The following is a 72,089-nucleotide window of genomic DNA, read 5'->3' as shown; positions in this document are numbered from 1 at the left end:
GGTTTGGCTTTGGCGTGTTTTGTGTGAATCAGTTAAAATGGTGACGGTTCCGGTAAATACTTCTATGCAAAATGTCTAATTTTGCTAAAAACTGTTAAAATACACAATGACAGTGCCCAGAAATGATTAAGAACGTGTAATAAACACCTCAAGTACACGAAAACAGATTTTAACTACATTTACTGTCGAATTCAATCACAGAGGTTTCCCGTGGAAAGCTGTGAAATGACGAAAATACTGGTAATGTTTACAAGTCCGGGTACTTCCGGTGGCGTTTTCACGGTTCTGTGCTTTCAATTATTAAGAGTTCCTGTTTACAGAGCTCAGAATTGGTGTCTAAAGCCTTGGAATCACGAGAATAGTGTTTATGTTTACAATTAAGGAGGATTGGCTTTGGCCTTTTTTTTTGTGAATCAGTTAAAATGGTGATGGTTTCAGTAAATACTTCTAAGCAAACTGTCTAATTTTGGTAAAACTGATAATACACAATGAGAGTTCCAAGAAATGATTAAAAACTTCAAGTACACGTAAACAGATTTTAACTACATTTACTGTCGAATTCAATCACGGAGGTTTCCAGTGGAAAGCTGTGAAATGACGAAAATACTGGTAATGTTTACAAATACGGGTACTTCGGGTGGCGTTTTCACGGGACTGTGCTTTCAATTATTAAGAGTTCATGTTTACAGAGCTCAGAATTGGTGTGTAAAGCCTTGGAATGGCGAGAATAGTGTTTATGTTTACAATTAAGGAGGATTTGGTTCGGCGTTTTTGTGTGTGAATCAGTTAAAATGGTGACGGTTCTAGTAAATACTTCTAAGCAAACTGCCTAATTTTGGTAAAACTGTTAAAATACACAATGAGAGTTCCCAGAAATGATTACGAACGTGTAATAAACACCTCAAGTACACGTAAATAGATTCTTACTACATTTACTGTCGAATTCAATCACAGAGGTTTCCCGTGGAAAGCTGTGGAATGACGGAAATACTGGTAATGTTTACAAGAACGGGTCCTTCCGGTTGCGTTTTCATGGTTCTGTGCTTTCAATTATTAAGAGTTCATGTTTACAGAGCTCAGAATTGGTGTGTAAAGCCTTAGAATCACGAAAATAGTGTTTATGTTTACAATTAAGGAGGATTGGGTTCTGCGTTTTTGTGTGTGATTCAGTTAAAATGGTGACGGTTCTAGTAAATACTTCTAAGCAAACTGCCTAATTTTGGTAAAACTGTTAAAATACACAATGAGAGTTCCCAGAAATGATTAAGAACCTGGAAGAAACACCTCAAGTATACGTAAATAGATTCTTACTACATTTACTCTCGAATTCAATTACAGAGGTTTCCCGTGTAAAGCTGTGAAATGAGGAAAATACTGGTAATGTTTATATCCGGGTACTTCGGGTGGCGTTTTCACGGGACTGTGCTTTCAATTATTAAGAGTTCATGTTAACAGAGCTCAGAGTAGGTGTCTAAAGCCTTGGAATGACGAGAATAGTGTTTTTGTTTACAATATAAGAGGATTGGGTTCGGCGTTTTTTTTTGTGATTCAATTAGAATGGTGACGGTTCTAGTAAATACTTCTAAGCAAACTGCCTCATTTTGCTAAAACTGTTAAAATACACAATGAGAGTTCCCAGAAATGATTAAAAACATGGAAGAAACACTTCAAGTACACGTAAACAGATACTTACTACATTTAATGTCGTATTCAATCACGGAGGTTTCCAGGGGAAAGCTGTGGAATGACGAAAATACTCTTAATGTTTACAAGTCCGGGTACTTCCGGTGGCGTATTCACTGTTCTGTGCTTTCAATTATTAAGAGTTCATGTTTACAGAGCTCAGAATTGGTGTCTAAAGCCTTGGAATGGCGAGAATAGTGTTTATGTTTACAATTTAGGAGGTTTGGCTTTGGCGTGTTTTGTGTGAATCAGTTAAAATGGTGACGGTTCCGGTAAATACTTCTATGCAAAATGTCTAATTTTGCTAAAACTGTTAAAATACACAATGACAGTGCCCAGAAATGATTAAGAACGTGTAATAAACACCTCAAGTACACGAAAACAGATTTTAACTACATTTACTGTCGAATTCAATCACAGAGGTTTCCCGAGAAAGCTGTGAAATGACGAAAATACTGGTAATGTTTACAAGTCTGGGTACTTCCGGTGGCGTTTTTACGGTTCTGTGCTTTCAATTATTAAGAGTTCCTGTTTACAGAGCTCCGAATTGGTGTCTAAAGCCTTGGAATGACGAGAATAGTGTTTATGTTTACAATTAAGGAGGATTGGCTTTGGCGTTCTTTTTTGTGAATCAGTGAAAATGGTGACGGTTTCAGTAAATACTTCTAAGCCAACTGTCTAATTTTGGTAAAACTGATAATACACAATGAGAGTTCCCAGAAATGATTAAGAACGTGGAAGAAACACTGCAAGTACACGTAAACAGATTTTAACTACATTTACTGTCGAATTCAATCACGGAGGTTTCCAGTGGAAAGCTGTGAAATGATGAAAATACTGGTAATATTTACAAATACGGGTACTTCGGGTGGCGTTTTCACGGGACTGTGCTTTCAATTATTAAGAGTTCATGTTTACAGAGCTCAGAATTGGTGTGTAAAGCCTTGGTATGACGAGAATAGTGTTTATGTTTACAATTAAGGAGGATTGGGTTCCGCGTTTTTGTGTGTGAAACAGTTAAAATGGTGACGGTTCTAGTAAATACTTATAAGCAAACTGCCTAATTTTGGTAAAACTGTTAAAATACACAAAGAGAGTTCCCAGAAATGATTACGAACGTGTAATAAACACCTCAAGTACACGTAAATAGATTCTTACTACATTTACTGTCGAATTCAATCACAGAGGTTTCCCGTGGAAAGCTGTGGAATGACGAAAATACTGGTAATGTTTACAAGTCCGGGTACTTCCGGTGGCGTTTTCACGGTTCTGTGCTTTCAATTATTAAGAGTTCATGTTTACAGAGCTCAGAATTGGTGTCTAAAGCCTTGGAATGACGAGAATAGTGTTTATGTTTACAATTAAGGAGGATTGGCTTTGGCGTTTTTTTTTGTGAATCAGTTAAAATGGTGACGGTTTCAGTAAATACTTCTAAGCAAACTGCCTAATTTTGGTAAAACTGATAATACACAATGAGAGTTCCCAGAAATGATTAAGAACGTGTAATAAACACCTCAAGTAAACGTAAATAGATTCTTACTACATTTACTGTCGAATTCAATCACAGAGGTTTCCCGTGGAAAGCTGTGGAATGACGAAAATACTGGTAATGTTTACAAGTCCGGGTACTTCCGGTGGCGTTTTCATGGTTCTGTGCTTTCAATTATTAAGAGTTCATGTTTACAGAGCTCAGAATTGGTGTCTAAAGCCTTGGAATGACGAGAATAGTGTTTATGTTTACAATTAAGGAGGATTGGGTTCGGCGTTTTTGTGTGTGATTCAGTTAAAATGGTGACGGTTCTAGTAAATACTTCTAAGCAAACTGCCTAATTTTGGTAAAACTGTTAAAATACACAATGAGAGTTCCCAGAAATGATTAAGAACGTGTAATAAACACCTCAAGTACACGTAAATAGATTCTTACTAAATTACCTGTCGAATTCAATCATGGAGGTTTCCCGTGGAAAGCCATGAAATGACGAAAATACTGGTAATATTTACAACTCCGGGTACTTGAGGTGGCGTTTTCACGGGACTGTGCTTTCAATTATAAAGAGTTCATGTTTACGGAGCTCAGAATTGGTGTGTAAAGCCTTGGAATGATGAGAATAGTGTTTATGTTTACAATTAAGGAGGATTGGGTTCGGCGTTTTTGTGTGTGATTCAGTTAAAATGGTGACGGTTCTAGTAAATACTTCTAAGCAAACTGCCTAATTTTGGTAAAACTGTAAAAATACACAATGAGAGTTCCCAGAAATGATTAAGAACGTGTAATAAACACCTCAAGTACACGTAAATAGATTCTTACTACATTTACTGTCGAATTCAATTACAGAGGTTTCCCGTGTAAAGCTGTGAAATGACGAAAATACTGGTAATGTTTATAAATCCGGGTACTTCGGGTGGCGTTTTCATGGGACTGTGCTTTCAATTATTAAGAGTTCATGTTTACAGAGCTCAGAGTAGGTGTCTAAAGCCTTGGAATGACGAGAATAGTGTTTATGTTTACAATATAGGAGGATTGGTTTCGGCGGTTTTTTTTTTGTGATTCAGTTAAAATGGTGACGGTTCTAGTAAATACTTCTAAGCAAACTGCCTCATTTTGCAAAAACTGTTAAAATACACAATGATAGTTTCCAGAAATGATTAAAAACATGGTTGAAACACTTCAAGTACACGTAAACAGATTCTTACTACCTTTAATGTCGTATTCAATCACGGAGGTTTCCAGGGGAAAGCTGTGGAATGACGAAAATACTCTTATTGTTTACAAGTCCGGGTACTTCCGGTGGCGTTTTCACGGTTCTGTGCTTTCAATTATTAAGAGTTCATGTTTACAGAGCTCAGAATTGGTGTCTAAAGCCTTGGAATGGCGAGAATAGTGTTTATGTTTACAATTTAGGAGGTTTGGCTTTGGCGTGTTTTGTGTGAATCAGTTGAAATGGTGACGGTTCCGGTAAATACTTCTATGCAAAATGCCTAATTTTGCTAAAAATGTTAAAATACACAATGAGAGTGCCCAGAAATGATTAAGAACGTGTAATAAACACCTCAAGTACACATAAACAGATTTTAACTACATTTACTGTGGAATTCAATCACGGAGGTTTCCAGTGGAAAGCTGTGAAATGACGAAAATACTGGTAATGTTTACAAGTCCGGGTACTTCGGGTGGCGTTTTCACGGGACTGTGCTTTCAATTATTAAGAGTTCATGTTTACAGAGCTCAGAATTGGTGTGTAAAGCCTTGGAATGACGAGAATAGTGTTTATGTTTACAATTAAGGAGGATTGGGTTCGGCGTTTTTGTGTGTGATTCAGTTAAAATGGTGACGGTTCTAGTAAATACTTCTAAGCAAACTGCCTAATTTTGGTAAAACTGTTAAAATACACAATGAGAGTTCCCAGAAATGATTAAGAACGTGTAATAAACACCTCCAGTACACGTAAATAGATTCTTACTACATTTACTGTCGAATTCAATCACAGAGGTTTCCCGTGGAAAGCTGTGGAATGACGAAAATACTGGTAATGTTTACAAGTCCGGGTACTTCCGGTGAAGTTTTCATGGTTCTGTGCTTTCAATTATTAAGAGTTCATGTTTACAGAGCTCAGAAGTGGTGTCTAAAGCCTTGGAATGACGAGAATAGTGTTTATGTTTACAATTAAGGAGGATTGGGTTCGGCGTATGTTTTTTTTTTTTTTTTAGTCAGTTAAAATGGTGACGGTTTCAGTAAGTACTTCTAAGCAAACAGCCTAATTTTGGTAAAACTGTTAAAATACACAATGAGAGTTCCCAGAAATGATTAAGAACGTATAATAAACACCTCAAGTACACGTAAATAGATTCTTACTACATTTACTATCGAATTCAATCACAGAGGTTTCCCGAGGAAAGCTGTGAAATGACGAAAATACTGGTAATGTTTACAAGTCCGGGTACTTCCGGTGGCGTTTTTACGGTTCTGTGCTTTCAATTATTAAGAGTTCCTATTTACAGAGCTCAGAATTGGTGTCTAAAGCCTTGGAATCACGAGAATAGTTTTTATGTTTACAATTTAGGAGGATTGGCTTTGGCGTTTTTTTTGTGTGAATCAGTTAAAATGGTGACGGTTTCAGTAAATACTTCTAAGCAAACTGTCTAATTTTGGTAAAACTGATAATACACAATGAGAGTTCCCAGAAATGATTAAAAACGTGGAAGAAACACTTCAAGTACACGTAGACAGATTTTAACTACATTTACTGTCGAATTCAATCACGGAGGTTTCCAGTGGAAAGCTGTGAAATGACGAAAATACTGGTAATGTTTACAAGTCCGGGTACTTCGGGTGGCGTTTTCACGGGACTGTGCTTTCAATTATTAAGAGTTCATGTTTACAGAGCTCAGAATTGGTGTGTAAAGCCTTGGAATGACGAGAATAGTGTTTATGTTTACAATTAAGGAGGATTGGGTTCGGCGTTTTTGTGTGTGATTCAGTTAAAATGGTGACGGTTCTAGTAAATACTTCTAAGCAAACTGCCTAATTTTGGTAAAACTGTTAAAATACACAATGAGAGTTCCCAGAAATGATTAAGAACGTGTAATAAACACCTCAAGTACACGTAAACAGATTCTTACTAAATTACCTGTCGAATTCAATCATGGAGGTTTCCCGTGGAAAGCCATGAAATGACGAAAATACTGGTAATATTTACAACTCCGGGTACTTGAGGTGGCGTTTTCACGGGACTGTGCTTTCATTTATAAAGAGTTCATGTTTACGGAGCTCAGAATTGGTGTGTAAAGCCTTGGAATGACGAGAATAGTGTTTATGTTTACAATTAAGGAGGATTGGGTTCGGCGTTTTTGTGTGTGATTCAGTTAAAATGGTGACGGTTCTAGTAAATACTTCTAAGCAAACTGCCTAATTTTGGTAAAACTGTAAAAATACACAATGATAGTTTCCAGAAATGATTAAAAACATGGTTGAAACACTTCAAGTACACGTAAACAGATTCTTACTACCTTTAATGTCGTATTCAATCACGGAGGTTTCCAGGGGAAAGCTGTGGAATGACGAAAATACTCTTATTGTTTACAAGTCCGGGTACTTCCGGTGGCGTTTTCACGGTTCTGTGCTTTCAATTATTAAGAGTTCATGTTTACAGAGCTCAGAATTGGTGTCTAAAGCCTTGGAATGGCGAGAATAGTGTTTATGTTTACAATTTAGGAGGTTTGGCTTTGGCGTGTTTTGTGTGAATCAGTTGAAATGGTGACGGTTCCGGTAAATACTTCTATGCAAAATGCCTAATTTTGCTAAAAATGTTAAAATACACAATGAGAGTGCCCAGAAATGATTAAGAACGTGTAATAAACACCTCAAGTACACATAAACAGATTTTAACTACATTTACTGTGGAATTCAATCACGGAGGTTTCCAGTGGATAGCTGTGAAATGACGAAAATACTGGTAATGTTTACAAGTCCGGGTACTTCGGGTGGCGTTTTCACGGGACTGTGCTTTCAATTATTAAGAGTTCATGTTTACAGAGCTCAGAATTGGTGTGTAAAGCCTTGGAATGACGAGAATAGTGTTTATGTTTACAATTAAGGAGGATTGGGTTCGGCGTTTTTGTGTGTGATTCAGTTAAAATGGTGACGGTTCTAGTAAATACTTCTAAGCAAACTGCCTAATTTTGGTAAAACTGTTAAAATACACAATGAGAGTTCCCAGAAATGATTAAGAACGTGTAATAAACACCTCAAGTACACGTAAATAGATTCTTACTACATTTACTGTCGAATTCAATCACAGAGGTTTCCCGTGGAAAGCTGTGGAATGACGAAAATACTGGTAATGTTTACAAGTCCGGGTACTTCCGGTGAAGTTTTCATGGTTCTGTGCTTTCAATTATTAAGAGTTCATGTTTACAGAGCTCAGAAGTGGTGTCTAAAGCCTTGGAATGACGAGAATAGTGTTCATGTTTACAATTAAGGAGGATTGGGTTCGGCGTATGTTTTTTTTTTTTTTAGTCAGTTAAAATGGTGACGGTTTCAGTAAGTACTTCTAAGCAAACAGCCTAATTTTGGTAAAACTGTTAAAATACACAATGAGAGTTCCCAGAAATGATTAAGAACGTATAATAAACACCTCAAGTACACGTAAATAGATTCTTACTACATTTACTGTCGAATTCAATCACAGAGGTTTCCCGTGGAAAGCTGTGAAATGACGAAAATACTGGTAATGTTTACAAGTCCGGGTACTTCCGGTGGCGTTTTTATGGTTCTGTGCTTTCAATTATTAAGAGTTCCTATTTACAGAGCTCAGAATTGGTGTCTAAAGCCTTGGAATCACGAGAATAGTTTTTATGTTTACAATTTAGGAGGATTGGCTTTGGCGTTTTTTTTGTGTGAATCAGTTAAAATGGTGACGGTTTCAGTAAATACTTCTAAGCAAACTGTCTAATTTTGGTAAAACTGATAATACACAATGAGAGTTCCCAGAAATGATTAAAAACGTGGAAGAAACACTTCAAGTACACATAAACAGATTTTAACTACATTTACTGTCGAATTCAATCACGGAGGTTTCCAGTGGAAAGCTGTGAAATGACGAAAATACTGGTAATGTTTACAAGTCCGGGTACTTCGGGTGGCGTTTTCACGGGACTGTGCTTTCAATTATTAAGAGTTCATGTTTACAGAGCTCAGAATTGGTGTGTAAAGCCTTGGAATGACGAGAATAGTGTTTATGTTTACAATTAAGGAGGATTGGGTTCGGCGTTTTTGTGTGTGATTCAGTTAAAATGGTGACGGTTCTAGTGAATACTTCTAAGCAAACTGCCTAATTTTGGTAAAACTGTTAAAATACACAATGAGAGTTCCCAGAAATGATTAAGAACGTGGAAGAAACACTTCAATTACACGTAAATTGATTCTTACTACATTTACTGTCGAATTCAATCACAGAGGTTTCCCCTGGAAAGCTGTGGAATGACCAAAATACTGGTAATGTTTACAAGTCCGGATACTTCCGGTGGCGTTTTCATGGTTCTGTGCTTTCAATTATTAAGAGTTCCTGTATACAGAGCTCAGAATTGGTGTCTAAAGCCTTGGAATGGCGAGAATAGTGTTTATGTTTACAATTAAGGAGGATTGGGTTCGGCGTTTTTGTGTGTGATTCAGTTAAAATGGTGACGGTTCTAGTAAATACTTCTAAGCAAACTGCCTAATTTTGGTAAAACTGTAAAAATACACAATGAGAGTTCCCAGAAATGATTAAGAACGTGTAATAAACACCTCAAGTACACGTAAATAGATTCTTACTACCTTTAATGTCGTATTCAATCACGGAGGTTTCCAGGGGAAAGCTGTGGAATGACGAAAATACTCTTATTGTTTACAAGTCCGGGTACTTCCGGTGGCGTTTTCATGGTTCTGTGCTTTCAATTATTAAGAGTTCATGTTTACAGAGCTCAGAATTGGTGTCTAAAGCCTTGGAATGGCGAGAATAGTGTTTATGTTTACAATTTAGGAGGTTTGGCTTTGGCGTGTTTTGTGTGAATCAGTTGAAATGGTGACGGTTCCGGTAAATACTTCTATGCAAAATGCCTAATTTTGCTAAAAATGTTAAAATACACAATGAGAGTGCCCAGAAATGATTAAGAACGTGTAATAAACACCTCAAGTACACATAAACAGATTTTAACTACATTTACTGTGGAATTCAATCACGGAGGTTTCCAGTGGAAAGCTGTGAAATGACGAAAATACTGGTAATGTTTACAAGTCTGGGTACTTCGGGTGGCGTTTTCACGGGACTGTGCTTTCAATTATTAAGAGTTCATGTTTACAGAGCTCAGAATTGGTGTGTAAAGCCTTGGAATGACGAGAATAGTGTTTATGTTTACAATTAAGGAGGATTGGGTTCGGCGTTTTTGTGTGTGATTCAGTTAAAATGGTGACGGTTCTAGTAAATACTTCTAAGCAAACTGCCTAATTTTGGTAAAACTGTTAAAATACACAATGAGAGTTCCCAGAAATGATTAAGAACGTGTAATAAACACCTCCAGTACACGTAAATAGATTCTTACTACATTTACTGTCGAATTCAATCACAGAGGTTTCCCGTGGAAAGCTGTGGAATGACGAAAATACTGGTAATGTTTACAAGTCCGGGTACTTCCGGTGAAGTTTTCATGGTTCTGTGCTTTCAATTATTAAGAGTTCATGTTTACAGAGCTCAGAAGTGGTGTCTAAAGCCTTGGAATGACGAGAATAGTGTTTATGTTTACAATTAAGGAGGATTGGGTTCGGCGTATGTTTTTTTTTTTTTTAGTCAGTTAAAATGGTGACGGTTTCAGTAATTACTTCTAAGCAAACAGCCTAATTTTGGTAAAACTGTTAAAATACACAATGAGAGTTCCCAGAAATGATTAAGAACGTATAATAAACACCTCAAGTACACGTAAATAGATTCTTACTACATTTACTGTCGAATTCAATCACAGAGGTTTCCCGTGGAAAGCTGTGAAATGACGAAAATACTGGTAATGTTTACAAGTCCGGGTACTTCCGGTGGCGTTTTTATGGTTCTGTGCTTTCAATTATTAAGAGTTCCTATTTACAGAGCTCAGAATTGGTGTCTAAAGCCTTGGAATCACGAGAATAGTTTTTATGTTTACAATTTAGGAGGATTGGCTTTGGCGTTTTTTTTGTGTGAATCAGTTAAAATGGTGACGGTTTCAGTAAATACTTCTAAGCAAACTGTCTAATTTTGGTAAAACTGATAATACACAATGAGAGTTCCCAGAAATGATTAAAAACGTGGAAGAAACACTTCAAGTACACATAGACAGATTTTAACTACATTTACTGTCGAATTCAATCACGGAGGTTTCCAGTGGAAAGCTGTGAAATGACGAAAATACTGGTAATGTTTACAAGTCCGGGTACTTCGGGTGGCGTTTTCACGGGACTGTGCTTTCAATTATTAAGAGTTCATGTTTACAGAGCTCAGAATTGGTGTGTAAAGCCTTGGAATGACGAGAATAGTGTTTATGTTTACAATTAAGGAGGATTGGGTTCGGCGTTTTTGTGTGTGATTCAGTTAAAATGGTGACGGTTCTAGTAAATACTTCTAAGCAAACTGCCTAATTTTGGTAAAACTGTTAAAATACACAATGAGAGTTCCCAGAAATGATTAAGAACGTGTAATAAACACCTCAAGTACACGTAAATAGATTCTTACTAAATTACCTGTCGAATTCAATCATGGAGGTTTCCCGTGGAAAGCCATGAAATGACGAAAATACTGGTAATATTTACAACTCCGGGTACTTGAGGTGGCGTTTTCACGGGACTGTGCTTTCAATTATAAAGAGTTCATGTTTACGGAGCTCAGAATTGGTGTGTAAAGCCTTGGAATGACGAGAATAGTGTTTATGTTTACAATTAAGGAGGATTGGGTTCGGCGTTTTTGTGTGTGATTCAGTTAAAATGGTGACGGTTCTAGTGAATACTTCTAAGCAAACTGCCTAATTTTGGTAAAACTGTTAAAATACACAATGAGAGTTCCCAGAAATGATTAAGAACGTGTAATAAACACCTCAAGTACATGTAAATAGATTCTTACTACATTTACTGTCGAATTCAATTACAGAGGTTTCCCGTGTAAAGCTGTGAAATGACGAAAATACTGGTAATGTTTATAAATCCGGGTACTTCGGGTGGCGTTTTCATGGGACTGTGCTTTCAATTATTAAGAGTTCATGTTTACAGAGCTCAGAGTAGGTGTCTAAAGCCTTGGAATGACGAGAATAGTGTTTATGTTTACAATATAGGAGGATTGGTTTCGGCGTTTTTTTTTTTGTGATTCAGTTAAAATGGTGACGGTTCTAGTAAATACTTCTAAGCAAACTGCCTCATTTTGCAAAAACTGTTAAAATACACAATGATAGTTTCCAGAAATGATTAAAAACATGGTTGAAACACTTCAAGTACACGCAAACAGATTCTTACTACCTTTAATGTCGTATTCAATCACGGAGGTTTCCAGGGGAAAGCTGTGGAATGACGAAAATACTCTTATTGTTTACAAGTCCGGGTACTTCCGGTGGCGTTTTCACGGTTCTGTGCTTTCAATTATTAAGAGTTCATGTTTACAGAGCTCAGAATTGGTGTCTAAAGCCTTGGAATGGTGAGAATAGTGTTTATGTTTACAATTTAGGAGGTTTGGCTTTGGCGTGTTTTGTGTGAATCAGTTGAAATGGTGACGGTTCTGGTAAATACTTCTATGCAAAATGCCTAATTTTGCTAAAAATGTTAAAATACACAATGAGAGTGCCCAGAAATGATTAAGAACGTGTAATAAACACCTCAAGTACACATAAACAGATTTTAACTACATTTACTGTGGAATTCAATCACGGAGGTTTCCAGTGGAAAGCTGTGAAATGACGAAAATACTGGTAATGTTTACAAGTCCGGGTACTTCGGGTGGCGTTTTCACGGGACTGTGCTTTCAATTATTAAGAGTTCATGTTTACAGAGCTCAGAATTGGTGTGTAAAGCCTTGGAATGACGAGAATAGTGTTTATGTTTACAATTAAGGAGGATTGGGTTCGGCGTTTATGTGTGTGATTCAGTTAAAATGGTGACGGTTCAAGTAAATACTTCTAAGCAAACTGCCTAATTTTGGTAAAACTGTTAAAATACACAATGAGAGTTCCCAGAAATGATTAAGAACGTGTAATAAACACCTCAAGTACACGTAAATAGATTCTTACTACATTTACTGTCGAATTCAACCACAGAGGTTTCCCGTGGAAAGCTGTGGAATGACGAAAATACTGGTAATGTTTACAAGTCCGGGTACTTCCGGTGGCGTTTTCATGGTTCTGTGCTTTCAATTATTAAGAGTTCATGTTTACAGAGCTCAGAAGTGGTGTCTAAAGCCTTGGAATGACGAGAATAGTGTTTATGTTTACAATTAAGGAGGATTGGGTTCGGCGTTTGTTTTTTTTTTTTTTTTAGTCAGTTAAAATGGTGACGGTTTCAGTAAGTACTTCTAAGCAAACAGCCTAATTTTGGTAAAACTGTTAAAATACACAATGAGAGTTCCCAGAAATGATTAAGAACGTGTAATAAACACCTCAAGTACACGTAAATAGATTCTTACTACATTTACTGTCGAATTCAACCACAGAGGTTTCCCGTGGAAAGCTGTGGAATGACGAAAATACTGGTAATGTTTACAAGTCCGGGTACTTCCGGTGGCGTTTTCATGGTTCTGTGCTTTCAAATATTAAGAGTTCATGTTTACAGAGCTCAGAAGTGGTGTCTAAAGCCTTGGAATGACGAGAATAGTGTTTATGTTTACAATTAAGGAGGATTGGGTTCGGCGTTTTTGTGTGTGATTCAGTTAAAATGGTGACGGTTCTAGTAAATACTTCTAAGCAAACTGCCTAATTTTGGTAAAACTGTTAAAATACACAATGAGAGTTCCCAGAAATGATTAAGAACGTGTAATAAACACCTCAAGTACACGTAAATAGATTCTTACTAAATTACCTGTCGAATTCAATCATGGAGGTTTCCCGTGGAAAGCCATGAAATGACGAAAATACTGGTAATATTTACAACTCCGGGTACTTGAGGTGGCGTTTTCACGGGACTGTGCTTTCAATTATAAAGAGTTCATGTTTACGGAGCTCAGAATTGGTGTGTAAAGCCTTGGAATGACGAGAATAGTGTTTATGTTTACAATTAAGGAGGATTGGGTTCGGCGTTTTTGTGTGTGATTCAGTTAAAATGGTGACGGTTCTAGTGAATACTTCTAAGCAAACTGCCTAATTTTGGTAAAACTGTTAAAATACACAATGAGAGTTCCCAGAAATGATTAAGAACGTGGAAGAAACACTTCAATTACACGTAAATAGATACTTACTACATTTACTGTCGATTTCAATCACAGAGGTTTCCCCTGGAAAGCTGTGGAATGACGAAAATACTGGTAATGTTTACAAGTCCGGGTACTTCCGGTGGCGTTTTCATGGTTCTGTGCTTTCAATTATTAAGAGTTCCTGTTTACAGAGCTCAGAATTGGTGTCTAAAGCCTTGGAATGGCGAGAATAGTGTTTATGTTTACAATTAAGGAGTATTGGGTTCGGCGTTTTTGTGTGTGATTCAGTTAAAATGGTGACGGTTCTAGTAAATACTTCTAAGCAAACTGCCTAATTTTGGTAAAACTGTAAAAATACACAATGAGAGTTCCCAGAAATGATTAAGAACGTGTAATAAACACCGCAAGTACACGTAAATAGATTCTTACTACATTTACTGTCGAATTCAATTACAGAGGTTTCCCGTGTAAAGCTGTGAAATGACGAAAATACTGGTAATGTTTATAAATCCGGGTACTTCGGGTGGCGTTTTCATGGGACTGTGCTTTCAATTATTAAGAGTTCATGTTTACAGAGCTCAGAGTAGGTGTCTAAAGCCTTGGAATGACGAGAATAGTGTTTATGTTTACAATATAGGAGGATTGGTTTCGGCGTTTTTTTTTTTTGTGATTCAGTTAAAATGGTGACTGTTCTAGTAAATACTTCTAAGCAAACTGCCTCATTTTGCAAAAACTGTTAAAATACACAATGATAGTTTCCAGAAATGATTAAAAACATGGTTGAAACACTTCAAGTACACGTAAACAGATTCTTACTACCTTTAATGTCGTATTCAATCACGGAGGTTTCCAGGGGAAAGCTGTGGAATGACGAAAATACTCTTATTGTTTACAAGTCCGGGTACTTCCGGTGGCGTTTTCACGGTTCTGTGCTTTCAATTATTAAGAGTTCATGTTTACAGAGCTCAGAATTGGTGTCTAAAGCCTTGGAATGGCGAGAATAGTGTTTATGTTTACAATTTAGGAGGTTTGGCTTTGGCGTGTTTTGTGTGAATCAGTTGAAATGGTGATGGTTCCGGTAAATACTTCTATGCAAAATGCCTAATTTTGCTAAAAATGTTAAAATACACAATGAGAGTGCCCAGAAATGATTAAGAACGTGTAATAAACACCTCAAGTACACATAAACAGATTTTAACTACATTTACTGTGGAATTCAATCACGGAGGTTTCCAGTGGAAAGCTGTGAAATGACGAAAATACTGGTAATGTTTAAAAGTCCGGGTACTTCGGGTGGCGTTTTCACGGGACTGTGCTTTCAATTATTAAGAGTTCATGTTTACAGAGCTCAGAATTGGTGTGTAAAGCCTTGGAATGACGAGAATAGTGTTTATGTTTACAATTAAGGAGGATTGGGTTCGGCGTTTTTGTGTGTGATTCAGTTAAAATGGTGACGGTTCTAGTAAATACTTCTAAGCAAACTGCCTAATTTTGGTAAAACTGTTAAAATACACAATGAGAGTTCCCAGAAATGATTAAGAACGTGTAATAAACACCTCAAGTACACGTAAATAGATTCTTACTACATTTACTGTCGAATTCAACCACAGAGGTTTCCCGTGGAAAGCTGTGGAATGACGAAAATACTGGTAATGTTTACAAGTCCGGGTACTTCCGGTGGCGTTTTCATGGTTCTGTGCTTTCAAATATTAAGAGTTCATGTTTACAGAGCTCAGAAGTGGTGTCTAAAGCCTTGGAATGACGAGAATAGTGTTTATGTTTACAATTAAGGAGGATTGGGTTCGGCGTTTTTGTGTGTGATTCAGTTAAAATGGTGACGGTTCTAGTAAATACTTCTAAGCAAACTGCCTAATTTTGGTAAAACTGTTAAAATACACAATGAGAGTTCCCAGAAATGATTAAGAACGTGTAATAAACACCTCAAGTACACGTAAATAGATTCTTACTAAATTACCTGTCGAATTCAATCATGGAGGTTTCCCGTGGAAAGCCATGAAATGACGAAAATACTGGTAATATTTACAACTCCGGGTACTTGAGGTGGCGTTTTCACGGGACTGTGCTTTCAATTATAAAGAGTTCATGTTTACGGAGCTCAGAATTGGTGTGTAAAGCCTTGGAATGACGAGAATAGTGTTTATGTTTACAATTAAGGAGGATTGGGTTCGGCGTTTTTGTGTGTGATTCAGTTAAAATGGTGACGGTTCTAGTGAATACTTCTAAGCAAACTGCCTAATTTTGGTAAAACTGTTAAAATACACAATGAGAGTTCCCAGAAATGATTAAGAACGTGGAAGAAACACTTCAATTACACGTAAATAGATACTTACTACATTTACTGTCGATTTCAATCACAGAGGTTTCCCCTGGAAAGCTGTGGAATGACGAAAATACTGGTAATGTTTACAAGTCCGGGTACTTCCGGTGGCGTTTTCATGGTTCTGTGCTTTCAATTATTAAGAGTTCCTGTTTACAGAGCTCAGAATTGGTGTCTAAAGCCTTGGAATGGCGAGAATAGTGTTTATGTTTACAATTAAGGAGTATTGGGTTCGGCGTTTTTGTGTGTGATTCAGTTAAAATGGTGACGGTTCTAGTAAATACTTCTAAGCAAACTGCCTAATTTTGGTAAAAATGTAAAAATACACAATGAGAGTTCCCAGAAATGATTAAGAACGTGTAATAAACACCTCAAGTACACGTAAATAGATTCTTACTACATTTACTGTCGAATTCAATTACAGAGGTTTCCCGTGTAAAGCTGTGAAATGACGAAAATACTGGTAATGTTTATAAATCCGGGTACTTCGGGTGGCGTTTTCATGGGACTGTGCTTTCAATTATTAAGAGTTCATGTTTACAGAGCTCAGAGTAGGTGTCTAAAGCCTTGGAATGACGAGAATAGTGTTTATGTTTACAATATAGGAGGATTGGTTTCGGCGTTTTTTTTTTTGTGATTCAGTTAAAATGGTGACTGTTCTAGTAAATACTTCTAAGCAAACTGCCTCATTTTGCAAAAACTGTTAAAATACACAATGATAGTTTCCAGAAATGATTAAAAACATGGTTGAAACACTTCAAGTACACGTAAACAGATTCTTACTACCTTTAATGTCGTATTCAATCACGGAGGTTTCCAGGGGAAAGCTGTGGAATGACGAAAATACTCTTATTGTTTACAAGTCCGGGTACTTCCGGTGGCGTTTTCACGGTTCTGTGCTTTCAATTATTAAGAGTTCATGTTTACAGAGCTCAGAATTGGTGTCTAAAGCCTTGGAATGGCGAGAATAGTGTTTATGTTTACAATTTAGGAGGTTTGGCTTTGGCGTGTTTTGTGTGAATCAGTTGAAATGGTGATGGTTCCGGTAAATACTTCTATGCAAAATGCCTAATTTTGCTAAAAATGTTAAAATACACAATGAGAGTGCCCAGAAATGATTAAGAACGTGTAATAAACACCTCAAGTACACATAAACAGATTTTAACTACATTTACTGTGGAATTCAATCACGGAGGTTTCCAGTGGAAAGCTGTGAAATGACGAAAATACTGGTAATGTTTACAAGTCCGGGTACTTCGGGTGGCGTTTTCACGGGACTGTGCTTTCAATTATTAAGAGTTCATGTTTACAGAGCTCAGAATTGGTGTGTAAAGCCTTGGAATGACGAGAATAGTGTTTATGTTTACAATTAAGGAGGATTGGGTTCGGCGTTTTTGTGTGTGATTCAGTTAAAATGGTGACGGTTCTAGTAAATACTTCTAAGCAAACTGCCTAATTTTGGTAAAACTGTTAAAATACACAATGAGAGTTCCCAGAAATGATTAAGAACGTGTAATAAACACCTCAAGTACACGTAAATAGATTCTTACTACATTTACTGTCGAATTCAACCACAGAGGTTTCCCGTGGAAAGCTGTGGAATGACGAAAATACTGGTAATGTTTACAAGTCCGGGTACTTCCGGTGGCGTTTTCATGGTTCTGTGCTTTCAATTATTAAGAGTTCATGTTTACAGAGCTCAGAAGTGGTGTCTAAAGCCTTGGAATGACGAGAATAGTGTTTATGTTTACAATTAAGGAGGATTGGGTTCGGCGTTTGTTTTTTTTTTTTTTAGTCAGTTAAAATGGTGACGGTTTCAGTAAGTACTTCTAAGCAAACAGCCTAATTTTGGTAAAACTGTTAAAATACACAATGAGAGTTCCCAGAAATGATTAAGAACGTATAATAAACACCTCAAGTACACGTAAATAGATTCTTACTACATTTACTGTCGAATTCAATCACAGAGGTTTCCCGTGGAAAGCTGTGAAATGACGAAAATACTGGTAATGTTTACAAGTCCGGGTACTTCCTGTGGCGTTTTTACGGTTCTGTGCTTTCAATTATTAAGAGTTCCTATTTACAGAGCTCAGAATTGGTGTCTAAAGCCTTGGAATCACGAGAATAGTTTTTATGTTTACAATTTAGGAGGATTGGCTTTGGCGTTTTTTTTTTGTGAATCAGTTAAAATGGTGACGGTTTCAGTAAATACTTCTAAGCAAACTGTCTAATTTTGGTAAAACTGATAATACACAATGAGAGTTCCCAGAAATGATTAAAAACGTGGAAGAAACACTTCAAGTACACATAAACAGATTTTAACTACATTTACTGTGGAATTCAATCACGGAGGTTTCCAGTGGAAAGCTGTGAAATGACGAAAATACTGGTAATGTTTACAAGTCCGGGTACTTCGGGTGGCGTTTTCACGGGACTGTGCTTTCAATTATTAAGAGTTCATGTTTACAGAGCTCAGAATTGGTGTGTAAAGCCTTGGAATGACGAGAATAGTGTTTATGTTTACAATTAAGGAGGATTGGGTTCGGCGTTTTTGTGTGTGATTCAGTTAAAATGGTGACGGTTCTAGTAAATACTTCTAAGCAAACTGCCTAATTTTGGTAAAACTCTTAAAATACACAATGAGAGTTCCCAGAAATGATTAAGAACGTGTAATAAACACCTCAAGTACACGTAAATAGATTCTTACTAAATTACCTGTCGAATTCAATCATGGAGGTTTCCCGTGGAAAGCCATGAAATGACGAAAATACTGGTAATATTTACAACTCCGGGTACTTGAGGTGGCGTTTTCACGGGACTGTGCTTTCAATTATAAAGAGTTCATGTTTACGGAGCTCGGAATTGGTGTGTAAAGCCTTGGAATGACGAGAATAGTGTTTATGTTTACAATTAAGGAGGATTGGGTTCGGCGTTTTTGTGTGTGATTCAGTTAAAATGGTGACGGTTCTAGTGAATACTTCTAAGCAAACTGCCTAATTTTGGTAAAACTGTTAAAATACACAATGAGAGTTCCCAGAAATGATTAAGATCGTGGAAGAAACACTTCAATTACACGTAAATAGATTCTTACTACATTTACTGTCGAATTCAATCACAGAGGTTTCCCGTGGAAAGCTGTGGAATGACGAAAATACTGGTAATGTTTACAAGTCCGGGTACTTCGGGTGGCGTTTTCATGGGACTGTGCTTTCAATTATTAAGAGTTCATGTTTACAGAGCTCAGAGTAGGTGTCTAAAGCCTTGGAATGACGAGAATAGTGTTTATGTTTACAATATAGGAGGATTGGTTTCGGCGTTTTTTTTTTTTTGTGATTCAGTTAAAATGGTGACGGTTCTAGTAAATACTTCTAAGCAAACTGCCTCATTTTGCTAAAACTGTTAAAATACTCAATGATAGTTTCCAGAAATGATTAAAAACATGGTTGAAACACTTCAAGTACACGTAAACAGATTCTTACTACCTTTAATGTCGTATTCAATCACGGAGGTTTCCAGGGGAAAGCTGTGGAATGACGAAAATACTCTTATTGTTTACAAGTCCGGGTACTTCCGGTGGCGTTTTCACGGTTCTATGCTTTCAATTATTAAGAGTTCATGTTTACAGAGCTCAGAATTGGTGTCTAAAGCCTTGGAATGGCGAGAATAGTGTTTATGTTTACAATTTAGGAGGTTTGGCTTTAGCGTGTTTTGTGTGAATCAGTTGAAATGGTGACGGTTCCGGTAAATACTTCTATGCAAAATGCCTAATTTTGCTAAAAATGTTAAAATACACAATGAGAGTGCCCAGAAATGATTAAGAACGTGTAATAAACACCTCAAGTACACATAAAGAGATTTTAACTACATTTACTGTGGAATTCAATCACGGAGGTTTCCAGTGGAAAGCTGTGAAATGACGAAAATACTGGTAATGTTTACAAGTCCGGGTACTTCGGGTGGCGTTTTCACGGGACTGTGCTTTCAATTATTAAGAGTTCATGTTTACAGAGCTCAGAATTGGTGTGTAAAGCCTTGGAATGACGAGAATAGTGTTTATGTTTACAATTAAGGAGGATTGGGTTCGGCGTTTTTGTGTGTGATTCAGTTAAAATGGCGACGGTTCTAGTGAATACTTCTAAGCAAACTGCCTAATTTTGGTAAAACTGTTAAAATACACAATGAGAGTTCCCAGAAATGATTAAGAACGTGTAATAAACACCTCAAGTACACGTAAATAGATTCTTACTAAATTACCTGTCGAATTCAATCATGGAGGTTTCCCGTGGAAAGCCATGAAATGACGAAAATACTGGTAATATTTACAACTCCGGGTACTTGAGGTGGCGTTTTCACGGGACTGTGCTTTCAATTATAAAGAGTTCATGTTTACGGAGCTCAGAATTGGTGTGTAAAGCCTTGGAATGACGAGAATAGTGTTTATGTTTACAATTAAGGAGGATTGGGTTCGGCGTTTTTGTGTGTGATTCAGTTAAAATGGTGACGGTTCTAGTGAATACTTCTAAGCAAACTGCCTAATTTTGGTAAAACTGTTAAAATACACAATGAGAGTTCCCAGAAATGATTAAGAACGTGGAAGAAACACTTCAATTACACGTAAATAGATTCTTACTACATTTACTGTCGAATTCAATCACAGAGGTTTCCCCTGGAAAGCTGTGGAATGACGAAAATACTGGTAATGTTTACAAGTCCGGGTACTTCCGGTGGCGTTTTCATGGTTCTGTGCTTTCAATTATTAAGAGTTCCTGTTTACAGAGCTCAGAATTGGTGTCTAAAGCCTTGGAATGGCGAGAATAGTGTTTATGTTTACAATTAAGGAGGATTGGGTTCGGCGTTTTTGTGTGTGATTCAGTTAAAATGGTGACGGTTCTAATAAATACTTCTAAGCAAACTGCCTAATTTTGGTAAAACTGTAAAAATACACAATGAGAGTTCCCAGAAATGATTAAGAACGTGTAATAAACACCTCAAGTACACGTAAATAGATTCTTACTACATTTACTGTCGAATTCAATTACAGAGGTTTCCCGTGTAAAGCTGTGAAATGACGAAAATACTGGTAATGTTTATAAATCCGGGTACTTCGGGTGGCGTTTTCATGGGACTGTGCTTTCAATTATTAAGAGTTCATGTTTACAGAGCTCAGAGTAGGTGTCTAAAGCCTTGGAATGACGAGAATAGTGTTTATGTTTACAATATAGGAGGATTGGTTTCGGCGTTTTTTTTTTTGTGATTCAGTTAAAATGGTGACGGTTCTAGTAAATACTTCTAAGCAAACTGCCTCATTTTGCTAAAACTGTTAAAATACACAATGATAGTTTCCAGAAATGATTAAAAACATGGTTGAAACACTTCCAGTACACGTAAACAGATTCTTACTACCTTTAATGTCGTATTCAATCACGGAGGTTTCCAGGGGAAAGCTGTGGAATGACGAAAATACTCTTATTGTTTACAAGTCCGGGTACTTCCGGTGGCGTTTTCACGGTTCTGTGCTTTCAATTATTAAGAGTTCATGTTTACAGAGCTCAGAATTGGTGTCTAAAGCCTTGGAATGGCGAGAATAGTGTTTATGTTTACAATTTAGGAGGTTTGGCTTTGGCGTGTTTTGTGTGAATCAGTTGAAATGGTGACGGTTGCGGTAAATACTTCTATGCAAAATGCCTAATTTTGCTAAAAATGTTAAAATACACAATGAGAGTGCCCAGAAATGATTAAGAACGTGTAATAAACACCTCAAGTACACATAAACAGGTTTTAACTACATTTACTGTGGAATTCAATCACGGAGGTTTCCAGTGGAAAGCTGTGAAATGACGAAAATACTGGTAATGTTTACAAGTCCGGGTACTTCGGGTGGCGTTTTCACGGGACTGTGCTTTCAATTATTAAGAGTTCATGTTTACAGAGCTCAGAATTGGTGTGTAAAGCCTTGGAATGACGAGAATAGTGTTTATGTTTACAATTAAGGAGGATTGGGTTCGGCGTTTTTGTGTGTGATTCAGTTAAAATGGTGACGGTTCTAGTAAATACTTCTAAGCAAACTGCCTAATTTTGGTAAAACTGTTAAAATACACAATGAGAGTTCCCAGAAATGATTAAGAACGTGTAATAAACACCTCAAGTACACGTAAATAGATTCTTACTACATTTACTGTCGAATTCAATCACAGAGGTTTCCCGTGGAAAGCTGTGGAATGACGAAAATACTGGTAATGTTTACAAGTCCGGGTACTTCCGGTGGCGTTTTCATGGTTCTGTGCTTTCAATTATTAAGAGTTCATGTTTACAGAGCTCAGAAGTGGTGTCTAAAGCCTTGGAATGACGAGAATAGTGTTTATGTTTACAATTAAGGAGGATTGGGTTCGGCGTTTTTGTGTGTGATTCAGTTAAAATGGTGACGGTTCTAGTAAATACTTCTAAGCAAACTGCCTAATTTTGGTAAAACTGTTAAAATACACAATGAGAGTTCCCAGAAATGATTAAGAACGTGTAATAAACACCTCAAGTACACGTAAATAGATTCTTACTAAATTAACTGTCGAATTCAATCATGGAGGTTTCCCGTGGAAAGCCATGAAATGACGAAAATACTGGTAATATTTACAACTCCGGGTACTTGAGGTGGCGTTTTCACGGGACTGTGCTTTCAATTATAGAGTTCATGTTTACGGAGCTCAGAATTGGTGTGTAAAGCCTTGGAATGACGAGAATAGTGTTTATGTTTACAATTAAGGAGGATTGGGTTCGGCGTTTTTGTGTGTGATTCAGTTAAAATGGTGACGGTTCTAGAGAATACTTCTAAGCAAACTGCCTAATTTTGGTAAAACTGTTAAAATACACAATGAGAGTTCCCAGAAATGATTAAGAACGTGGAAGAAACACTTCAATTACACGTAAATAGATTCTTACTACATTTACTGTCGAATTCAATCACAGAGGTTTCCCCTGGAAAGCTGTGGAATGACGAAAATACTGGTAATGTTTACAAGTCCGGGTACTTCCGGTGGCGTTTTCATGGTTCTGTGCTTTCAATTATTAAGAGTTCCTGTTTACAGAGCTCAGAATTGGTGTCTAAAGCCTTGGAATGGCGAGAATAGTGTTTATGTTTACAATTAAGGAGGATTGGGTTCGGCGTTTTTGTGTGTGATTCAGTTAAAATGGTGACGGTTCTAGTAAATACTTCTAAGCAAACTGCCTAATTTTGGTAAAACTGTAAAAATACACAATGAGAGTTCCCAGAAATGATTAAGAACGTGTAATAAACACCTCAAGTACACGTAAATAGATTCTTACTACATTTACTGTCGAATTCAATTACAGAGGTTTCCCGTGTAAAGCTGTGAAATGACGAAAATACTGGTAATGTTTATAAATCCGGGTACTTCGGGTGGCGTTTTCATGGGACTGTGCTTTCAATTATTAAGAGTTCATGTTTACAGAGCTCAGAGTAGGTGTCTAAAGCCTTGGAATGACGAGAATAGTGTTTATGTTTACAATATAGGAGGATTGGTTTCGGCGTTTTTTTTTTTGTGATTCAGTTAAAATGGTGACGGTTCTAGTAAATACTTCTAAGCAAACTGCCTCATTTTGCTAAAACTGTTAAAATACACAATGATAGTTTCCAGAAATGATTAAAAACATGGTTGAAACACTTCAAGTACACGTAAACAGATTCTTACTACCTTTAATGTCGTATTCAATCACGGAGGTTTCCAGGGGAAAGCTGTGGAATGACGAAAATACTCTTATTGTTTACAAGTCCGGGTACTTCCGGTGGCGTTTTCACGGTTCTGTGCTTTCAATTATTAAGAGTTCATGTTTACAGAGCTCAGAATTGGTGTCTAAAGCCTTGGAATGGCGAGAATAGTGTTTATGTTTACAATTTAGGAGGTTTGGCTTTGGCGTGTTTTGTGTGAATCAGTTGAAATGGTGACGGTTCCGGTAAATACTTCTATGCAAAATGCCTAATTTTGCTAAAAATGTTAAAATACACAATGAGAGTGCCCAGAAATGATTAAGAACGTGTAATAAACACCTCAAGTACACATAAACAGATTTTAACTACATTTACTGTGGAATTCAATCACGGAGGTTTCCAGTGGAAAGCTGTGAAATGACGAAAATACTGGTAATGTTTACAAGTCCGGGTACTTCGGGTGGCGTTTTCACGGGACTGTGCTTTCAATTATTAAGAGTTCATGTTTACAGAGCTCAGAATTGGTGTGTAAAGCCTTGGAATGACGAGAATAGTGTTTATGTTTACAATTAAGGAGGATTGGGTTCGGCGTTTTTGTGTGTGATTCAGTTAAAATGGTGACGGTTCTAGTAAATACTTCTAAGCAAACTGCCTAATTTTGGTAAAACTGTTAAAATACACAATGAGAGTTCCCAGAAATGATTAAGAACGTGTAATAAACACCTCAAGTACACGTAAATAGATTCTTACTACATTTACTGTCGAATTCAATCACAGAGGTTTCCCGTGGAAAGCTGTGGAATGACGAAAATACTGGTAATGTTTACAAGTCCGGGTACTTCCGGTGGCGTTTTCATGGTTCTGTGCTTTCAATTATTAAGAGTTCATGTTTACAGAGCTCAGAAGTGGTGTCTAAAGCCTTGGAATGACGAGAATAGTGTTTATGTTTCCAATTAAGGAGGATTGGGTTCGGCGTTTGTTTTTTTTTTTTTTAGTCAGTTAAAATGGTGACGGTTTCAGTAAGTACTTCTAAGCAAACAGCCTAATTTTGGTAAAACTGTTAAAATACACAATGAGAGTTCCCAGAAATGATTAAGAACGTATAATAAACACCTCAAGTACACGTAAATAGATTCTTACTACATTTACTGTCGAATTCAATCACAGAGGTTTCCCGTGGAAAGCTGTGAAATGACGAAAATACTGGTAATGTTTACAAGTCCGGGTACTTCCGGTGGCGTTTTTACGGTTCTGTGCTTTCAATTATTAAGAGTTCCTATTTACAGAGCTCAGAATTGGTGTCTAAAGCCTTGGAATCACGAGAATAGTTTTTATGTTTACAATTTAGGAGGATTGGCTTTGGCGTTTTTTTTTTGTGAATCAGTTAAAATGGTGACGGTTTCAGTTAATACTTCTAAGCAAACTGTCTAATTTTGGTAAAACTGATAATACACAATGAGAGTTCCCAGATATGATTAAAAACGTGGAAGAAACACTTCAAGTACACATAAACAGATTTTAACTACATTTACTGTCGAATTCAATCACGGAGGTTTCCAGTGGAAAGCTGTGAAATGACGAAAATACTGGTAATGTTTACAAGTCCGGGTACTTCGGGTGGCGTTTTCACGGGACTGTGCTTTCAATTATTAAGAGTTCATGTTTACAGAGCTCAGAATTGGTGTGTAAAGCCTTGGAATGACGAGAATAGTGTTTATGTTTACAATTAAGGAGGATTGGGTTCGGCGTTTTTTTTTTTGTGATTCAGTTAAAATGGTGACGGTTCTAGTGAATACTTCTAAGCAAACTGCCTAATTTTGGTAAAACTGTTAAAATACACAATGAGAGTTCCCAGAAATGATTAAGAACGTGGAAGAAACACTTCAGGTACACGTAAATAGATTCTTACTACATTTACTGTCGAATTCAATCACAGAGGTTTCCCGTGGAAAGCTGTGGAATGACGAAAATACTGGTAACGTTTACAAGTCCGGGTACTTCCGGTGGCGTTTTCATGGTTCTGTGCTTTCAATTATTAAGAGTTCATGTTTACAAAGCTCAGAATTGGTGTCTAAAGCCTTGGAATGACGAGAATAGTGTTTATGTTTACAATTAAGGAAGATTGGGTTCGGCGTTTTTTTTTTTTTTTTTTTAGTCAGTTAAAATGGTGACGGTTCTAGTAAATACTTCTAAGCAAGCTGCCTAATTTTGGTAAAACTGTTAAAATACACAATGAGAGTTCCCAGAAATGATTAAGAACATGTAATAAACACCTCACGTACTCGTAAATAGATTCTTACTAAATTACCTGTCGAATTCAATCATGGAGGTTTCCCGTGGAAAGCCATGAAATGACGAAAATACTGGTAATATTTACAACTCCGGGTACTTGAGGTGGCGTTTTCACGGGACTGTGCTTTCAATTATTAAGAGTTCATGTTTACAGAGCTCAGAATTGGTGTGTAAAGCCTTGGAATGACGAGAATAGTGTTTATGTTTACAATTAAGGAGGATTGGGTTCGGCGTTTTTGTGTGTGATTCAGTTAAAATGGTGACGGTTCTAGTAAATACTTCTAAGCAAACTGCCTAATTTTGGTAAAACTGTAAAAATACACAATGAGAGTTCCCAGAAATGATTAAGAACGTGTAATAAACACCTCAAGTACACGTAAATAGATTCTTACTACATTTACTGTCGAATTCAATTACAGAGGTTTCCCGTGTAAAGCTGTGAAATGACGAAAATACTGGTAATGTTTATAAATCCGGGTACTTCGGGTGGCGTTTTCATGGGACTGTGCTTTCAATTATTAAGAGTTCATGTTTACAGAGCTCAGAGTAGGTGTCTAAAGCCTTGGAATGACGAGAATAGTGTTTATGTTTACAATATAGGAGGATTGGTTTCGGCGTTTCTTTTTTTGTGATTCAGTTAAAATGGTGACGGTTCTAGTAAATACTTCTTAGCAAACTGCCTCATTTTGCTAAAACTGTTAAAATACACAATGATAGTTTCCAGAAATGATTAAAAACATGGTTGAAACACTTCAAGTACACTTAAACAGATTCTTACTACCTTTAATGCCGTATTCAATCACGGAGTTTTCCAGGGGAAAGCTGTGGAATGACGAAAATACTCTTATTGTTTACAAGTCCGGGTACTTCCGGTGGCGTTTTCACGGTTCTGTGCTTTCAATTATTAAGAGTTCATGTTTACAGAGCTCAGAAGTGGTGTCTAAAGCCTTGGAATGACGAGAATAGTGTTTATGTTTACAATTAAGGAGGATTGGGTTTGGCGTTTGTTTTTTTTTTTTTTTAGTCAGTTAAAATTGTGACGGTTTCAGTAAGTACTTCTAAGCAAACAGCCTAATTTTGGTAAAACTGTTAAAATACACAATGAGAGTTCCCAGAAATGATTAAGAACGTATAATAAACACCTCAAGTACACGTAAATAGATTCTTACTACATTTACTATCGAATTCAATCACAGAGGTTTCCCGTGGAAAGCTGTGAAATGACGAAAATACTGGTAATGTTTACAAGTCCGGGTACTTCCGGTGGCGTTTTTACGGTTCTGTGCTTTCAATTATTAAGAGTTCCTATTTACAGAGCTCAGAATTGGTGTCTAAAGCCTTGGAATCACGAGAATAGTTTTTATGTTTACAATTTAGGAGGATTGGCTTTGGCGTTTTTTTTTTGTGAATCAGTTAAAATGGTGACGGTTTCAGTAAATACTTCTAAGCAAACTGTCTAATTTTGGTAAAACTGATAATACACAATGAGAGTTCCCAGAAATGATTAAAAACGTGGAAGAAACACTTCAAGTACACATAAACAGATTTTAACTACATTTAATGTGGAATTCAATCACAGAGGTTTCCAGTGGAAAGCTGTGAAATGACGAAAATACTGGTAATGTTTACAAGTCCGGGTACTTCGAGTGGCGTTTTCATGGGACTGTGCTTTCAATTATTAAGAGTTCATGTTTACAGAGCTCAGAGTAGGTGTCTAAAGCCTTGGAATGACGAGAATAGTGTTTATGTTTACAATATAGGAGGATTGGTTTCGGCGGTTTTTTTTTTGTGATTCAGTTAAAATGGTGACGGTTTCAGTTAATACTTCTAAGCAAACTGTCTAATTTTGGTAAAACTGATAATACACAATGAGAGTTCCCAGATATGATTAAAAACGTGGAAGAAACACTTCAAGTACACATAAACAGATTTTAACTACATTTACTGTCGAATTCAATCACGGAGGTTTCCAGTGGAAAGCTGTGAAATGACGAAAATACTGGTAATGTTTACAAGTCCGGGTACTTCGGGTGGCGTTTTCACGGGACTGTGCTTTCAATTATTAAGAGTTCATGTTTACAGAGCTCAGAATTGGTGTGTAAAGCCTTGGAATGACGAGAATAGTGTTTATGTTTACAATTAAGGAGGATTGGGTTCGGCGTTTTTTTTTTTGTGATTCAGTTAAAATGGTGACGGTTCTAGTGAATACTTCTAAGCAAACTGCCTAATTTTGGTAAAACTGTTAAAATACACAATGAGAGTTCCCAGAAATGATTAAGAACGTGGAAGAAACACTTCAGGTACACGTAAATAGATTCTTACTACATTTACTGTCGAATTCAATCACAGAGGTTTCCCGTGGAAAGCTGTGGAATGACGAAAATACTGGTAACGTTTACAAGTCCGGGTACTTCCGGTGGCGTTTTCATGGTTCTGTGCTTTCAATTATTAAGAGTTCATGTTTACAAAGCTCAGAATTGGTGTCTAAAGCCTTGGAATGACGAGAATAGTGTTTATGTTTACAATTAAGGAAGATTGGGTTCGGCGTTTTTTTTTTTTTTTTTTTAGTCAGTTAAAATGGTGACGGTTCTAGTAAATACTTCTAAGCAAGCTGCCTAATTTTGGTAAAACTGTTAAAATACACAATGAGAGTTCCCAGAAATGATTAAGAACATGTAATAAACACCTCACGTACTCGTAAATAGATTCTTACTAAATTACCTGTCGAATTCAATCATGGAGGTTTCCCGTGGAAAGCCATGAAATGACGAAAATACTGGTAATATTTACAACTCCGGGTACTTGAGGTGGCGTTTTCACGGGACTGTGCTTTCAATTATTAAGAGTTCATGTTTACAGAGCTCAGAATTGGTGTGTAAAGCCTTGGAATGACGAGAATAGTGTTTATGTTTACAATTAAGGAGGATTGGGTTCGGCGTTTTTGTGTGTGATTCAGTTAAAATGGTGACGGTTCTAGTAAATACTTCTAAGCAAACTGCCTAATTTTGGTAAAACTGTAAAAATACACAATGAGAGTTCCCAGAAATGATTAAGAACGTGTAATAAACACCTCAAGTACACGTAAATAGATTCTTACTACATTTACTGTCGAATTCAATTACAGAGGTTTCCCGTGTAAAGCTGTGAAATGACGAAAATACTGGTAATGTTTATAAATCCGGGTACTTCGGGTGGCGTTTTCATGGGACTGTGCTTTCAATTATTAAGAGTTCATGTTTACAGAGCTCAGAGTAGGTGTCTAAAGCCTTGGAATGACGAGAATAGTGTTTATGTTTACAATATAGGAGGATTGGTTTCGGCGTTTCTTTTTTTGTGATTCAGTTAAAATGGTGACGGTTCTAGTAAATACTTCTTAGCAAACTGCCTCATTTTGCTAAAACTGTTAAAATACACAATGATAGTTTCCAGAAATGATTAAAAACATGGTTGAAACACTTCAAGTACACTTAAACAGATTCTTACTACCTTTAATGCCGTATTCAATCACGGAGGTTTCCAGGGGAAAGCTGTGGAATGACGAAAATACTCTTATTGTTTACAAGTCCGGGTACTTCCGGTGGCGTTTTCACGGTTCTGTGCTTTCAATTATTAAGAGTTCATGTTTACAGAGCTCAGAAGTGGTGTCTAAAGCCTTGGAATGACGAGAATAGTGTTTATGTTTACAATTAAGGAGGATTGGGTTTGGCGTTTGTTTTTTTTTTTTTTTAGTCAGTTAAAATTGTGACGGTTTCAGTAAGTACTTCTAAGCAAACAGCCTAATTTTGGTAAAACTGTTAAAATACACAATGAGAGTTCCCAGAAATGATTAAGAACGTATAATAAACACCTCAAGTACACGTAAATAGATTCTTACTACATTTACTATCGAATTCAATCACAGAGGTTTCCCGTGGAAAGCTGTGAAATGACGAAAATACTGGTAATGTTTACAAGTCCGGGTACTTCCGGTGGCGTTTTTACGGTTCTGTGCTTTCAATTATTAAGAGTTCCTATTTACAGAGCTCAGAATTGGTGTCTAAAGCCTTGGAATCACGAGAATAGTTTTTATGTTTACAATTTAGGAGGATTGGCTTTGGCGTTTTTTTTTTGTGAATCAGTTAAAATGGTGACGGTTTCAGTAAATACTTCTAAGCAAACTGTCTAATTTTGGTAAAACTGATAATACACAATGAGAGTTCCCAGAAATGATTAAAAACGTGGAAGAAACACTTCAAGTACACATAAACAGATTTTAACTACATTTAATGTGGAATTCAATCACAGAGGTTTCCAGTGGAAAGCTGTGAAATGACGAAAATACTGGTAATGTTTACAAGTCCGGGTACTTCGAGTGGCGTTTTCATGGGACTGTGCTTTCAATTATTAAGAGTTCATGTTTACAGAGCTCAGAGTAGGTGTCTAAAGCCTTGGAATGACGAGAATAGTGTTTATGTTTACAATATAGGAGGATTGGTTTCGGCGGTTTTTTTTTTGTGATTCAGTTAAAATGGTGACGGTTTCAGTTAATACTTCTAAGCAAACTGTCTAATTTTGGTAAAACTGATAATACACAATGAGAGTTCCCAGATATGATTAAAAACGTGGAAGAAACACTTCAAGTACACATAAACAGATTTTAACTACATTTACTGTCGAATTCAATCACGGAGGTTTCCAGTGGAAAGCTGTGAAATGACGAAAATACTGGTAATGTTTACAAGTCCGGGTACTTCGGGTGGCGTTTTCACGGGACTGTGCTTTCAATTATTAAGAGTTCATGTTTACAGAGCTCAGAATTGGTGTGTAAAGCCTTGGAATGACGAGAATAGTGTTTATGTTTACAATTAAGGAGGATTGGGTTCGGCGTTTTTTTTTTTGTGATTCAGTTAAAATGGTGACGGTTCTAGTGAATACTTCTAAGCAAACTGCCTAATTTTGGTAAAACTGTTAAAATACACAATGAGAGTTCCCAGAAATGATTAAGAACGTGGAAGAAACACTTCAGGTACACGTAAATAGATTCTTACTACATTTACTGTCGAATTCAATCACAGAGGTTTCCCGTGGAAAGCTGTGGAATGACGAAAATACTGGTAACGTTTACAAGTCCGGGTACTTCCGGTGGCGTTTTCATGGTTCTGTGCTTTCAATTATTAAGAGTTCATGTTTACAAAGCTCAGAATTGGTGTCTAAAGCCTTGGAATGACGAGAATAGTGTTTATGTTTACAATTAAGGAAGATTGGGTTATGCGTTTTTTTTTTTTTTTTTTAGTCAGTTAAAATGGTGACGGTTCTAGTAAATACTTCTAAGCAAGCTGCCTAATTTTGGTAAAACTGTTAAAATACACAATGAGAGTTCCCAGAAATGATTAAGAACATGTAATAAACACCTCACGTACTCGTAAATAGATTCTTACTAAATTACCTGTCGAATTCAATCATGGAGGTTTCCCGTGGAAAGCCATGAAATGACGAAAATACTGGTAATATTTACAACTCCGGGTACTTGAGGTGGCGTTTTCACGGGACTGTGCTTTCAATTATTAAGAGTTCATGTTTACAGAGCTCAGAATTGGTGTGTAAAGCCTTGGAATGACGAGAATAGTGTTTATGTTTACAATTAAGGAGGATTGGGTTCGGCGTTTTTGTGTGTGATTCAGTTAAAATGGTGACGGTTCTAGTAAATACTTCTAAGCAAACTGCCTAATTTTGGTAAAACTGTAAAAATACACAATGAGAGTTCCCAGAAATGATTAAGAACGTGTAATAAACACCTCAAGTACACGTAAATAGATTCTTACTACATTTACTGTCGAATTCAATTACAGAGGTTTCCCGTGTAAAGCTGTGAAATGACGAAAATACTGGTAATGTTTATAAATCCGGGTACTTCGGGTGGCGTTTTCATGGGACTGTGCTTTCAATTATTAAGAGTTCATGTTTACAGAGCTCAGAGTAGGTGTCTAAAGCCTTGGAATGACGAGAATAGTGTTTATGTTTACAATATAGGAGGATTGGTTTCGGCGTTTCTTTTTTTGTGATTCAGTTAAAATGGTGACGGTTCTAGTAAATACTTCTTAGCAAACTGCCTCATTTTGCTAAAACTGTTAAAATACACAATGATAGTTTCCAGAAATGATTAAAAACATGGTTGAAACACTTCAAGTACACGTAAACAGATTCTTACTACCTTTAATGCCGTATTCAATCACGGAGGTTTCCAGGGGAAAGCTGTGGAATGACGAAAATACTCTTATTGTTTACAAGTCCGGGTACTTCCGGTGGCGTTTTCACGGTTCTGTGCTTTCAATTATTAAGAGTTCATGTTTACAGAGCTCAGAAGTGGTGTCTAAAGCCTTGGAATGACGAGAATAGTGTTTATGTTTACAATTAAGGAGGATTGGGTTTGGCGTTTGTTTTTTTTTTTTTTTAGTCAGTTAAAATTGTGACGGTTTCAGTAAGTACTTCTAAGCAAACAGCCTAATTTTGGTAAAACTGTTAAAATACACAATGAGAGTTCCCAGAAATGATTAAGAACGTATAATAAACACCTCAAGTACACGTAAATAGATTCTTACTACATTTACTATCGAATTCAATCACAGAGGTTTCCCGTGGAAAGCTGTGAAATGACGAAAATACTGGTAATGTTTACAAGTCCGGGTACTTCCGGTGGCGTTTTTACGGTTCTGTGCTTTCAATTATTAAGAGTTCCTATTTACAGAGCTCAGAATTGGTGTCTAAAGCCTTGGAATCACGAGAATAGTTTTTATGTTTACAATTTAGGAGGATTGGCTTTGGCGTTTTTTTTTTGTGAATCAGTTAAAATGGTGACGGTTTCAGTAAATACTTCTAAGCAAACTGTCTAATTTTGGTAAAACTGATAATACACAATGAGAGTTCCCAGAAATGATTAAAAACGTGGAAGAAACACTTCAAGTACACATAAACAGATTTTAACTACATTTAATGTGGAATTCAATCACAGAGGTTTCCAGTGGAAAGCTGTGAAATGACGAAAATACTGGTAATGTTTACAAGTCCGGGTACTTCGAGTGGCGTTTTCATGGGACTGTGCTTTCAATTATTAAGAGTTCATGTTTACAGAGCTCAGAGTAGGTGTCTAAAGCCTTGGAATGACGAGAATAGTGTTTATGTTTACAATATAGGAGGATTGGTTTCGGCGGTTTTTTTTTTGTGATTCAGTTAAAATGGTGACGGTTCTAGTAAATACTTCTAAGCAAACTGCCTCATTTTGCAAAAACTGTTAAAATACACAATGATAGTTTCTAGAAATGATTAAAAACATGGTTGAAACACTTCAAGTACACGTAAACAGATTCTTACTACCTTTAATGCCGTATTCAATCACGGAGGTTTCCAGGGGAAAGCTGTGGAATGACGAAAATACTCTTATTGTTTACAAGTCTGGGTACTTCCGGTGGCGTTTTCACGGTTCTGTGCTTTCAATTATTAAGAGTTCATGTTTACAGAGCTCAGAATTGGTGTCTAAAGCCTTGGAATGGCGAGAATAGTGTTTATGTTTACAATTTAGGAGGTTTGGCTTTGGCGTGTTTTGTGTGAATCAGTTGAAATGGTGACGGTTCCGGTAAATACTTCTATGCAAAATGCCTAATTTTGCTAAAAATGTTAAAATACACAAAGAGAGTGCCCAGAAATGATTAAGAACGTGTAATAAACACCTCAAGTACACATAAACAGATTTTAACTACATTTACTGTGGAATTCAATCACGGAGGTTTCCAGTGGAAAGCTGTGAAATGACGAAAATACTGGTAATGTTTACAAGTCCGGGTACTTCGGGTGGCGTTTTCACGGGACTGTGCTTTCAATTATTAAGAGTTCATGTTTACAGAGCTCAGAATTGGTGTGTAAAGCCTTGGAATGACGAGAATAGTGTTTATGTTTACAATTAAGGAGGATTGGGTTCGGCGTTTTTGTGTGTGAATCAGTTAAAATGGTGACGGTTCTAGTAAATACTTCTAAGCAAACTGCCTAATTTTGGTAAAACTGTTAAAATACACAATGAGAGTTCCCAGAAATGATTAAGAACGTGTAATAAACACCTCAAGTACACGTAAATAGATTCTTACTACATTTACTGTCGAATTCAATCACAGAGGTTTCCCGTGGAAAGCTGTGGAATGACGAAAATACTGGTAATGTTTACAAGTCCGGGTACTTCCGGTGGCGTTTTCATGGTTCTGTGCTTTCAATTATTAAGAGTTCATGTTTACAGAGCTCAGAAGTGGTGTCTAAAGCCTTGGAATGACGAGAATAGTGTTTATGTTTACAATTAAGGAGGATTGGGTTCGGCGTTTGTTTTTTTTTTTTTTAGTCAGTTAAAATGGTGACGGTTTCAGTAAATACTTCTAAGCAAACTGTCTAATTTTGGTAAAACTGATAATACACAATGAGAGTTCCCAGAAATGATTAAAAACGTGGAAGAAACACTTCAAGTACACATAAACAGATTTTAACTACATTTACTGTCGAATTCAATCACGGAGGTTTCCAGTGGAAAGCTGTGAAATGACGAAAATACTGGTAATGTTTACAAGTCCGGGTACTTCGGGTGGCGTTTTCACGGGACTGTGCTTTCAATTATTAAGAGTTCATGTTTATAGAGCTCAGAATTGGTGTGTAAAGCCTTGGAATGACGAGAATAGTGTTTATGTTTACAATTAAGGAGGATTGGGTTCGGCGTTTTTGTGTGTGATTCAGTTAAAATGGTGACGGTTCTAGTGAATACTTCTAAGCAAACTGCCTAATTTTGGTAAAACTGTTAAAATACACAATGAGAGTTCCCAGAAATGATTAAGAACGTGGAAGAAACACTTCAGGTACACGTAAATAGATTCTTACTACATTTACTGTCGAATTCAATCACAGAGGTTTCCCGTGGAAAGCTGTGGAATGACGAAAATACTGGTAATGTTTACAAGTCCGGGTACTTCCGGTGGCGTTTTCATGGTTCTGTGCTTTCAATTATTAAGAGTTCATGTTTACAGAGCTCAGAAGTGGTGTCTAAAGCCTTGGAATGACGAGAATAGTGTTTATGTTTACAATTAAGGAGGATTGGGTTCGGCGTTTGTTTTTTTTTTTTTTAGTCAGTTAAAATGGTGACGGTTTCAGTAAATACTTCTAAGCAAACTGTCTAATTTTGGTAAAACTGATAATACACAATGAGAGTTCCCAGAAATGATTAAAAACGTGGAAGAAACACTTCAAGTACACATAAACAGATTTTAACTACATTTACTGTCGAATTCAATCACGGAGGTTTCCAGTGGAAAGCTGTGAAATGACGAAAATACTGGTAATGTTTACAAGTCCGGGTACTTCGGGTGGCGTTTTCACGGGACTGTGCTTTCAATTATTAAGAGTTCATGTTTATAGAGCTCAGAATTGGTGTGTAAAGCCTTGGAATGACGAGAATAGTGTTTATGTTTACAATTAAGGAGGATTGGGTTCGGCGTTTTTGTGTGTGATTCAGTTAAAATGGTGACGGTTCTAGTGAATACTTCTAAGCAAACTGCCTAATTTTGGTAAAACTGTTAAAATACACAATGAGAGTTCCCAGAAATGATTAAGAACGTGGAAGAAACACTTCAGGTACACGTAAATAGATTCTTACTACATTTACTGTCGAATTCAATCACAGAGGTTTCCCGTGGAAAGCTGTGGAATGACGAAAATACTGGTAATGTTTACAAGTCCGGGTTCTTCCGGTGGCGTTTTCATGGTTCTGTGCTTTCAATTATTAAGAGTTCATGTTTACAAAGCTCAGAATTGGTGTCTAAAGCCTTGGAATGACGAGAATAGTGTTTATGTTTACAATTAAGGAGGATTGGGTTCGGCGTTTTTTTTTTTTTTTTTTTTAGTCATTTAAAATGGTGATGGTTCCGGTAAATACTTCTATGCAAAATGCCTAATTTTGCTAAAAATGTTAAAATACACAATGAGAGTTCCCAGAAATGATTAAGAACGTGTAATAAACACCTCACGTACACGTAAATAGATTCTTACTAAATTACCTGTCGAATTCAATCATGGAGGTTTCCCGTGGAAAGCCATGAAATGACGAAAATACTGGTAATATTTACAACTCCGGGTACTTGAGGTGGCGTTTTCACGGGACTGTGCTTTCAATTATTAAGAGTTCATGTTTACAGAGCTCAGAATTGGTGTGTAAAGCCTTGGAATGACGAGAATAGTGTTTATGTTTACAATTAAGGAGGATTGGGTTCGGCGTTTTTGTGTGTGATTCAGTTAAAATGGTGACGGTTCTAGTAAATACTTCTAAGCAAACTGCCTAATTTTGGTAAAACTGTAAAAATACACAATGAGAGTTCCCAGAAATGATTAAGAACGTGTAATAAACACCTCAAGTACACGTAAATAGATTCTTACTACATTTACTGTCGAATTCAATTACAGAGGTTTCCCGTGTAAAGCTGTGAAATGACGAAAATACTGGTAATGTTTATAAATCCGGGTACTTCGGGTGGCGTTTTCATGGGACTGTGCTTTCAATTATTAAGAGTTCATGTTTACAGAGCTCAGAGTAGGTGTCTAAAGCCTTGGAATGACGAGAATAGTGTTTATGTTTACAATATAGGAGGATTGGTTTCGGCGTTTCTTTTTTTGTGATTCAGTTAAAATGGTGACGGTTCTAGTAAATACTTCTTAGCAAACTGCCTCATTTTGCTAAAACTGTTAAAATACACAATGATAGTTTCCAGAAATGATTAAGAACATGGTTGAAACACTTCAAGTACACGTAAACAGATTCTTACTACCTTTAATGCCGTATTCAATCACGGAGGTTTCCAGGGGAAAGCTGTGGAATGACGAAAATACTCTTATTGTTTACAAGTCCGGGTACTTCCGGTGGCGTTTTCACGGTTCTGTGCTTTCAATTATTAAGAGTTCATGTTTACAGAGCTCAGAAGTGGTGTCTAAAGCCTTGGAATGACGAGAATAGTGTTTATGTTTACAATTAAGGAGGATTGGGTTTGGCGTTTGTTTTTTTTTTTTTTTAGTCAGTTAAAATTGTGACGGTTTCAGTAAGTACTTCTAAGCAAACAGCCTAATTTTGGTAAAACTGTTAAAATACACAATGAGAGTTCCCAGAAATGATTAAGAACGTATAATAAACACCTCAAGTACACGTAAATAGATTCTTACTACATTTACTATCGAATTCAATCACAGAGGTTTCCCGTGGAAAGCTGTGAAATGACGAAAATACTGGTAATGTTTACAAGTCCGGGTACTTCCGGTGGCGTTTTTACGGTTCTGTGCTTTCAATTATTAAGAGTTCCTATTTACAGAGCTCAGAATTGGTGTCTAAAGCCTTGGAATCACGAGAATAGTTTTTATGTTTACAATTTAGGAGGATTGGCTTTGGCGTTTTTTTTTTGTGAATCAGTTAAAATGGTGACGGTTTCAGTAAATACTTCTAAGCAAACTGTCTAATTTTGGTAAAACTGATAATACACAATGAGAGTTCCCAGAAATGATTAAAAACGTGGAAGAAACACTTCAAGTACACATAAACAGATTTTAACTACATTTAATGTGGAATTCAATCACAGAGGTTTCCAGTGGAAAGCTGTGAAATGACGAAAATACTGGTAATGTTTACAAGTCCGGGTACTTCGAGTGGCGTTTTCATGGGACTGTGCTTTCAATTATTAAGAGTTCATGTTTACAGAGCTCAGAGTAGGTGTCTAAAGCCTTGGAATGACGAGAATAGTGTTTATGTTTACAATATAGGAGGATTGGTTTCGGCGGTTTTTTTTTTGTGATTCAGTTAAAATGGTGACGGTTCTAGTAAATACTTCTAAGCAAACTGCCTCATTTTGCAAAAACTGTTAAAATACACAATGATAGTTTCTAGAAATGATTAAAAACATGGTTGAAACACTTCAAGTACACGTAAACAGATTCTTACTACCTTTAATGCCGTATTCAATCACGGAGGTTTCCAGGGGAAAGCTGTGGAATGACGAAAATACTCTTATTGTTTACAAGTCTGGGTACTTCCGGTGGCGTTTTCACGGTTCTGTGCTTTCAATTATTAAGAGTTCATGTTTACAGAGCTCAGAATTGGTGTCTAAAGCCTTGGAATGGCGAGAATAGTGTTTATGTTTACAATTTAGGAGGTTTGGCTTTGGCGTGTTTTGTGTGAATCAGTTGAAATGGTGACGGTTCCGGTAAATACTTCTATGCAAAATGCCTAATTTTGCTAAAAATGTTAAAATACACAAAGAGAGTGCCCAGAAATGATTAAGAACGTGTAATAAACACCTCAAGTACACATAAACAGATTTTAACTACATTTACTGTGGAATTCAATCACGGAGGTTTCCAGTGGAAAGCTGTGAAATGACGAAAATACTGGTAATGTTTACAAGTCCGGGTACTTCGGGTGGCGTTTTCACGGGACTGTGCTTTCAATTATTAAGAGTTCATGTTTACAGAGCTCAGAATTGGTGTGTAAAGCCTTGGAATGACGAGAATAGTGTTTATGTTTACAATTAAGGAGGATTGGGTTCGGCGTTTTTGTGTGTGAATCAGTTAAAATGGTGACGGTTCTACTAAATACTTCTAAGCAAACTGCCTAATTTTGGTAAAACTGTTAAAATACACAATGAGAGTTCCCAGAAATGATTAAGAACGTGTAATAAACACCTCAAGTACACGTAAATAGATTCTTACTACATTTACTGTCGAATTCAATCACAGAGGTTTCCCGTGGAAAGCTGTGGAATGACGAAAATACTGGTAATGTTTACAAGTCCGGGTACTTCCGGTGGCGTTTTCATGGTTCTGTGCTTTCAATTATTAAGAGTTCATGTTTACAGAGCTCAGAAGTGGTGTCTAAAGCCTTGGAATGACGAGAATAGTGTTTATGTTTACAATTAAGGAGGATTGGGTTCGGCGTTTGTTTTTTTTTTTTTTAGTCAGTTAAAATGGTGACGGTTTCAGTAAATACTTCTAAGCAAACTGTCTAATTTTGGTAAAACTGATAATACACAATGAGAGTTCCCAGAAATGATTAAAAACGTGGAAGAAACACTTCAAGTACACATAAACAGATTTTAACTACATTTACTGTCGAATTCAATCACGGAGGTTTCCAGTGGAAAGCTGTGAAATGACGAAAATACTGGTAATGTTTACAAGTCCGGGTACTTCGGGTGGCGTTTTCACGGGACTGTGCTTTCAATTATTAAGAGTTCATGTTTATAGAGCTCAGAATTGGTGTGTAAAGCCTTGGAATGACGAGAATAGTGTTTATGTTTACAATTAAGGAGGATTGGGTTCGGCGTTTTTGTGTGTGATTCAGTTAAAATGGTGACGGTTCTAGTGAATACTTCTAAGCAAACTGCCTAATTTTGGTAAAACTGTTAAAATACACAATGAGAGTTCCCAGAAATGATTAAGAACGTGGAAGAAACACTTCAGGTACACGTAAATAGATTCTTACTACATTTACTGTCGAATTCAATCACAGAGGTTTCCCGTGGAAAGCTGTGGAATGACGAAAATACTGGTAATGTTTACAAGTCCGGGTACTTCCGGTGGCGTTTTCATGGTTCTGTGCTTTCAATTATTAAGAGTTCATGTTTACAGAGCTCAGAAGTGGTGTCTAAAGCCTTGGAATGACGAGAATAGTGTTTATGTTTACAATTAAGGAGGATTGGGTTCGGCGTTTGTTTTTTTTTTTTTTAGTCAGTTAAAATGGTGACGGTTTCAGTAAATACTTCTAAGCAAACTGTCTAATTTTGGTAAAACTGATAATACACAATGAGAGTTCCCAGAAATGATTAAAAACGTGGAAGAAACACTTCAAGTACACATAAAGAGATTTTAACTACATTTACTGTCGAATTCAATCACGGAGGTTTCCAGTGGAAAGCTGTGAAATGACGAAAATACTGGTAATGTTTACAAGTCCGGGTACTTCGGGTGGCGTTTTCACGGGACTGTGCTTTCAATTATTAAGAGTTCATGTTTATAGAGCTCAGAATTGGTGTGTAAAGCCTTGGAATGACGAGAATAGTGTTTATGTTTACAATTAAGGAGGATTGGGTTCGGCGTTTTTGTGTGTGATTCAGTTAAAATGGTGACGGTTCTAGTGAATACTTCTAAGCAAACTGCCTAATTTTGGTAAAACTGTTAAAATACACAATGAGAGTTCCCAGAAATGATTAAGAACGTGGAAGAAACACTTCAGGTACACGTAAATAGATTCTTACTACATTTACTGTCGAATTCAATCACAGAGGTTTCCCGTGGAAAGCTGTGGAATGACGAAAATACTGGTAATGTTTACAAGTCCGGGTTCTTCCGGTGGCGTTTTCATGGTTCTGTGCTTTCAATTATTAAGAGTTCATGTTTACAAAGCTCAGAATTGGTGTCTAAAGCCTTGGAATGACGAGAATAGTGTTTATGTTTACAATTAAGGAGGATTGGGTTCGGCGTTTTTTTTTTTTTTTTTTTTAGTCATTTAAAATGGTGATGGTTCCGGTAAATACTTCTATGCAAAATGCCTAATTTTGCTAAAAATGTTAAAATACACAATGAGAGTTCCCAGAAATGATTAAGAACGTGTAATAAACACCTCACGTACACGTAAATAGATTCTTACTAAATTACCTGTCGAATTCAATCATGGAGGTTTCCCGTGGAAAGCCATGAAATGACGAAAATACTGGTAATATTTACAACTCCGGGTACTTGAGGTGGCGTTTTCACGGGACTGTGCTTTCAATTATTAAGAGTTCATGTTTACAGAGCTCAGAATTGGTGTGTAAAGCCTTGGAATGACGAGAATAGTGTTTATGTTTACAATTAAGGAGGATTGGGTTCGGCGTTTTTGTGTGTGATTCAGTTAAAATGGTGACGGTTCTAGTAAATACTTCTAAGCAAACTGCCTAATTTTGGTAAAACTGTAAAAATACACAATGAGAGTTCCCAGAAATGATTAAGAACGTGTAATAAACACCTCAAGTACACGTAAATAGATTCTTACTACATTTACTGTCGAATTCAATTACAGAGGTTTCCCGTGTAAAGCTGTGAAATGACGAAAATACTGGTAATGTTTATAAATCCGGGTACTTCGGGTGGCGTTTTCATGGGACTGTGCTTTCAATTATTAAGAGTTCATGTTTACAGAGCTCAGAGTAGGTGTCTAAAGCCTTGGAATGACGAGAATAGTGTTTATGTTTACAATATAGGAGGATTGGTTTCGGCGTTTCTTTTTTTGTGATTCAGTTAAAATGGTGACGGTTCTAGTAAATACTTCTTAGCAAACTGCCTCATTTTGCTAAAACTGTTAAAATACACAATGATAGTTTCCAGAAATGATTAAAAACATGGTTGAAACACTTCAAGTACACGTAAACAGATTCTTACTACCTTTAATGCCGTATTCAATCACGGAGGTTTCCAGGGGAAAGCTGTGGAATGACGAAAATACTCTTATTGTTTACAAGTCCGGGTACTTCCGGTGGCGTTTTCACGGTTCTGTGCTTTCAATTATTAAGAGTTCATGTTTACAGAGCTCAGAAGTGGTGTCTAAAGCCTTGGAATGACGAGAATAGTGTTTATGTTTACAATTAAGGAGGATTGGGTTTGGCGTTTGTTTTTTTTTTTTTTTAGTCAGTTAAAATTGTGACGGTTTCAGTAAGTACTTCTAAGCAAACAGCCTAATTTTGGTAAAACTGTTAAAATACACAATGAGAGTTCCCAGAAATGATTAAGAACGTATAATAAACACCTCAAGTACACGTAAATAGATTCTTACTACATTTACTATCGAATTCAATCACAGAGGTTTCCCGTGGAAAGCTGTGAAATGACGAAAATACTGGTAATGTTTACAAGTCCGGGTACTTCCGGTGGCGTTTTTACGGTTCTGTGCTTTCAATTATTAAGAGTTCCTATTTACAGAGCTCAGAATTGGTGTCTAAAGCCTTGGAATCACGAGAATAGTTTTTATGTTTACAATTTAGGAGGATTGGCTTTGGCGTTTTTTTTTTGTGAATCAGTTAAAATGGTGACGGTTTCAGTAAATACTTCTAAGCAAACTGTCTAATTTTGGTAAAACTGATAATACACAATGAGAGTTCCCAGAAATGATTAAAAACGTGGAAGAAACACTTCAAGTACACATAAACAGATTTTAACTACATTTAATGTGGAATTCAATCACAGAGGTTTCCAGTGGAAAGCTGTGAAATGACGAAAATACTGGTAATGTTTACAAGTCCGGGTACTTCGAGTGGCGTTTTCATGGGACTGTGCTTTCAATTATTAAGAGTTCATGTTTACAGAGCTCAGAGTAGGTGTCTAAAGCCTTGGAATGACGAGAATAGTGTTTATGTTTACAATATAGGAGGATTGGTTTCGGCGGTTTTTTTTTTGTGATTCAGTTAAAATGGTGACGGTTCTAGTAAATACTTCTAAGCAAACTGCCTCATTTTGCAAAAACTGTTAAAATACACAATGATAGTTTCTAGAAATGATTAAAAACATGGTTGAAACACTTCAAGTACACGTAAACAGATTCTTACTACCTTTAATGCCGTATTCAATCACGGAGGTTTCCAGGGGAAAGCTGTGGAATGACGAAAATACTCTTATTGTTTACAAGTCTGGGTACTTCCGGTGGCGTTTTCACGGTTCTGTGCTTTCAATTATTAAGAGTTCATGTTTACAGAGCTCAGAATTGGTGTCTAAAGCCTTGGAATGGCGAGAATAGTGTTTATGTTTACAATTTAGGAGGTTTGGCTTTGGCGTGTTTTGTGTGAATCAGTTGAAATGGTGACGGTTCCGGTAAATACTTCTATGCAAAATGCCTAATTTTGCTAAAAATGTTAAAATACACAAAGAGAGTGCCCAGAAATGATTAAGAACGTGTAATAAACACCTCAAGTACACATAAACAGATTTTAACTACATTTACTGTGGAATTCAATCACGGAGGTTTCCAGTGGAAAGCTGTGAAATGACGAAAATACTGGTAATGTTTACAAGTCCGGGTACTTCGGGTGGCGTTTTCACGGGACTGTGCTTTCAATTATTAAGAGTTCATGTTTACAGAGCTCAGAATTGGTGTGTAAAGCCTTGGAATGACGAGAATAGTGTTTATGTTTACAATTAAGGAGGATTGGGTTCGGCGTTTTTGTGTGTGAATCAGTTAAAATGGTGACGGTTCTAGTAAATACTTCTAAGCAAACTGCCTAATTTTGGTAAAACTGTTAAAATACACAATGAGAGTTCCCAGAAATGATTAAGAACGTGTAATAAACACCTCAAGTACACGTAAATAGATTCTTACTACATTTACTGTCGAATTCAATCACAGAGGTTTCCCGTGGAAAGCTGTGGAATGACGAAAATACTGGTAATGTTTACAAGTCCGGGTACTTCCGGTGGCGTTTTCATGGTTCTGTGCTTTCAATTATTAAGAGTTCATGTTTACAGAGCTCAGAAGTGGTGTCTAAAGCCTTGGAATGACGAGAATAGTGTTTATGTTTACAATTAAGGAGGATTGGGTTCGGCGTTTGTTTTTTTTTTTTTTAGTCAGTTAAAATGGTGACGGTTTCAGTAAATACTTCTAAGCAAACTGTCTAATTTTGGTAAAACTGATAATACACAATGAGAGTTCCCAGAAATGATTAAAAACGTGGAAGAAACACTTCAAGTACACATAAACAGATTTTAACTACATTTACTGTCGAATTCAATCACGGAGGTTTCCAGTGGAAAGCTGTGAAATGACGAAAATACTGGTAATGTTTACAAGTCCGGGTACTTCGGGTGGCGTTTTCACGGGACTGTGCTTTCAATTATTAAGAGTTCATGTTTATAGAGCTCAGAATTGGTGTGTAAAGCCTTGGAATGACGAGAATAGTGTTTATGTTTACAATTAAGGAGGATTGGGTTCGGCGTTTTTGTGTGTGATTCAGTTAAAATGGTGACGGTTCTAGTGAATACTTCTAAGCAAACTGCCTAATTTTGGTAAAACTGTTAAAATACACAATGAGAGTTCCCAGAAATGATTAAGAACGTGGAAGAAACACTTCAGGTACACGTAAATAGATTCTTACTACATTTACTGTCGAATTCAATCACAGAGGTTTCCCGTGGAAAGCTGTGGAATGACGAAAATACTGGTAATGTTTACAAGTCCGGGTTCTTCCGGTGGCGTTTTCATGGTTCTGTGCTTTCAATTATTAAGAGTTCATGTTTACAAAGCTCAGAATTGGTGTCTAAAGCCTTGGAATGACGAGAATAGTGTTTATGTTTACAATTAAGGAGGATTGGGTTCGGCGTTTTTTTTTTTTTTTTTTTTAGTCATTTAAAATGGTGATGGTTCCGGTAAATACTTCTATGCAAAATGCCTAATTTTGCTAAAAATGTTAAAATACACAATGAGAGTTCCCAGAAATGATTAAGAACGTGTAATAAACACCTCACGTACACGTAAATAGATTCTTACTAAATTACCTGTCGAATTCAATCATGGAGGTTTCCCGTGGAAAGCCATGAAATGACGAAAATACTGGTAATATTTACAACTCCGGGTACTTGAGGTGGCGTTTTCACGGGACTGTGCTTTCAATTATTAAGAGTTCATGTTTACAGAGCTCAGAATTGGTGTGTAAAGCCTTGGAATGACGAGAATAGTGTTTATGTTTACAATTAAGGAGGATTGGGTTCGGCGTTTTTGTGTGTGATTCAGTTAAAATGGTGACGGTTCTAGTAAATACTTCTAAGCAAACTGCCTAATTTTGGTAAAACTGTAAAAATACACAATGAGAGTTCCCAGAAATGATTAAGAACGTGTAATAAACACCTCAAGTACACGTAAATAGATTCTTACTACATTTACTGTCGAATTCAATTACAGAGGTTTCCCGTGTAAAGCTGTGAAATGACGAAAATACTGGTAATGTTTATAAATCCGGGTACTTCGGGTGGCGTTTTCATGGGACTGTGCTTTCAATTATTAAGAGTTCATGTTTACAGAGCTCAGAGTAGGTGTCTAAAGCCTTGGAATGACGAGAATAGTGTTTATGTTTACAATATAGGAGGATTGGTTTCGGCGTTTCTTTTTTTGTGATTCAGTTAAAATGGTGACGGTTCTAGTAAATACTTCTTAGCAAACTGCCTCATTTTGCTAAAACTGTTAAAATACACAATGATAGTTTCCAGAAATGATTAAGAACATGGTTGAAACACTTCAAGTACACGTAAACAGATTCTTACTACCTTTAATGCCGTATTCAATCACGGAGGTTTCCAGGGGAAAGCTGTGGAATGACGAAAATACTCTTATTGTTTACAAGTCCGGGTACTTCCGGTGGCGTTTTCACGGTTCTGTGCTTTCAATTATTAAGAGTTCATGTTTACAGAGCTCAGAAGTGGTGTCTAAAGCCTTGGAATGACGAGAATAGTGTTTATGTTTACAATTAAGGAGGATTGGGTTTGGCGTTTGTTTTTTTTTTTTTTTAGTCAGTTAAAATTGTGACGGTTTCAGTAAGTACTTCTAAGCAAACAGCCTAATTTTGGTAAAACTGTTAAAATACACAATGAGAGTTCCCAGAAATGATTAAGAACGTATAATAAACACCTCAAGTACACGTAAATAGATTCTTACTACATTTACTATCGAATTCAATCACAGAGGTTTCCCGTGGAAAGCTGTGAAATGACGAAAATACTGGTAATGTTTACAAGTCCGGGTACTTCCGGTGGCGTTTTTACGGTTCTGTGCTTTCAATTATTAAGAGTTCCTATTTACAGAGCTCAGAATTGGTGTCTAAAGCCTTGGAATCACGAGAATAGTTTTTATGTTTACAATTTAGGAGGATTGGCTTTGGCGTTTTTTTTTTGTGAATCAGTTAAAATGGTGACGGTTTCAGTAAATACTTCTAAGCAAACTGTCTAATTTTGGTAAAACTGATAATACACAATGAGAGTTCCCAGAAATGATTAAAAACGTGGAAGAAACACTTCAAGTACACATAAACAGATTTTAACTACATTTAATGTGGAATTCAATCACAGAGGTTTCCAGTGGAAAGCTGTGAAATGACGAAAATACTGGTAATGTTTACAAGTCCGGGTACTTCGAGTGGCGTTTTCATGGGACTGTGCTTTCAATTATTAAGAGTTCATGTTTACAGAGCTCAGAGTAGGTGTCTAAAGCCTTGGAATGACGAGAATAGTGTTTATGTTTACAATATAGGAGGATTGGTTTCGGCGGTTTTTTTTTTGTGATTCAGTTAAAATGGTGACGGTTCTAGTAAATACTTCTAAGCAAACTGCCTCATTTTGCAAAAACTGTTAAAATACACAATGATAGTTTCTAGAAATGATTAAAAACATGGTTGAAACACTTCAAGTACACGTAAACAGATTCTTACTACCTTTAATGCCGTATTCAATCACGGAGGTTTCCAGGGGAAAGCTGTGGAATGACGAAAATACTCTTATTGTTTACAAGTCTGGGTACTTCCGGTGGCGTTTTCACGGTTCTGTGCTTTCAATTATTAAGAGTTCATGTTTACAGAGCTCAGAATTGGTGTCTAAAGCCTTGGAATGGCGAGAATAGTGTTTATGTTTACAATTTAGGAGGTTTGGCTTTGGCGTGTTTTGTGTGAATCAGTTGAAATGGTGACGGTTCCGGTAAATACTTCTATGCAAAATGCCTAATTTTGCTAAAAATGTTAAAATACACAAAGAGAGTGCCCAGAAATGATTAAGAACGTGTAATAAACACCTCAAGTACACATAAACAGATTTTAACTACATTTACTGTGGAATTCAATCACGGAGGTTTCCAGTGGAAAGCTGTGAAATGACGAAAATACTGGTAATGTTTACAAGTCCGGGTACTTCGGGTGGCGTTTTCACGGGACTGTGCTTTCAATTATTAAGAGTTCATGTTTACAGAGCTCAGAATTGGTGTGTAAAGCCTTGGAATGACGAGAATAGTGTTTATGTTTACAATTAAGGAGGATTGGGTTCGGCGTTTTTGTGTGTGATTCAGTTAAAATGGTGACGGTTCTAGTGAATACTTCTAAGCAAACTGCCTAATTTTGGTAAAACTGTTAAAATACACAATGAGAGTTCCCAGAAATGATTAAGAACGTGGAAGAAACACTTCAGGTACACGTAAATAGATTCTTACTACATTTACTGTCGAATTCAATCACAGAGGTTTCCCGTGGAAAGCTGTGGAATGACGAAAATACTGGTAATGTTTACAAGTCCGGGTACTTCCGGTGGCGTTTTCATGGTTCTGTGCTTTCAATTATTAAGAGTTCATGTTTACAGAGCTCAGAAGTGGTGTCTAAAGCCTTGGAATGACGAGAATAGTGTTTATGTTTACAATTAAGGAGGATTGGGTTCGGCGTTTGTTTTTTTTTTTTTTTAGTCAGTTAAAATGGTGACGGTTTCAGTAAATACTTCTAAGCAAACTGTCTAATTTTGGTAAAACTGATAATACACAATGAGAGTTCCCAGAAATGATTAAAAACGTGGAAGAAACACTTCAAGTACACATAAAGAGATTTTAACTACATTTACTGTCGAATTCAATCACGGAGGTTTCCAGTGGAAAGCTGTGAAATGACGAAAATACTGGTAATGTTTACAAGTCCGGGTACTTCGGGTGGCGTTTTCACGGGACTGTGCTTTCAATTATTAAGAGTTCATGTTTATAGAGCTCAGAATTGGTGTGTAAAGCCTTGGAATGACGAGAATAGTGTTTATGTTTACAATTAAGGAGGATTGGGTTCGGCGTTTTTGTGTGTGATTCAGTTAAAATGGTGACGGTTCTAGTGAATACTTCTAAGCAAACTGCCTAATTTTGGTAAAACTGTTAAAATACACAATGAGAGTTCCCAGAAATGATTAAGAACGTGGAAGAAACACTTCAGGTACACGTAAATAGATTCTTACTACATTTACTGTCGAATTCAATCACAGAGGTTTCCCGTGGAAAGCTGTGGAATGACGAAAATACTGGTAATGTTTACAAGTCCGGGTTCTTCCGGTGGCGTTTTCATGGTTCTGTGCTTTCAATTATTAAGAGTTCATGTTTACAAAGCTCAGAATTGGTGTCTAAAGCCTTGGAATGACGAGAATAGTGTTTATGTTTACAATTAAGGAGGATTGGGTTCGGCGTTTTTTTTTTTTTTTTTTTTAGTCATTTAAAATGGTGATGGTTCCGGTAAATACTTCTATGCAAAATGCCTAATTTTGCTAAAAATGTTAAAATACACAATGAGAGTTCCCAGAAATGATTAAGAACGTGTAATAAACACCTCACGTACACGTAAATAGATTCTTACTAAATTACCTGTCGAATTCAATCATGGAGGTTTCCCGTGGAAAGCCATGAAATGACGAAAATACTGGTAATATTTACAACTCCGGGTACTTGAGGTGGCGTTTTCACGGGACTGTGCTTTCAATTATTAAGAGTTCATGTTTACAGAGCTCAGAATTGGTGTGTAAAGCCTTGGAATGACGAGAATAGTGTTTATGTTTACAATTAAGGAGGATTGGGTTCGGCGTTTTTTTTTTTGTGATTCAGTTAAAATGGTGACGGTTCTAGTGAATACTTCTAAGCAAACTGCCTAATTTTGGTAAAACTGTTAAAATACACAATGAGAGTTCCCAGAAATGATTAAGAACGTGGAAGAAACACTTCAGGTACACGTAAATAGATTCTTACTACATTTACTGTCGAATTCAATCACAGAGGTTTCCCGTGGAAAGCTGTGGAATGACGAAAATACTGGTAACGTTTACAAGTCCGGGTACTTCCGGTGGCGTTTTCATGGTTCTGTGCTTTCAATTATTAAGAGTTCATGTTTACAAAGCTCAGAATTGGTGTCTAAAGCCTTGGAATGACGAGAATAGTGTTTATGTTTACAATTAAGGAAGATTGGGTTCGGCGTTTTTTTTTTTTTTTTTTTTTAGTCAGTTAAAATGGTGACGGTTCTAGTAAATACTTCTAAGCAAGCTGCCTAATTTTGGTAAAACTGTTAAAATACACAATGAGAGTTCCCAGAAATGATTAAGAACATGTAATAAACACCTCACGTACTCGTAAATAGATTCTTACTAAATTACCTGTCGAATTCAATCATGGAGGTTTCCCGTGGAAAGCCATGAAATGACGAAAATACTGGTAATGTTTACAAGTCCGGGTACTTCCGGTGGCGTTTTTACGGTTCTGTGCTTTCAATTATTAAGAGTTCCTATTTACAGAGCTCAGAATTGGTGTCTAAAGCCTTGGAATCACGAGAATAGTTTTTATGTTTACAATTTAGGAGGATTGGCTTTGGCGTTTTTTTTTTGTGAATCAGTTAAAATGGTGACGGTTTCAGTAAATACTTCTAAGCAAACTGTCTAATTTTGGTAAAACTGATAATACACAATGAGAGTTCCCAGAAATGATTAAAAACGTGGAAGAAACACTTCAAGTACACATAAACAGATTTTAACTACATTTACTGTCGAATTCAATCACGGAGGTTTCCAGTGGAAAGCTGTGAAATGACGAAAATACTGGTAATGTTTACAAGTCCGGGTACTTCGGGTGGCGTTTTCACGGGACTGTGCTTTCAATTATTAAGAGTTCATGTTTACAGAGCTCAGAATTGGTGTGTAAAGCCTTGGAATGACGAGAATAGTGTTTATGTTTACAATTAAGGAGGATTGGGTTCGGCGTTTTTGTGTGTGATTCAGTTAAAATGGTGACGGTTCTAGTAAATACTTCTAAGCAAACTGCCTAATTTTGGTAAAACTGTAAAAATACACAATGAGAGTTCCCAGAAATGATTAAGAACGTGTAATAAACACCTCAAGTACACGTAAATAGATTCTTACTACATTTACTGTCGAATTCAATTACAGAGGTTTCCCGTGTAAAGCTGTGAAATGACGAAAATACTGGTAATGTTTATAAATCCGGGTACTTCGGGTGGCGTTTTCATGGGACTGTGCTTTCAATTATTAAGAGTTCATGTTTACAGAGCTCAGAGTAGGTGTCTAAAGCCTTGGAATGACGAGAATAGTGTTTATGTTTACAATATAGGAGGATTGGTTTCGGCGTTTCTTTTTTTGTGATTCAGTTAAAATGGTGACGGTTCTAGTAAATACTTCTAAGCAAACTGCCTCATTTTGCTAAAACTGTTAAAATACACAATGATAGTTTCCAGAAATGATTAAAAACATGGTTGAAACACTTCAAGTACACGTAAACAGATTCTTACTACCTTTAATGCCGTATTCAATCACGGAGGTTTCCAGGGGAAAGCTGTGGAATGACGAAAATACTCTTATTGTTTACAAGTCCGGGTACTTCCGGTGGCGTTTTCACGGTTCTGTGCTTTCAATTATTAAGAGTTCATGTTTACAGAGCTCAGAATTGGTGTCTAAAGCCTAGGAATGGCGAGAATAGTGTTTATGTTTACAATTTAGGAGGTTTGGCTTTGGCGTGTTTTGTGTGAATCTGTTGAAATGGTGACGGTTGCGGTAAATACTTCTATGCAAAATGTCTAATTTTGCTAAAAATGTTAAAATACACAATGAGAGTGCCCAGAAATGATTAAGAACGTGTAATAAACACCTCAAGTACACATAAACAGATTTTAACTACATTTACTGTGGAATTCAATCACGGAGGTTTCCAGTGGAAAGCTGTGAAATGACGAAAATACTGGTAATGTTTACAAGTCCAGGTACTTCGGGTGGCGTTTTCACGGGACTGTGCTTTCAATTATTAAGAGTTCATGTTTACAGAGCTCAGAATTGGTGTGTAAAGCCTTGGAATGACGAGAATAGTGTTTATGTTTACAATTAAGGAGGATTGGGTTCGGCGTTTTTTTTTTTTTTTTTAGTCAGTTAAAATGGTGACGGTTTCAGTAAATACTTCTAAGCAAACTGCCTAATTTTGGTAAAACTGTTAAAATACACAATGAGAGTTCCCAGAAATGATTAAGAACGTATAATAAACACCTCAAGTACACGTAAATAGATTCTTACTACATTTACTGTCGAATTCAATTACAGAGGTTTCCCGTGTAAAGCTGTGAAATGACGAAAATACTGGTAATGTTTATAAATCCGGGTACTTCGGGTGGCGTTTTCATGGGACTGTGCTTTCAATTATTAAGAGTTCATGTTTACAGAGCTCAGAGTAGGTGTCTAAAGCCTTGGAATGACGAGAATAGTGTTTATGTTTACAATATAGGAGGATTGGTTTCGGCGTTTCTTTTTTTGTGATTCAGTTAAAATGGTGACGGTTCTAGTAAATACTTCTAAGCAAACTGCCTCATTTTGCTAAAACTGTTAAAATACACAATGATAGTTTCCAGAAATGATTAAAAACATGGTTGAAACACTTCAAGTACACGTAAACAGATTCTTACTACCTTTAATGCCGTATTCAATCACGGAGGTTTCCAGGGGAAAGCTGTGGAATGACGAAAATACTCTTATTGTTTACAAGTCCGGGTACTTCCGGTGGCGTTTTCACGGTTCTGTGCTTTCAATTATTAAGAGTTCATGTTTACAGAGCTCAGAATTGGTGTCTAAAGCCTTGGAATGGCGAGAATAGTGTTTATGTTTACAATTTAGGAGGTTTGGCTTTGGCGTGTTTTGTGTGAATCTGTTGAAATGGTGACGGTTGCGGTAAATACTTCTATGCAAAATGTCTAATTTTGCTAAAAATGTTAAAATACACAATGAGAGTGCCCAGAAATGATTAAGAACGTGTAATAAACACCTCAAGTACACATAAACAGATTTTAACTACATTTACTGTGGAATTCAATCACGGAGGTTTCCAGTGGAAAGCTGTGAAATGACGAAAATACTGGTAATGTTTACAAGTCCGGGTACTTCGGGTGGCGTTTTCACGGGACTGTGCTTTCAATTATTAAGAGTTCATGTTTACAGAGCTCAGAATTGGTGTGTAAAGCCTTGGAATGACGAGAATAGTGTTTATGTTTACAATTAAGGAGGATTGGGTTCGGCGTTTTTTTTTTTTTTTTTAGTCAGTTAAAATGGTGACGGTTTCAGTAAATACTTCTAAGCAAACTGCCTAATTTTGGTAAAACTGTTAAAATACACAATGAGAGTTCCCAGAAATGATTAAGAACGTATAATAAACACCTCAAGTACACGTAAATAGATTCTTACTACATTTACTGTCGAATTCAATCACGGAGGTTTCCAGTGGAAAGCTGTGAAATGACAAAAATACTGGTAATGTTTACAATTCCGGGTACTTCGGGTGGCGTTTTCACGGGACTGTGCTTTCAATTATTAAGAGTTCATGTTTACAGAGCTCAGAATTGGTGTGTAAAGCCTTGGAATGACGAGAATAGTGTTTATGTTTACAATTAAGGAGGATTGGGTTCGGCGTTTTTGTGTGTGATTCAGTTAAAATGGTGACGGTTCTAGTAAATACTTCTAAGCAAACTGCCTAATTTTGGTATAACTGTTAAAATACACAATGAGAGTTCCCAGAAATGATTAAGAACGTGTAATAAACACCTCACGTACACGTAAATAGATTCTTACTAAATTACCTGTCGAATTCAATCATGGAGGTTTCCCGTGGAAAGCCATGAAATGACGAAAATACTGGTAATATTTACAACTCCGGGTACTTGAGGTGGCGTTTTCACGGGACTGTGCTTTCAATTATTAAGAGTTCATGTTTACAGAGCTCAGAATTGGTGTGTAAAGCCTTGGAATGACGAGAATAGTGTTTATGTTTACAATTAAGGAGGATTGGGTTCGGCGTTTTTGTGTGTGATTCAGTTAAAATGGTGACGGTTCTAGTAAATACTTCTAAGCAAACTGCCTAATTTTGGTAAAACTGTAAAAATACACAATGAGAGTTCCCAGAAATGATTAAGAACGTGTAATAAACACCTCAAGTACACGTAAATAGATTCTTACTACATTTACTGTCGAATTCAATTACAGAGGTTTCCCGTGTAAAGCTGTGAAATGACGAAAATACTGGTAATGTTTATAAATCCGGGTACTTCGGGTGGCGTTTTCATGGGACTGTGCTTTCAATTATTAAGAGTTCATGTTTACAGAGCTCAGAGTAGGTGTCTAAAGCCTTGGAATGACGAGAATAGTGTTTATGTTTACAATATAGGAGGATTGGTTTCGGCGTTTCTTTTTTTGTGATTCAGTTAAAATGGTGACGGTTCTAGTAAATACTTCTAAGCAAACTGCCTCATTTTGCTAAAACTGTTAAAATACACAATGATAGTTTCCAGAAATGATTAAAAACATGGTTGAAACACTTCAAGTACACGTAAACAGATTCTTACTACCTTTAATGCCGTATTCAATCACGGAGGTTTCCAGGGGAAAGCTGTGGAATGACGAAAATACTCTTATTGTTTACAAGTCCGGGTACTTCCGGTGGCGTTTTCACGGTTCTGTGCTTTCAATTATTAAGAGTTCATGTTTACAGAGCTCAGAATTGGTGTCTAAAGCCTAGGAATGGCGAGAATAGTGTTTATGTTTACAATTTAGGAGGTTTGGCTTTGGCGTGTTTTGTGTGAATCTGTTGAAATGGTGACGGTTGCGGTAAATACTTCTATGCAAAATGTCTAATTTTGCTAAAAATGTTAAAATACACAATGAGAGTGCCCAGAAATGATTAAGAACGTGTAATAAACACCTCAAGTACACATAAACAGATTTTAACTACATTTACTGTGGAATTCAATCACGGAGGTTTCCAGTGGAAAGCTGTGAAATGACGAAAATACTGGTAATGTTTACAAGTCCGGGTACTTCGGGTGGCGTTTTCACGGGACTGTGCTTTCAATTATTAAGAGTTCATGTTTACAGAGCTCAGAATTGGTGTGTAAAGCCTTGGAATGACGAGAATAGTGTTTATGTTTACAATTAAGGAGGATTGGGTTCGGCGTTTTTTTTTTTTTTTTTAGTCAGTTAAAATGGTGACGGTTTCAGTAAATACTTCTAAGCAAACTGCCTAATTTTGGTAAAACTGTTAAAATACACAATGAGAGTTCCCAGAAATGATTAAGAACGTATAATAAACACCTCAAGTACACGTAAATAGATTCTTACTACATTTACTGTCGAATTCAATTACAGAGGTTTCCCGTGTAAAGCTGTGAAATGACGAAAATACTGGTAATGTTTATAAATCCGGGTACTTCGGGTGGCGTTTTCATGGGACTGTGCTTTCAATTATTAAGAGTTCATGTTTACAGAGCTCAGAGTAGGTGTCTAAAGCCTTGGAATGACGAGAATAGTGTTTATGTTTACAATATAGGAGGATTGGTTTCGGCGTTTCTTTTTTTGTGATTCAGTTAAAATGGTGACGGTTCTAGTAAATACTTCTAAGCAAACTGCCTCATTTTGCTAAAACTGTTAAAATACACAATGATAGTTTCCAGAAATGATTAAAAACATGGTTGAAACACTTCAAGTACACGTAAACAGATTCTTACTACCTTTAATGCCGTATTCAATCACGGAGGTTTCCAGGGGAAAGCTGTGGAATGACGAAAATACTCTTATTGTTTACAAGTCCGGGTACTTCCGGTGGCGTTTTCACGGTTCTGTGCTTTCAATTATTAAGAGTTCATGTTTACAGAGCTCAGAATTGGTGTCTAAAGCCTTGGAATGGCGAGAATAGTGTTTATGTTTACAATTTAGGAGGTTTGGCTTTGGCGTGTTTTGTGTGAATCTGTTGAAATGGTGACGGTTGCGGTAAATACTTCTATGCAAAATGTCTAATTTTGCTAAAAATGTTAAAATACACAATGAGAGTGCCCAGAAATGATTAAGAACGTGTAATAAACACCTCAAGTACACATAAACAGATTTTAACTACATTTACTGTGGAATTCAATCACGGAGGTTTCCAGTGGAAAGCTGTGAAATGACGAAAATACTGGTAATGTTTACAAGTCCGGGTACTTCGGGTGGCGTTTTCACGGGACTGTGCTTTCAATTATTAAGAGTTCATGTTTACAGAGCTCAGAATTGGTGTGTAAAGCCTTGGAATGACGAGAATAGTGTTTATGTTTACAATTAAGGAGGATTGGGTTCGGCGTTTTTTTTTTTTTTTTTAGTCAGTTAAAATGGTGACGGTTTCAGTAAATACTTCTAAGCAAACTGCCTAATTTTGGTAAAACTGTTAAAATACACAATGAGAGTTCCCAGAAATGATTAAGAACGTATAATAAACACCTCAAGTACACGTAAATAGATTCTTACTACATTTACTGTCGAATTCAATCACGGAGGTTTCCAGTGGAAAGCTGTGAAATGACAAAAATACTGGTAATGTTTACAATTCCGGGTACTTCGGGTGGCGTTTTCACGGGACTGTGCTTTCAATTATTAAGAGTTCATGTTTACAGAGCTCAGAATTGGTGTGTAAAGCCTTGGAATGACGAGAATAGTGTTTATGTTTACAATTAAGGAGGATTGGGTTCGGCGTTTTTGTGTGTGATTCAGTTAAAATGGTGACGGTTCTAGTAAATACTTCTAAGCAAACTGCCTAATTTTGGTATAACTGTTAAAATACACAATGAGAGTTCCCAGAAATGATTAAGAACGTGTAATAAACACCTCAAGTACACGTAAATAGATTCTTACTAAATTACCTGTCGAATTCAATCATGGAGGTTTCCCGTGGAAAGCCATGAAATGACGAAAATACTGGTAATATTTACAACTCCGGGTACTTGAGGTGGCGTTTTCACGGGACTGTGCTTTCAATTATTAAGAGTTCATGTTTACAGAGCTCAGAATTGGTGTGTAAAGCCTTGGAATGACAAGAATAGTGTATATGTTTACAATTAAGGAGGATTGGGTTCAGCGTTTTTGTGTGTGATTCAGTTAAAATGGTGACGGTTCTAGTGAATACTTCTAAGCAAACTGCCTCATTTTAGTAAAACTGTTAAAATACACAATGAGAGTTCCCAGAAATGATTAAGAACGTGGAAGAAACACTTCAAGTACACGTAAATAGATTCTTACTACATTTACTGTTGAATTCAATCACAGAGGTTTCCCGTGGAAAGCTGTGGAATGACGAAAATACTGGTAATGTTTACAAGTCCGGGTACTTCCGGTGGCGTTTTCATGGTTCTGTGCTTTCAATTATTAAGAGTTCATGTTTACAGAGCTCAGAAGTGGTGTCTAAAGCCTTGGAATGACGAGAATAGTGTTTATGTTTCCAATTAAGGAGGATTGGGTTCGGCGTTTGTTTTTTTTTTTAGTCAGTTAAAATGGTGACGGTTTCAGTAAATACTTCTAAGCAAACTGCCTAATTTTGGTGAAACTGTTAAAATACACAATGAGAGTTCCCAGAAATGATTAAGAACGTATAATAAACACCTCAAGTACACGTAAATAGATTCTTACTACATTTACTGTCGAATTCAATCACAGAGGTTTCCCGTGGAAAGCTGTGAAATATCGAAAATACTGGTAATGTTTACAAGTCCGGGTACTTCCGGTGGCGTTTTTACGGTTCTGTGCTTTCAATTATTAAGAGTTCCTATTTACAGAGCTCAGAATTGGTGTCTAAAGCCTTGGAATGGCGAGAATATTGTTTATGTTTACAATTTAGGAGGTTTGGCTTTGGCGTGTTTTGTGTGAATCAGTTGAAATGGTGACGGTTCCGGTAAATACTTCTATGCAAAATGCCTAATTTTGCTAAAAATGTTAAAATACACAATGAGAGTGCCCAGAAATGATTAAGAACGTGTAATAAACACCTCAAGTACACATAAACAGATTTTAACTACATTTACTGTGGAATTCAATCACGGAGGTTTCCAGTGGAAAGCTGTGAAATGACGAAAATACTGGTAATGTTTACAAGTCCGGGTACTTCGGGTGGCGTTTTCACGGGACTGTGCTTTCAATTATTAAGAGTTCATGTTTACAGAGCTCAGAATTGGTGTGTAAAGCCTTGGAATGACGAGAATAGTGTTTATGTTTACAATTAAGGAGGATTGGGTTCGGCGTTTTTGTGTGTGATTCAGTTAAAATGGTGACGGTTCTAGTAAATACTTCTAAGCAAACTGCCTAATTTTGGTAAAACTGTTAAAATACACAATGAGAGTTCCCAGAAATGATTAAGAACGTGTAATAAACACCTCAAGTACACGTAAATAGATTCTTACTACATTTACTGTCGAATTCAATCACAGAGGTTTCCCGTGGAAAGCTGTGGAATGACGAAAATACTGGTAATGTTTACAAGTCCGGGTACTTCCGGTGGCGTTTTCATGGTTCTGTGCTTTCAATTATTAAGAGTTCATGTTTACAGAGCTCAGAAGTGGTGTCTAAAGCCTTGGAATGACGAGAATAGTGTTTATGTTTACAATTAAGGAGGATTGGGTTTGGCGTTTGTTTTTTTTTTTTTTTAGTCAGTTAAAATGGTGACGGTTTCAGTAAGTACTTCTAAGCAAACAGGCTAATTTTGGTAAAACTGTTAAAATACACAATGAGAGTTCCCAGAAATGATTAAGAACGTATAATAAACACCTCAAGTACACGTAAATAGATTCTTACTACATTTACTATCGAATTCAATCACAGAGGTTTCCAGTGGAAAGCTGTGAAATGACGAAAATACTGGTAATGTTTACAAGTCCGGGTACTTCCGGTGGCGTTTTTACGGTTCTGTGCTTTCAATTATTAAGAGTTCCTATTTACAGAGCTCAGAATTGGTGTCTAAAGCCTTGGAATCACGAGAATAGTTTTTATGTTTACAATTTAGGAGGATTGGCTTTGGCGTTTTTTTTTTGTGAATCAGTTAAAATGGTGACGGTTTCAGTAAATACTTCTAAGCAAACTGTCTAATTTTGGTAAAACTGATAATACACAATGAGAGTTCCCAGAAATGATTAAAAACGTGGAAGAAACACTTCAAGTACACATAAACAGATTTTAACTACATTTAATGTGGAATTCAATCACAGAGGTTTCCAGTGGAAAGCTGTGAAATGACGAAAATACTGGTAATGTTTACAAGTCCGGGTACTTCGAGTGGCGTTTTCATGGGACTGTGCTTTCAATTATTAAGAGTTCATGTTTACAGAGCTCAGAGTAGGTGTCTAAAGCCTTGGAATGACGAGAATAGTGTTTATGTTTACAATATAGGAGGATTGGTTTCGGCGGTTTTTTTTTTGTGATTCAGTTAAAATGGTGACGGTTCTAGTAAATACTTCTAAGCAAACTGCCTCATTTTGCAAAAACTGTTAAAATACACAATGATAGTTTCTAGAAATGATTAAAAACATGGTTGAAACACTTCAAGTACACGTAAACAGATTCTTACTACCTTTAATGCCGTATTCAATCACGGAGGTTTCCAGGGGAAAGCTGTGGAATGACGAAAATCCTCTTATTGTTTACAAGTCTGGGTACTTCCGGTGGCGTTTTCACGGTTCTGTGCTTTCAATTATTAAGAGTTCATGTTTACAGAGCTCAGAATTGGTGTCTAAAGCCTTGGAATGGCGAGAATAGTGTTTATGTTTACAATTTAGGAGGTTTGGCTTTGGCGTGTTTTGTGTGAATCAGTTGAAATGGTGACGGTTCCGGTAAATACTTCTATGCAAAATGCCTAATTTTGCTAAAAATGTTAAAATACACAATGAGAGTGCCCAGAAATGATTAAGAACGTGTAATAAACACCTCAAGTACACATAAACAGATTTTAACTACATTTACTGTGGAATTCAATCACGGAGGTTTCCAGTGGAAAGCTGTGAAATGACGAAAATACTGGTAATGTTTACAAGTCCGGGTACTTCGGGTGGCGTTTTCACGGGACTGTGCTTTCAATTATTAAGAGTTCATGTTTACAGAGCTCAGAATTGGTGTGTAAAGCCTTGGAATGACGAGAATAGTGTTTATGTTTACAATTAAGGAGGATTGGGTTCGCCGTTTTTGTGTGTGATTCAGTTAAAATGGTGACGGTTCTAGTAAATACTTCTAAGCAAACTGCCTAATTTTGGTAAAACTGTTAAAATACACAATGAGAGTTCCCAGAAATGATTAAGAACGTGTAATAAACACCTCAAGTACACGTAAATAGATTCTTACTACATTTACTGTCGAATTCAATCACAGAGGTTTCCCGTGGAAAGCTGTGGAATGACGAAAATACTGGTAATGTTTACAAGTCCGGGTACTTCCGGTGGCGTTTTCATGGTTCTGTGCTTTCAATTATTAAGAGTTCATGTTTACAGAGCTCAGAAGTGGTGTCTAAAGCCTTGGAATGACGAGAATAGTGTTTATGTTTACAATTAAGGAGGATTGGGTTCGGCGTTTGTTTTTTTTTTTTTTAGTCAGTTAAAATGGTGACGGTTTCAGTAAGTACTTCTAAGCAAACAGCCTAATTTTGGTAAAACTGTTAAAATACACAATGAGAGTTCCCAGAAATGATTAAGAACGTATAATAAACACCTCAAGTACACATAAACAGATTTTAACTACATTTACTGTCGAATTCAATCCCGGAGGTTTCCAGTGGAAAGCTGTGAAATGACGAAAATACTGGTAATGTTTACAAGTCCGGGTACTTCGGGTGGCGTTTTCACGGGACTGTGCTTTCAATTATTAAGAGTTCATGTTTATAGAGCTCAGAATTGGTGTGTAAAGCCTTGGAATGACGAGAATAGTGTTTATGTTTACAATTAAGGAGGATTGGGTTCGGCGTTTTTGTGTGTGATTCAGTTAAAATGGTGACGGTTCTAGTGAATACTTCTAAGCAAACTGCCTAATTTTGGTAAAACTGTTAAAATACACAATGAGAGTTCCCAGAAATGATTAAGAACGTGGAAGAAACACTTCAGGTACACGTAAATAGATTCTTACTACATTTACTGTCGAATTCAATCACAGAGGTTTCCCGTGGAAAGCTGTGGAATGACGAAAATACTGGTAATGTTTACAAGTCCGGGTTCTTCCGGTGGCGTTTTCATGGTTCTGTGCTTTCAATTATTAAGAGTTCATGTTTACAAAGCTCAGAATTGGTGTCTAAAGCCTTGGAATGACGAGAATAGTGTTTATGTTTACAATTAAGGAGGATTGGGTTCGGCGGTTTTTTTTTTTTTTTTTTTAGTCATTTAAAATGGTGATGGTTCCGGTAAATACTTCTATGCAAAATGCCTAATTTTGCTAAAAATGTTAAAATACACAATGAGAGTTCCCAGAAATGATTAAGAACGTGTAATAAACACCTCACGTACACGTAAATAGATTCTTACTAAATTACCTGTCGAATTCAATCATGGAGGTTTCCCGTGGAAAGCCATGAAATGACGAAAATACTGGTAATATTTACAACTCCGGGTACTTGAGGTGGCGTTTTCACGGGACTGTGCTTTCAATTATTAAGAGTTCATGTTTACAGAGCTCAGAATTGGTGTGTAAAGCCTTGGAATGACGAGAATAGTGTTTATGTTTACAATTAAGGAGGATTGGGTTCGGCGTTTTTTTTTTTGTGATTCAGTTAAAATGGTGACGGTTCTAGTGAATACTTCTAAGCAAACTGCCTAATTTTGGTAAAACTGTTAAAATACACAATGAGAGTTCCCAGAAATGATTAAGAACGTGGAAGAAACACTTCAGGTACACGTAAATAGATTCTTACTACATTTACTGTCGAATTCAATCACAGAGGTTTCCCGTGGAAAGCTGTGGAATGACGAAAATACTGGTAACGTTTACAAGTCCGGGTACTTCCGGTGGCGTTTTCATGGTTCTGTGCTTTCAATTATTAAGAGTTCATGTTTACAAAGCTCAGAATTGGTGTCTAAAGCCTTGGAATGACGAGAATAGTGTTTATGTTTACAATTAAGGAAGATTGGGTTCGGCGTTTTTTTTTTTTTTTTTTTAGTCAGTTAAAATGGTGACGGTTCTAGTAAATACTTCTAAGCAAGCTGCCTAATTTTGGTAAAACTGTTAAAATACACAATGAGAGTTCCCAGAAATGATTAAGAACATGTAATAAACACCTCACGTACTCGTAAATAGATTCTTACTAAATTACCTGTCGAATTCAATCATGGAGGTTTCCCGTGGAAAGCCATGAAATGACGAAAATACTGGTAATATTTACAACTCCGGGTACTTGAGGTGGCGTTTTCACGGGACTGTGCTTTCAATTATTAAGAGTTCATGTTTACAGAGCTCAGAATTGGTGTGTAAAGCCTTGGAATGACGAGAATAGTGTTTATGTTTACAATTAAGGAGGATTGGGTTCGGCGTTTTTGTGTGTGATTCAGTTAAAATGGTGACGGTTCTAGTAAATACTTCTAAGCAAACTGCCTAATTTTGGTAAAACTGTAAAAATACACAATGAGAGTTCCCAGAAATGATTAAGAACGTGTAATAAACACCTCAAGTACACGTAAATAGATTCTTACTACATTTACTGTCGAATTCAATTACAGAGGTTTCCCGTGTAAAGCTGTGAAATGACGAAAATACTGGTAATGTTTATAAATCCGGGTACTTCGGGTGGCGTTTTCATGGGACTGTGCTTTCAATTATTAAGAGTTCATGTTTACAGAGCTCAGAGTAGGTGTCTAAAGCCTTGGAATGACGAGAATAGTGTTTATGTTTACAATATAGGAGGATTGGTTTCGGCGTTTCTTTTTTTGTGATTCAGTTAAAATGGTGACGGTTCTAGTAAATACTTCTAAGCAAACTGCCTCATTTTGCTAAAACTGTTAAAATACACAATGATAGTTTCCAGAAATGATTAAAAACATGGTTGAAACACTTCAAGTACACGTAAACAGATTCTTACTACCTTTAATGCCGTATTCAATCACGGAGGTTTCCAGGGGAAAGCTGTGGAATGACGAAAATACTCTTATTGTTTACAAGTCCGGGTACTTCCGGTGGCGTTTTCACGGTTCTGTGCTTTCAATTATTAAGAGTTCATGTTTACAGAGCTCAGAATTGGTGTCTAAAGCCTAGGAATGGCGAGAATAGTGTTTATGTTTACAATTTAGGAGGTTTGGCTTTGGCGTGTTTTGTGTGAATCTGTTGAAATGGTGACGGTTGCGGTAAATACTTCTATGCAAAATGTCTAATTTTGCTAAAAATGTTAAAATACACAATGAGAGTGCCCAGAAATGATTAAGAACGTGTAATAAACACCTCAAGTACACATAAACAGATTTTAACTACATTTACTGTGGAATTCAATCACGGAGGTTTCCAGTGGAAAGCTGTGAAATGACGAAAATACTGGTAATGTTTACAAGTCCGGGTACTTCGGGTGGCGTTTTCACGGGACTGTGCTTTCAATTATTAAGAGTTCATGTTTACAGAGCTCAGAATTGGTGTGTAAAGCCTTGGAATGACGAGAATAGTGTTTATGTTTACAATTAAGGAGGATTGGGTTCGGCGTTTTTTTTTTTTTTTTTAGTCAGTTAAAATGGTGACGGTTTCAGTAAATACTTCTAAGCAAACTGCCTAATTTTGGTAAAACTGTTAAAATACACAATGAGAGTTCCCAGAAATGATTAAGAACGTATAATAAACACCTCAAGTACACGTAAATAGATTCTTACTACATTTACTGTCGAATTCAATTACAGAGGTTTCCCGTGTAAAGCTGTGAAATGACGAAAATACTGGTAATGTTTATAAATCCGGGTACTTCGGGTGGCGTTTTCATGGGACTGTGCTTTCAATTATTAAGAGTTCATGTTTACAGAGCTCAGAGTAGGTGTCTAAAGCCTTGGAATGACGAGAATAGTGTTTATGTTTACAATATAGGAGGATTGGTTTCGGCGTTTCTTTTTTTGTGATTCAGTTAAAATGGTGACGGTTCTAGTAAATACTTCTAAGCAAACTGCCTCATTTTGCTAAAACTGTTAAAATACACAATGATAGTTTCCAGAAATGATTAAAAACATGGTTGAAACACTTCAAGTACACGTAAACAGATTCTTACTACCTTTAATGCCGTATTCAATCACGGAGGTTTCCAGGGGAAAGCTGTGGAATGACGAAAATACTCTTATTGTTTACAAGTCCGGGTACTTCCGGTGGCGTTTTCACGGTTCTGTGCTTTCAATTATTAAGAGTTCATGTTTACAGAGCTCAGAATTGGTGTCTAAAGCCTTGGAATGGCGAGAATAGTGTTTATGTTTACAATTTAGGAGGTTTGGCTTTGGCGTGTTTTGTGTGAATCTGTTGAAATGGTGACGGTTGCGGTAAATACTTCTATGCAAAATGTCTAATTTTGCTAAAAATGTTAAAATACACAATGAGAGTGCCCAGAAATGATTAAGAACGTGTAATAAACACCTCAAGTACACATATAAACAGATTTTAACTACATTTACTGTGGAATTCAATCACGGAGGTTTCCAGTGGAAAGCTGTGAAATGACGAAAATACTGGTAATGTTTACAAGTCCGGGTACTTCGGGTGGCGTTTTCACGGGACTGTGCTTTCAATTCTTAAGAGTTCATGTTTACAGAGCTCAGAATTGGTGTGTAAAGCCTTGGAATGACGAGAATAGTGTTTATGTTTACAATTAAGGAGGATTGGGTTCGGCGTTTTTTTTTTTTTTTTTAGTCAGTTAAAATGGTGACGGTTTCAGTAAATACTTCTAAGCAAACTGCCTAATTTTGGTAAAACTGTTAAAATACACAATGAGAGTTCCCAGAAATGATTAAGAACGTATAATAAACACCTCAAGTACACGTAAATAGATTCTTACTACATTTACTGTCGAATTCAATCACGGAGGTTTCCAGTGGAAAGCTGTGAAATGACAAAAATACTGGTAATGTTTACAATTCCGGGTACTTCGGGTGGCGTTTTAACGGGACTGTGCTTTCAATTATTAAGAGTTCATGTTTACAGAGCTCAGAATTGGTGTGTAAAGCCTTGGAATGACGAGAATAGTGTTTATGTTTACAATTAAGGAGGATTGGGTTCGGCGTTTTTGTGTGTGATTCAGTTAAAATGGTGACGGTTCTAGTAAATACTTCTAAGCAAACTGCCTAATTTTGGTATAACTGTTAAAATACACAATGAGAGTTCCCAGAAATGATTAAGAACGTGTAATAAACACCTCAAGTACACGTAAATAGATTCTTACTAAATTACCTGTCGAATTCAATCATGGAGGTTTCCCGTGGAAAGCCATGAAATGACGAAAATACTGGTAATATTTACAACTCCGGGTACTTGAGGTGGCGTTTTCACGGGACTGTGCTTTCAATTATTAAGAGTTCATGTTTACAGAGCTCAGAATTGGTGTGTAAAGCCTTGGAATGACAAGAATAGTGTATATGTTTACAATTAAGGAGGATTGGGTTCAGCGTTTTTGTGTGTGATTCAGTTAAAATGGTGACGGTTCTAGTGAATACTTCTAAGCAAACTGCCTCATTTTAGTAAAACTGTTAAAATACACAATGAGAGTTCCCAGAAATGATTAAGAACGTGGAAGAAACACTTCAAGTACACGTAAATAGATTCTTACTACATTTACTGTTGAATTCAATCACAGAGGTTTCCCGTGGAAAGCTGTGGAATGACGAAAATACTGGTAATGTTTACAAGTCCGGGTACTTCCGGTGGCGTTTTCATGGTTCTGTGCTTTCAATTATTAAGAGTTCATGTTTACAGAGCTCAGAAGTGGTGTCTAAAGCCTTGGAATGACGAGAATAGTGTTTATGTTTCCAATTAAGGAGGATTGGGTTCGGCGTTTGTTTTTTTTTTTTAGTCAGTTAAAATGGTGACGGTTTCAGTAAATACTTCTAAGCAAACTGCCTAATTTTGGTGAAACTGTTAAAATACACAATGAGAGTTCCCAGAAATGATTAAGAACGTATAATAAACACCTCAAGTACACGTAAATAGATTCTTACTACATTTACTGTCGAATTCAATCACAGAGGTTTCCCGTGGAAAGCTGTGAAATATCGAAAATACTGGTAATGTTTACAAGTCCGGGTACTTCCGGTGGCGTTTTTACGGTTCTGTGCTTTCAATTATTAAGAGTTCCTATTTACAGAGCTCAGAATTGGTGTCTAAAGCCTTGGAATGACGAGAATAGTGTTTATGTTTACAATTAAGGAGGATTGGGTTCGGCGTTTTTGTGTGTGATTCAGTTAAAATGGTGACGGTTCTAGTAAATACTTCTAAGCAAACTGCCTCATTTTGCTAAAACTGTTAAAATACACAATGATAGTTTCCAGAAATGATTAAAAACATGGTTGAAACACTTCAAGTACACGTAAACAGATTCTTACTACCTTTAATGTCGTATTCAATCACGGAGGTTTCCAGGGGAAAGCTGTGGAATGACGAAAATACTCTTATTGTTTACAAGTCCGGGTACTTCCGGTGGCGTTTTCACGGTTCTGTGCTTTCAATTATTAAGAGTTCATGTTTACAGAGCTCAGAATTGGTGTCTAAAGCCTTGGAATGGCGAGAATAGTGTTTATGTTTACAATTTAGGAGGTTTGGCTTTGGCGTGTTTTGTGTGAATCAGTTGAAATGGTGACGGTTCCGGTAAATACTTCTATGCAAAATGCCTAATTTTGCTAAAAATGTTAAAATACACAATGAGAGTGCCCAGAAATGATTAAGAACGTGTAATAAACACCTCAAGTACACATAAACAGATTTTAACTACATTTACTGTGGAATTCAATCACGGAGGTTTCCAGTGGAAAGCTGTGAAATGACGAAAATACTGGTAATGTTTACAAGTCCGGGTACTTCGGGTGGCGTTTTCACGGGAATGTGCTTTCAATTATTAAGAGTTCATGTTTACAGAGCTCAGAATTGGTGTGTAAAGCCTTGGAATGACGAGAATAGTGTTTATGTTTACAATTAAGGAGGATTGGGTTCGGCGTTTTTGTGTGTGATTCAGTTAAAATGGTGACGGTTCTAGTAAATACTTCTAAGCAAACTGCCTAATTTTGGTAAAACTGTTAAAATACACAATGAGAGTTCCCAGAAATGATTAAGAACGTGTAATAAACACCTCAAGTACACGTAAATAGATTCTTACTACATTTACTGTCGAATTCAATCACAGAGGTTTCCCGTGGAAAGCTGTGGAATGACGAAAATACTGGTAATGTTTACAAGTCCGGGTACTTCCGGTGGCGTTTTCATGGTTCTGTGCTTTCAATTATTAAGAGTTCATGTTTACAGAGCTCAGAAGTGGTGTCTAAAGCCTTGGAATGACGAGAATAGTGTTTATGTTTACAATTAAGGAGGATTGGGTTTGGCGTTTGTTTTTTTTTTTTTTTAGTCAGTTAAAATGGTGACGGTTTCAGTAAGTACTTCTAAGCAAACAGCCTAATTTTGGTAAAACTGTTAAAATACACAATGAGAGTTCCCAGAAATGATTAAGAACGTATAATAAACACCTCAAGTACACGTAAATAGATTCTTACTACATTTACTATCGAATTCAATCACAGAGGTTTCCCGTGGAAAGCTGTGAAATGACGAAAATACTGGTAATGTTTACAAGTCCGGGTACTTCCGGTGGCGTTTTTACGGTTCTGTGCTTTCAATTATTAAGAGTTCCTATTTACAGAGCTCAGAATTGGTGTCTAAAGCCTTGGAATCACGAGAATAGTTTTTATGTTTACAATTTAGGAGGATTGGCTTTGGCGTTTTTTTTTTGTGAATCAGTTAAAATGGTGACGGTTTCAGTAAATACTTCTAAGCAAACTGTCTAATTTTGGTAAAACTGATAATACACAATGAGAGTTCCCAGAAATGATTAAAAACGTGGAAGAAACACTTCAAGTACACATAAACAGATTTTAACTACATTTAATGTGGAATTCAATCACAGAGGTTTCCAGTGGAAAGCTGTGAAATGACGAAAATACTGGTAATGTTTACAAGTCCGGGTACTTCGAGTGGCGTTTTCATGGGACTGTGCTTTCAATTATTAAGAGTTCATGTTTACAGAGCTCAGAGTAGGTGTCTAAAGCCTTGGAATGACGAGAATAGTGTTTATGTTTACAATATAGGAGGATTGGTTTCGGCGGTTTTTTTTGTGTGATTCAGTTAAAATGGTGACGGTTCTAGTAAATACTTCTAAGCAAACTGCCTCATTTTGCAAAAACTGTTAAAATACACAATGATAGTTTCTAGAAATGATTAAAAACATGGTTGAAACACTTCAAGTACACGTAAACAGATTCTTACTACCTTTAATGCCGTATTCAATCACGGAGGTTTCCAGGGGAAAGCTGTGGAATGACGAAAATACTCTTATTGTTTACAAGTCTGGGTACTTCCGGTGGCGTTTTCACGGTTCTGTGCTTTCAATTATTAAGAGTTCATGTTTACAGAGCTCAGAATTGGTGTCTAAAGCCTTGGAATGGCGAGAATAGTGTTTATGTTTACAATTTAGGAGGTTTGGCTTTGGCGTGTTTTGTGTGAATCAGTTGAAATGGTGACGGTTCCGGTAAATACTTCTATGCAAAATGCCTAATTTTGCTAAAAATGTTAAAATACACAATGAGAGTGCCCAGAAATGATTAAGAACGTGTAATAAACACCTCAAGTACACATAAACAGATTTTAACTACATTTACTGTGGAATTCAATCACGGAGGTTTCCAGTGGAAAGCTGTGAAATGACGAAAATACTGGTAATGTTTACAAGTCCGGGTACTTCGGGTGGCGTTTTCACGGGACTGTGCTTTCAATTATTAAGAGTTCATGTTTACAGAGCTCAGAATTGGTGTGTAAAGCCTTGGAATGACGAGAATAGTGTTTATGTTTACAATTAAGGAGGATTGGGTTCGCCGTTTTTGTGTGTGATTCAGTTAAAATGGTGACGGTTCTAGTAAATACTTCTAAGCAAACTGCCTAATTTTGGTAAAACTGTTAAAATACACAATGAGAGTTCCCAGAAATGATTAAGAACGTGTAATAAACACCTCAAGTACACGTAAATAGATTCTTACTACATTTACTGTCGAATTCAATCACAGAGGTTTCCCGTGGAAAGCTGTGGAATGACGAAAATACTGGTAATGTTTACAAGTCCGGGTACTTCCGGTGGCGTTTTCATGGTTCTGTGCTTTCAATTATTAAGAGTTCATGTTTACAGAGCTCAGAAGTGGTGTCTAAAGCCTTGGAATGACGAGAATAGTGTTTATGTTTACAATTAAGGAGGATTGGGTTCGGCGTTTGTTTTTTTTTTTTTTTAGTCAGTTAAAATGGTGACGGTTTCAGTAAGTACTTCTAAGCAAACAGCCTAATTTTGGTAAAACTGTTAAAATACACAATGAGAGTTCCCAGAAATGATTAAGAACGTATAATAAACACCTCAAGTACACATAAACAGATTTTAACTACATTTACTGTCGAATTCAATCCCGGAGGTTTCCAGTGGAAAGCTGTGAAATGACGAAAATACTGGTAATGTTTACAAGTCCGGGTACTTCGGGTGGCGTTTTCACGGGACTGTGCTTTCAATTATTAAGAGTTCATGTTTATAGAGCTCAGAATTGGTGTGTAAAGCCTTGGAATGACGAGAATAGTGTTTATGTTTACAATTAAGGAGGATTGGGTTCGGCGTTTTTGTGTGTGATTCAGTTAAAATGGTGACGGTTCTAGTGAATACTTCTAAGCAAACTGCCTAATTTTGGTAAAACTGTTAAAATACACAATGAGAGTTCCCAGAAATGATTAAGAACGTGGAAGAAACACTTCAGGTACACGTAAATAGATTCTTACTACATTTACTGTCGAATTCAATCACAGAGGTTTCCCGTGGAAAGCTGTGGAATGACGAAAATACTGGTAATGTTTACAAGTCCGGGTTCTTCCGGTGGCGTTTTCATGGTTCTGTGCTTTCAATTATTAAGAGTTCATGTTTACAAAGCTCAGAATTGGTGTCTAAAGCCTTGGAATGACGAGAATAGTGTTTATGTTTACAATTAAGGAGGATTGGGTTCGGCGTTTTTTTTTTTTTTTTTTTTTAGTCATTTAAAATGGTGATGGTTCCGGTAAATACTTCTATGCAAAATGCCTAATTTTGCTAAAAATGTTAAAATACACAATGAGAGTTCCCAGAAATGATTAAGAACGTGTAATAAACACCTCACGTACACGTAAATAGATTCTTACTAAATTACCTGTCGAATTCAATCATGGAGGTTTCCCGTGGAAAGCCATGAAATGACGAAAATACTGGTAATATTTACAACTCCGGGTACTTGAGGTGGCGTTTTCACGGGACTGTGCTTTCAATTATTAAGAGTTCATGTTTACAGAGCTCAGAATTGGTGTGTAAAGCCTTGGAATGACGAGAATAGTGTATATGTTTACAATTAAGGAGGATTGGGTTCAGCGTTTTTGTGTGTGATTCAGTTAAAATGGTGACGTTCTAGTGAATACTTCTAAGCAAACTGCCTAATTTTGGTAAAACTGTTAAAATACACAATGAGAGTTCCCAGAAATGATTAAGAACATGGAAGAAACACTTCAAGTACACGTAAATAGATTCTTACTACATTTACTGTTGGTTTCAATTACAGAGGTTTCCCGTGTAAAGCTGTGAAATTACGAAAATACTGGTAATGTTTATAAATCCGGGTACTTCGGGTGGCGTTTTCACGGGACTGTGCTTTCAATTATTAAGAGTTCATGTTTACAGAGCTCAGAAGTGGTGTCTAAAGCCTTGGAATGACGAGAATAGTGTTTATGTTTCCAATTAAGGAGGATTGGGTTCGGCGTTTGTTTTTTTTTTTTTTAGTCAGTTAAAATGGTGACGGTTTCAGTAAATACTTCTAAGCAAACTGCCTAATTTTGGTGAAACTGTTAAAATACACAATGAGAGTTCCCAGAAATGATTAAGAACGTATAATAAACACCTCAAGTACACGTAAATAGATTCTTACTACATTTACTGTCGAATTCAATCACAGAGGTTTCCCGTGGAAAGCTGTGAAATGACGAAAATACTGGTAATTTTTACAAGTCCGGGTACTTCCGGTGGCGTTTTTACGGTTCTGTGCTTTCAATTATTAAGAGTTCCTATTTACAGAGCTCAGAATTGGTGTCTAAAGCCTTGGAATCACGAGAATAGTTTTTATGTTTACAATTTAGGAGGATTGGCTTTGGCGTTTTTTTTTGTGAATCAGTTAAAATGGTGACGGTTTCAGTAAATACTTCTAAGCAAACTGTCTAATTTTGGTAAAACTGATAATACACAATGAGAGTTCCCAGAAATGATTAAAAACGTGGAAGAAACACTTCAAGTACACATAAACAGATTTTAACTACATTTACTGTCGAATTCAATCACGGAGGTTTCCAGTGGAAAGCTGTGAAATGACGAAAATACTGGTAATGTTTACAAGTCCGGGTACTTCGGGTGGCGTTTTCACGGGACTGTGCTTTCAATTATTAAGAGTTCATGTTTACAGAGCTCAGAATTGGTGTGTAAAGCCTTGGAATGACGAGAATAGTGTTTATGTTTACAATTAAGGAGGATTGGGTTCGGCGTTTTTGTGTGTGATTCAGTTAAAATGGTGACGGTTCTAGTGAATACTTCTAAGCAAACTGCCTAATTTTGGTAAAACTGTTAAAATACACAATGAGAATTCCCAGAAATGATTAAGAACGTGGAAGAAACACTTCAAGTACACGTAAATAGATTCTTACTACATTTACTGTCGAATTCAATCACAGAGGTTTCCCGTGTAAAGCTGTGGAATGACGAAAATACTGGTAATGTTTACAAGTCCGGGTACTTCCGGTGGCGTTTTCATGGTTCTGTGCTTTCAATTATTAAGAGTTCATGTTTACAAAGCTCAGAAGTGGTGTCTAAAGCCTTGGAATGACGAGAATAGTGTTTATGTTTACAATTAAGGAGGATTGGGTTCGGCGTTTTTTTTTTTTTTTTTTAGTCAGTTAAAATGATGACGGTTCTAGTAAATACTTCTAAGCAAACTGCCTAATTTTGGTAAAACTGTTAAAAAACACAATGAGAGTTCCCAGAAATGATTAAGAACGTGTAATAAACACCTCAAGTACACGTAAATAGATTCTTACTACATATACTGTCGAATTCAATTACAGAGGTTTCCCGTGTAAAGCTGTGAAATGACGAAAATACTGGTAATGTTTATAAATCCGGGTACTTCGAGTGGCGTTTTCACGGGACTGTGCTTTCAATTATTAAGAGTTCATGTTTACAGAGCTCAGAATTGGTGTGTAAAGCCTTGGAATGACGAGAATAGTGTTTATGTTTACAATTAAGGAGGATTGGGTTCGGCGTTTTTGTGTGTGATTCAGTTAAAATGGTGACGGTTCTAGTGAATACTTCTAAGCAAACTGCCTAATTTTGGTAAAACTGTAAAAATACACAATGAGAGTTCCCAGAAATGATTAAGAACGTGTAATAAACATCTCAACTACACGTAAATAGATTCTTACTAAATTTACTGTCGAATTCAATTACAGAGGTTTCCCGTGTAAAGCTGTGAAATGACGAAAATACTGGTAATGTTTATAAATCTGGGTACTTCGGGTGGCGTTTTCACGGGACTGTGCTTTCAATTATTAAGAGTTCATGTTTACAGAGCTCAGAGTAGGTGTCTAAAGCCTTGGAATGACGAGAATAGTGTTTATGTTTACAATATTGGAGGATTGGTTTAGGCGTTTTTTTTTTGTGATTCAGTTAAAATGGTGACGGTTCTAGTAAATACTTCTAAGCAAACTGCCTCATTTTGCTAAAACTGTTAAAATACACAATGATAGTTTCCAGAAATGATTAAAAACATGGTTGAAACACTTCAAGTACACGTAAACAGATTCTTACTACATTTAATGTCGTATTCAATCACGGAGGTTTCCAGGGGAAAGCTGTGGAATGACGAAAATACTCTGATTGTTTACAAGTCCGGGTACTTCCGGTGGTGTTTTCACGGTTCTGTGCTTTCAATTATTAAGTGTTCATGTTTACAGAGCTCAGAATTGGTGTCTAAAGCCTTGGAATGGCGAGAATAGTGTTTATGTTTACAATTTAGGAGGTTTGGCTTTG

Source organism: Myotis daubentonii, chromosome 12 (assembly GCF_963259705.1).
Source record: "Myotis daubentonii chromosome 12, mMyoDau2.1, whole genome shotgun sequence".
Classification (NCBI taxonomy): domain Eukaryota; kingdom Metazoa; phylum Chordata; class Mammalia; order Chiroptera; family Vespertilionidae; genus Myotis; species Myotis daubentonii.
This window is presented reverse-complemented; position numbering follows the sequence as displayed.